Source organism: Sturnus vulgaris, unplaced genomic scaffold (assembly GCF_052056855.1).
Source record: "Sturnus vulgaris isolate bStuVul1 unplaced genomic scaffold, bStuVul1.hap1 Scaffold_294, whole genome shotgun sequence".
Taxonomy (NCBI): domain Eukaryota; kingdom Metazoa; phylum Chordata; class Aves; order Passeriformes; family Sturnidae; genus Sturnus; species Sturnus vulgaris.
In genome coordinates this window covers 979-72,232 of record NW_028276369.1, presented here as the reverse complement: position 1 = coordinate 72,232, position 71,254 = coordinate 979, and the positions used below count along the sequence as shown (strand labels likewise).

General features: G+C 43.1%; 2 protein-coding genes across 3 annotated transcripts; both read left to right on the top strand.

Moving 5' to 3' along the window:
• The first annotated feature begins 37,073 nt into the window (after positions 1–37,073).
• Positions 37,074–45,076, top strand: LOC148217793 (U2 small nuclear ribonucleoprotein B''). Of its 2 annotated transcripts, none has more exons than XM_088158477.1 (7): positions 37,074–37,173; positions 37,435–37,522; positions 39,341–39,513; positions 41,202–41,342; positions 42,506–42,556; positions 44,088–44,176; positions 44,688–45,076. In XM_088158477.1, the coding sequence occupies exons 2-7, from the start codon at positions 37,459–37,461 to the stop codon at positions 44,845–44,847; spliced, it is 678 nt and encodes a 225-aa protein (XP_088014603.1). In that variant the 5' UTR covers positions 37,074–37,173; positions 37,435–37,458; the 3' UTR covers positions 44,848–45,076. The 2 variants fall into 2 exon arrangements, with proteins under 2 accessions (XP_088014603.1, XP_088014604.1); XM_088158478.1 differs by having other exon boundaries at positions 37,093–37,173; positions 37,439–37,522.
• A 485-nt stretch (positions 45,077–45,561) lies between these two features.
• LOC106864325 (uncharacterized) lies at positions 45,562–60,738 on the top strand. The gene is made up of 2 exons (XM_088158476.1): positions 45,562–47,196; positions 57,864–60,738. Exons 1-2 carry the CDS (start codon positions 46,956–46,958, stop codon positions 59,051–59,053), a joined length of 1,431 nt encoding a protein of 476 aa, XP_088014602.1. The 5' UTR covers positions 45,562–46,955; the 3' UTR covers positions 59,054–60,738.
• Positions 60,739–71,254: the final 10,516 nt, after the last annotated feature.

Below are 71,254 nucleotides of genomic sequence, written 5' to 3'. Positions count from 1 at the left end.
GGCTCAATGATCTCCAAATTTCTTCTTGAAGAAAACTGTGGTTTCCTAGTGGCAAAATCAACCCAAGTCACCAAATTCCCTTTACTGTGATGATTAATTTCACATTAATAGCATCCAAGAACACACGAGGAACTAGCTGCCCCTGTCCATACATATAGTATAGAATTACCGATAGGAAGCATGAGGTGTTTTGCTCTGGCTTCCCTGCTAGTTCAAGAAAGGCAAATTCTTGTATTGTATTGCCATTGCAAATGGCAGGAAGGCGCTGCTAAAAGGATCTGATAACAAAGCAGATGTGTTATGCTTGCTCCCTGGGATCCTTTGATCCCACAGAAACACACTCACAGTTTCAGAGTTAAATGGAATTTTTCTGTTGCCTCACGTTCTCCTCTTGCCTCTTCTGTTCAGCTGACAGCACTGCAGAGTGACAAGTAGTGGTAAAGCTCTCTCTTTGCTGAGTAGGTAATGCCTTCTCATGGAAGGATTGCACCTGATGAGTTTAAGGCATCAGCCTCTCCTGCTAACAGTCTCCCTTTCTTTGTTCACTTTTCTTTCTTTTCCTTCCTGCCTTCCTTCCTTCATTGCTTCCTTCCTGCCTTCCTTTTCTTCTTTCCATAGGCATTATGGACAGGAGATGGTGAAGATGTTGCTGAATGACCACAACTGTAAAAAACTTTTGGAACGATCCATTCCCCCCTGTGACCTGGAAGATATTCTGAGAAGAATGAAGAAGAAAGTAAGTGCTTGGCAGGAGAAATGTCTCCTTTGTGCAGGTGTTGCCACTGCTAATAGGAGATCAAACACATCTAGTCTGTCTATCTCATTCCTCTTCTGCTGAATCATTTTGCGCCTGGGAATGAGCTGTTAATCCCCACCCTCTTCATCTGCAGTCCACAAAGGAATTGATATTATTAGGGAAAAAGTGGGGTTTTGAATATTTTGAATAATGGTCACAAACAGGAAAGGGGAAGAGGAGAAAATGAGTTTACATTTGGGTGTAACTCCCCCACCACGCTCTCCCTACTCTGCCCCCAGTAAAGCAATTAAATGAGAATAGTGCTTCTGAAGAGAACAGAGTCTTTGCAAAAGACACTGGAAGCAGTAGTGCCAAGATAATTTCCAAAAACACAAAAGTTGTCCAAGTCAATCCTAATTACGACAATTACTGTCTATCTTTGGGTATACTGCCTTGCTTTCAAGTCCTGTGGAGATTGAAGAAGCTTGGTGAATTCAGCAGCATCCAGTGGAAAATAATTTATTTGTTTGAGGGGATTTTTTATTTTTTTATCTACAAAATAGAAGGGATTGTGCCTTTGAGTGGGAAAAGGGAGAGCCAGTTTGAACCAAATCACCATCCAACATAATGGGACCACTCCCCAAAGAGTCCACATTTTTCTGCTTCTTCCTTTATGAACATTCGTTGCCTGCCAGTTTGTATTCTTTCCATTTATACTCAAGACTCATGAATTTGGGTTTTAGACTGCTGCTCAGTATTTCATCACCCATAACCTGCCTTGAGCTATTGCAAAGAGTTGGCATCACTGATTCTCTGGTCTGTTTCCTTCTGTCAGTTAGGAAATGTTTCCCTAAGCCTTGCTAGAAGTGATCCTGGTTCTAACTTGTGTTTTAAACAGGCAATTTCCTATTTAATATTCTAAAGATTTATGGGGCTTTCTCTATATCTTTGTAGGGGATGGAAGAGCAGAAGGGTGAACGCCCATCTGTCAAGAGCCCTGTGAAGAAGAGGAGTGATGGCTCCAAGAAGCCCCAGGCCACATTGCCTTCTAGTCAAAGGTACTGAGCACTTTTGTTAGATGAGACAAAGCCCATGACAAGGTGGACATGTCTCTTCCTCAGGAAAATCTTTCTGGCAGTGATGGCCTGTGCCAGAGATTGTTTCCTTTCCCTACAAATGCTCTATGGCACAAAATGTATATTTCTGCATTGCACTGAACAAACTTCTCTGGAGAGGTTTCCACAAAAATTAGGTGACAAAAAGCCACCCATTGGTTGCAGCTCAGACAATTCAGTGCAGTGGTGAGGGCAGTGTTGTTATGGTTAGGAGAGGGCTATATTTCCACTGCCTTACTTGGGACAAGTCAATTCAACCAGGGTTTTTTTACATCTGAGTGGAGTTTTTTCAGATGGGTGTTTTGATGAGAACTCCCAGCCTAGAAGCATGATGCCATTCCCTAAACCAGCCATTCCCGGGCAAGTGGTTTGGCCTGGCTGAATCATGGTTTTCTTACCTTCCAACAGTACCAAATTTGAGTAGTAAGTAGCAAGGTAAATCCTGAGCAACTTTGGTCAACAGGTGTCTCAATGGGGACTTTTTGTCTTGATAATTCTGTCCTTCATATAGTTTGCTTGATGGACAGCATGTTTGGTTGATTTCCGCCTGTGCTGCAATCTGCATTGAAGAAAGGAATTTGGTCCTTGCTGTGTCTTCATGACAGTGGCAGAGCTACTTGTACCTGTTCTCCCCTGATTAGAGAGAGGATTTATTTAGCTCTGTCATGCTCAGTGGTGGCAGGAAAGGACCACATGCCTCAGTAGCAGAGCTAGGACCTTTCTATGCTTATGGAAGAGACAGGTTGATCCAGGAGAATTGTTCCCAGTGGATTTATTAAGCTGTGGATCTAGTCTCTAGGAACGCAAACTTAATGTGAGTGTAGTGCTGGGATGTTTTATCTGTGTTACTGATTTTCTGGATGCTTCAGATATGCTCCTGTTCATCTGCTCAGATGAATGTGAGCTCCTGTTCCAGATTGTCATGCCTGGTGTAGAGACATTTCTCCAGAGTGATGAGTTTACTTATTAGAAGACTCACACCTCCCATACGAGGAGGCATTTAAACTTGGCAGTAGAGTTTCTCTTTCCCCACAAAGCAATGTGTGCCTGGGAAGCCATCTGAAGATAGATGAAATGCATCTCATCCTTAGTTTTGCTGAGTGAGCAGTGGCGAGGATGTTACTTACAGATTGTCTCCTGTAATGATTGTCATGAGGTCCATGTGGTTTTTCAGAGCCTCATGATTTTCTAGCTTGAAATCACATCATTAGGAAAGCTCCCCTAGATGTTTTGCTCACAATTATCTGCAGGTATTGTCACCAACAAATTGTAATTTCGTTTTATTTTCCAGGTTGAAGTCGACGTCTGATGGACACCTCCTCCACTGTCCAAAACCCCAGGTCACGTTACCTCCAGCTAGGGATGAAATGGAGACACTCCAGAATCTTTACAGTTTCCTGGAAGCCAAGGGGTTTGAGGCACGGTTGGAAGGAGTGGCACTCCTCCTAGAGCTGTGCAAAAACAGCCCCAAGCTTGTCACCACTCACATTGTCCAAGTATGTAGGGTATCTTCACTGTTCCTTCCCTTTAGCTCCTCTCCCAAGCCTGTAGCAGTAAAGTTAATTCAGTGTGTCTTGGCACCGCATCCTGGCTGTTTGGGACAGGCTGGTCCCTCTGACCCAGACCAATTTAATTGAGGTCCAGGCTTCAGGACAAGTTCTTTCAGTCCAGCTGCATTTGTTGGCAGGTGCCTATTGATGCTGTTCATCAAATGACGCCAGAATTTTCCATTGGTGTAATTTCTGCTGTCTCCTACTCCCAACTGGGTTAAGTGAAGGGAATCCAACCACTGAAAGCATGGCAATTATTCTCTAGACAAAAAATGGGATTGGATGGGGAAGACAAGTATCAGGCTGGGTTGGTTTAAACCAAATGTTTTTAAAAGGATATTTCTGTAATGTCCATCCTGTTTGCACAGGCAAAACACGGGCTACTTCTTTCAATCCTTGTCTCTATTCCACTTGGTAAAGATGGTGTTTACCCTTCTTGGATACTGAATGCTCATTTCTACATCCCTTCTTCAAATAAGAACGTTTTAATCCAGCTTTCATGCTGTTTGTTCTCTTCACAGATTTTTGATTATTTTCTTCTGAGAATATGTGACACACACAAGAAAGTGAAGCAGATGGCGCTGGACGTGCTGGCAGAAATCATTGCCATCCTGGAAGATGCCTTGAACCCAGTGATCGTCCTTTTGGTGGAAGGAATACTAAAGAACCTGAACTCAAAGGACCCCGGGGTTCATGCCACAGCTGTGAATGCGCTGGAAGCATCCATTGCTCATTTAGGCTGAGCCCTGACATGGACTCTCCCCAACTGTGTCTCTGCCTCTCTGACACAAGAGAACACTGAGTGCCTTGAGAGCTCTTGATGCCTGTGGAACACTCCAGCTGGCATCCACCAGAAGCTGTGGAGGTGCAGTCCTTATGCACCAGTCCCCAACAGGCTTGAATGTGCATCAGCATTTCCCAAAAGTGCCAGGAGCCCTTGGGTCTGTGTTGCTTGTCTGGAGAGGAGGTCCTGGACTACAGCTTTGCTACAATTCAGAGGCAAAGGAGGTTTTGGAGTTTGCTTGGATCCCATTTGTTTTCCCAAATGAAGAGCTTTGCTGTTGGCATGAAGGGACACTGACCCATCAGAGCTTCTGCAGAGCAGCCTCCTGGAAGGCTCCACATTATATGCATTAGCTGCCTATTTTCCACCTTTCTTCTTTGTCTTCTTTTTTCAGCGGGGAAGTTATGATTCATCAATTTCATTTCTTTGAAACTAACAGATAGAAATCCAGCTGTCAGTGATACATTCTTCCACATGTTGTTTAGCATGGGGCAGGATGGCTGCAGCAAATACCTACACAGGCAAGGGCTGGTCTAAATTCCTTTGCTGCAGAGATTTATGTCAGCTCTGAAAATGCTGCACTGGGGAAATATGCCTGAAAAATGGAGTGTTGAAGAAGCAGATCTTCAAGGGCAGTTTCTACTTTCTCCACCTCAGGTGCTCTGTGAACTTATGAACTGCCTGATTCAGTGCATATCTGTATCCCAAGTCTGGGCTTCTTCTGCAATGCAAAACCTTTTCACTGCTTACTTGTGATCGTACTCTTGAGATCCCTAATGTGAAATGTTTAACATAGCTCCTGGTACAGCAGAGAACTTCGCATTTACAAATGTGAAAGGAGAGATTTTCTTTGGGAATTTAAACCCCTCCCAGGTAGGCTGGGAAAGAAGGAAAGGATTCAAACATCAACAGAAATTTACTTGATTTTATAAACTGAGGCTGCCCTTGCCCTTTCTCTCCCCACTCTCCTTTCTCCTATGACCTCAGAAGAGTGAGCAGAAATGTGTGTTTTTCTTGTAGATAAAGTATTACTGATGAAAGAGTTCAGCAACCAGTGGAGTCAACTGAGTGGCCAAGCTCTGCTGGATGTCACACTGCGTATCACAGGTATGGCCTCCCCTTGTAAGCCAAGAGGTCTTCCCAGGGAATATTTACAGGGAATTCCTGTGAATAGACAGTAGAGTAGCTGCTCCAACTGGGGAGGTGCTGAGCTTGTCCCTGCTGCCCAATCCCCACGGCAGGTGTGTTTGGCAGGTTTTCCCTGGCTGCTGCAGGGGTGTGCAGCACCTGAGATGGGGGCGGCGCTCGGCCTGGGGGCTGAGCTCTCCCTGGGGCATCTCAGAAGCCACCTCCAGGAAAGGGAAGGGCTAAAAATACCCGAACTGGCTCCTCTCTTGGAAGCTCAGGGACATCTGTTGATCCTTTAGGGAAAATGGTGGCAAGTGCTGTTGCAGGGGATCCGATTGTTTTGTCCTCATAGGATTGTCGTTTTGCTCTTGGAAAGTTTTGAGGCTGAACCCTGCAGTGCCTGGGGTCACAGCTTAGGTCAAAACTCAGCACACATATTAGAGGCACGGATTTGGTGCAAGGCAGCCTTTGGGGTAGAGGGGCAGAAGCAGAGCGCTGAGGCTCCCTGCCTGTCCAAGTGGCATTGGACTGAGCATTTCAGGCTGTGCAAACAGTGTCTTCCTGTGTCAGTGCTGTCCAAAATGCTACAATTGCAGCTGATAATTGATCCCTCAGAGGAGCTTGCTATGTCAGCAACAGGCAAGGAATGGAAAAATTATAATATATAGTAAAGAACAAGATTTATAACCTTGCTTGAACTGGGGCTAAATCCACTGCTAAGTGAGGCAGCATCTTGAAATGCAAGGTTTGATACACTTTGTGTCTTCATTTGGAATCTCAAAAGGGCAATGTTCAGTGATTAGGAATGTCAAAGGCCCGTTAAAGAGCATTTGAATCGAGTAGATCTCCAAGAAGAGGGAATTTAGTTTTGGAGTTATTTTGATCTCCTTTTCAAATAAAGGAATTAAACATAAATTAGGACGACTTTAGAAAGAGCAGATGTTCTCTCTGAGATTTAGTAGGAACAGACAGTGGTTTCTCAAGTACCCTATTGACCAATGTCTTTAATTTCATTTAAACTGAAATTGACTCCCATTTTGAAATGGGGACCATAACCCTTTTTCTACTTAGCAGAATTGGTTTGGGGTACTTTCAGGAGATGTTTAAATGTTGATGACTGCTGGTGGATTAACAGCATAGAAAAAGTAAAGTCTATTCCACTACAGAATAAGAAGTGGCTGATATAAAACTTTTTGCCTGTGCATAAAATAAGAATGTACTGCCGAGCATTTCAGGGTTTGATATCTCAGCCAAATCTGCCATGCAAGGAGCCAGTTGGTAGGAAATTTTAGTGTGTGTTTGATATTGTTCAGTTCAGAAAATGAGCAGGGAACAGGCCTCAGAGAGAACGTAAGAAAACCCTCGTGCTTTGGTTAAATTTTAGTCCACTGTGTAGCATTTTTTTTCTCTCTATTCTGCTATTTCAGTGCACATTATAAGAAAAAACATGATTAACAATGGAAGGGGAAATGCCATTAACATATGGAGATGGACAAATGCCACGACAATGGGGTCTGGGTACTTATCTAAGACACCCTGAGGTTTGAACAGATGTTTGTTGGAAGCCACAAAAGCATTTTGCTAAAGACACCAGCTGGTCACAGATGTTTCTAATTCAACTGTCAAGCAGCACCCATCTCTGGTGGGCTGGAGTTTGGAAGTGTGGTCCAATACTGTCCTTTGGTATTTGCCACTGAGCAAAGGGAAGAGCCAGATTAGATTTTGGCACTTGATAGCAAGGGTCACAAAAATGGTATCATCCATTTTATTAGAAATCTCTCAATTGTCTCTCTACGATGCAATTCCAAATCGTCAGTGTAGGTTTAGACAACTTCCTAAAGGAAATAACAGGCAAGTTGACATTTCAGTCATTAATCTGCTCATTGCATCAGTCTGTTGATGCAGAAACAGATTATGAAGTGATCTAGTAAAGGTACAAATTCTGCCACAGCTACAAGGCTCTGTTTGGAGAAATTAGTCCTGAGGGCTTGGTGGTTCTGTTTTAGGGAGGCTCAGCTGCTTTGACCAATCCTGGATCGTGGGGCTCTGTGTGCTATTTTGTTGCTCTTAGATAGAGAGGCTTCCAAGAAGCACAACCAGAAGTAGATCCTTGTTTGCCTTGAGGTTGGTGGTTAAGGAGCTTGTGTCTCTGTCCCGGCAGTACTTGTGGAAGGGGTTTATGGCAGGAGCCCTGAAGTCGTCCAGCGCTACGCCCTGCCCGTGCTCTGGTCCTTGCTGGAGAACAAGGCGCTGCCTGTCCGAAGCGCCAATGTCCGCACTGTGGTTGCCAGGCTTGCCTCTGCCCTCCACGAGGTGATGGGCACCCAGCTGCAGAAGCGTGCTGCCAGCCAGCCTCCACGTGTGCGGAAAAACCTCTCCAGCATTTTGGGCTGGTGAAGGATGGATGTTCTCCAGAAAGTTGACCAAGTGCTGAGATGGACACGTCCAGATTTGACATTTTAGCTGTGCCAGAAATGACAAAATACAAAGAAGGGCGTGCATCAGCCCCTGCTCTCTCCACTGCCCTTCAAAGTCATGGTATGCTCAGGGGGCTGAAGCAACTGCAGACTGAGGACAAGGTGAAGGCCGAGCATGGCTCAGCCTCACACAGAGGTAAGGTGGGAGCTGGGCCACTCTCAGGCAGGAGGAAGGGTCTTGTGCCAGCCTGGAGAGCCTGTGCACATTGCCAGGGAACAGTTCTGCCCTGCAGGTGCCCCTGCCATCAGCTCTGCTGCTCCCAGTGCCCCGTGGAGCTGCAGGGCTGCTGAGCTGTGGGGCAGAGAGAGGAGCAGGAGGCTGCATGTGCAGCTGAGCCATTGCTGGAAAGCACAGGGCTCTGGGATCCCTGCTGTGCCAGGGCAGCCCAGAGGCCAGGGTGTTCCCCTGGGAGCTCTGTGGAAGTGGGTCAGGGTGTGCCCCTGTCCTGCCTCAGGTGGCTGCTGGCAGGAGCATGTTTCCCTGTGCAGCTATTTAGAAGTTTCCAGGATATGTGTTCCATGAAATATGGAGCTTCAGATGCTTTAGGTTTCACTGCAGCCTCTGTGTTACATTTTGTGTCTCCATTTTGCAGGCCTCACTGGCTCCACTCTTGCACAAAAGTTTTCCCTGGACACTTCCTTTCTTCCCTGAGCCGCTAAGTCCTTGTCTCTCATCCAGAAGGGCTCGATTTCCTCTGGGTACAGAAAGAAGCTGCTGCCTCTCCAAAGAGTGATTGAAGAGGGGGATTTATGCATTGCTCTTTATATTTACAGACGTACATATAACTAGGTCTAGGTTTGAATGAATGTGTTTTTATTGTATCTATTAAATTTTCATGTTATATTTTTAATTGTAAAGAGTTTGATTATTTTTTCTTAATAGTTTAAATAAAATAAATTTTTAAAAAACAAGAAGACATTGTGTGTCCATGACCTACTAGTGTAGAGGTTATCAGAGCGCAGCTCACTCGATGTGCCCGTGTGTCATCATATTCTTTCTTCACTTGGCTTCTCCTCTTCTTCTTTGGCCTTGTTATCTTTGTGTCATTTGTTTCTTACTGCTGTTTATTACTTGGAATTACAAGGGGGGCATCTATTGACATGTTTGAGGGACAACGGACCCAAAATATCCTCTATAGTCTAAAGTTTGCTAGTTAGATTTATTCTGTGCTCACAAAAGGCCTGAGGAAAGAAACAAAGAGAAGTGTGCCCAAATCTCAAAGCTTTGCTCCTTTGCAATCTCCCTCAGATCTGGCCCAGAGGTATCTTCAATCACAATTTCATAGGTAAGAAGAGGACATGGGAAAAGATGCACTGCTTTGTAAAAGACGTTTGTATCTATATTTATCCAGCAGAGCAGACCAACAGTGCTGTTTGGAACATGTATGCAGAAGGATGAATGGGCTGTGAGGTCAAAAACATTTGTCAACTGTTCCTCAAATCTATACCACAGCCTGGAATCCATTCAGCCCAGGGGTATTGGATCATTTCTTGCCATGAATCAGTGCTAACCAGGGTAATGAATTCCTGAATAGCTGGAACAAGCACTTCTGGATTCAGCTCCAGCTTTTGGTGGGCTGCATGATCATTCAGAATGGTGCCTTTCCAGTAATTATTTTGCAGTTTCCTGTCGTCGTCATTTGAAGCTTTTCAACTTTTAAACATTTCAATTTGCTTTGCCTTTAGGAAAAACAGTTTTGAGCCCAGTGCAAACTGTAACCTTTTGACAGCAAGTCCTCACGGTTGTCAGCTTCAGATGTTACAGAAGAAAATGAGTGTGACTGTGTTAATTAGGTTTTCTGAAGGAAAAACTCTCTGTCAAACTCTTATGTGTTTGCTTAGCTATGGGTCTAGTCCTGGCCTAGTAAAACCCAGGCAGGGTGGCAGGTGTCAGGGAAAACTAGTCTGTGAGCTTATAGGATTGCCATCACCAGCAGAGGGATTTCTCTGGAGACAAAATTAGGGATCTACTCCATGCCCCAATATTCTCTTCGGACTTTCCCAAATATCTTAGAAAAGACAGTGCAAATTCACATCTTATTGCACACCCACTGTTTGAATAGGGGCATTTTTGTCCCTCCTCAAAGTCATTGCTCTTGCACACCAGAAACATGAACATCCACAAAGGGGAATGATGCCTGGTCCTCCTGCTGGTGCTTCAGAGTACTGATATGTGAAGATCTGAGTAGTTTCCAATATTAACACTTAACAGGCATTTCATTCTCCTTCAAGATATCCAGATGTCAGGGCTTTTTGTTTCAAAGCAGCAGCTGTATCATCACTCTCTGGGGAAAAACAGTAAATGGGAAACAGCAATTGCCAGCGTTGGAAGAGTGGGGAAAAACCTCAAGTGTCTTTGTCAAAAGAAAAAAGGGAAGAGTGTAATTGCCAAAGTCAAAGATTCATTGAATCAGTTCTTTACTGCATGCTTGCAAGAAGATCATTTGGGACCTTCTTTTTGAATCTCATGCAGGAAAGGAGCTCTTAATAATACCATGCTACTTAAACCCACATTGGGCTGTAGCTTTGTAGTGGCTCACAATGAATCAGATTGCCTGCTTTGTCACTGCCAGCCCTGCTGACCCTGAAAGTCACCGTAGTGTATCCCATGCCTGTTTTGCCTCCAAGAAAATCTTGACATCCCTTATTAGTGTGTGAAATAAAAAAGGAGTAATAAAATGGACAATTAAACTGGTCACTTTGGAGGATATAATCATGCTTTCACATGTCAGCCCTGTACCGCATGCTCCCAAGGTGTTACTCATCATGAAATATTTTAATAATAACTCTCAGCTCTCATGTTCCATCTGAATAAAGTTGCATCAGATCATGGAGAATTCTGCTGGCAGGAACAGGACAAAACCCTTCCAAGACTCACTTGCCGTTGTCCTGGATTTCTGCAGCCCTGTGTGGAAAGCTGCTGTAGGCAGAGTGTTTGGAGTTGGTTGGATGGCCTTTATGAAAGATGTGGGGACAGCATACAGGGCTCTCCTGGCAGAAAACTGTTTGTCCAAGAGCAGGGACATGGTGCTGGCAGAAGTGGAGCGGCCCTGCTCCCAGCACAAGAGTCTGTGACCTGAGCTGTGCCGGGGAGAAAAGACACTGAGGGGCTCCAGCCCAGCTGCTTCACCTGCTGGGACCGTTCCATGGAGCTGTGCCATTGGGAGAAAGTCGGTGCCGGATGAGCCACCGAGCTTTCATCTGCTGCTAGAACTGCTCCGTGACAGCTCCTGTTTTTCCTGAGAGAGAGCCCCGAGCATCATGTCATGGGGAATTTTCCTCTGGCATTTTGGGTCTTTGTTCCAGTGGGGAGGACAGTGAGGTCTCACTGATGTCCAGGAGTTACTGACTTGTTTTTCCTTGCTTTGTAGGCATTCTGTTTGTTAATAATCTGTTGTTTTTTCCTACTTTCATCTGTTAGTTTTGATTTCCTATTGCTGGGAAAGAATTTTTGGAACATGATGGATGAGACAACTTATTCCATAGTGTCCTGTTTTAAGGTGTTTCAAACTGTGTTAGATAGATGGCTTCACATAGGAACATCCCTAAGGCTGCTGAGGGGAAGGCAGAGAGGAAGACAAACCTGGTATTTCTGAGGGAAATTCCTTGACACCAAACCAACCTGAGTCATCTAACAGCTGATCTGACATCTTTAGAAATGGGCCAAAAGGGAAACCTTTCAGTGTGTTTGGTCAAGGCCAGGCTGTGCTCAAGGCAAAGGTGTGTCAGTGCACTTGGCTCCTTCTCTCCTCATTGTGTCTGGCACACACAGGAGCCCACAGCTCCTGCAGAAACCATCACAGCACTCAGTGGAAGCAAACTTGTGTCCAGTCCTCGCACAGAGCTGGGGTATCCAGCACTCCACCTCATTGGAATGAAGAACTGTTCCAACTCTCTTGGTAGGAGCTGAGGAGGTTTGGCCTTCAGATCAGCTTCTTGCCAGCTCTTGATTTGCTGCCCTGGCTAAGCTGCTGCTTGTGCCAACATTTGTTCCACGGCTGACAGCCCTGCTCTGCTGGCGAGAGGACACTGCAGGAGCTTGTGTTGGTGACATTGAACCTTTCAGATCTTCCAAAGGAAAGCTCAGGGCAGAACTTGTCAAAAGAGCTTTGCCAGTTTGATGCTTTTAAATCTTTCCTCTGTACTCCATGTCATGCTCAGTAAATATTTGAGGAAGCAATTTTGCTGCTCCAGAAATTTCACAAATCATGCAGTTAAACCTTAACAGAACATGAAATCTCACTTGAATTCATTGTGCAGAAAACTACAGGAGCACTTCTTGTGAGCTCTGTGTCTAACCTAAGTGACCTTGCCACCAAGAACTTGGAAAAGTGGGGGGAGAGATGGAATCAGTAGCACATGGCGATTCTCCCACAGGCCTGAGTGACAAAACGACCAGAGCTGTGCTCACTTTGCCACTACGGCCCTGTCCTGGGGTACAATGCAAAAATGTGTATTCTATCACCATCTGTTAAAATGTAGGAGGGGTGGTGATCCTTATCTCTGTGGGAGATATCCTCTGCTGATGTGCCATCTGATAAGATTAGGGGATGATCATCTTTATCTTTTCACAACCCATCCTTCCTCCAGAAGATATATTCCGTTAATGGGCCATTAAGTCCTATTGTGTGACTGATAAGATTACATCATCCCATTGGGAGATGCCCCAGCCAGGGGCAGGAGCCAAGCTTTTCCTACCAGATAAAAAACTGGGGTTTGGGACGCGAAGGCAGACCTTTCTACTGGATACCAGAGGAAAGTCCGATCATTTCCACATCATCGCTGGATCTTCGGAGGAAAACTGCACCTTCTACAGGAGCACTGCTTCAACGGAACCACATCCATCATCCAGGAGGACTGCAGCCACCATTTATACGGACTGCTACCAACACCCTGACTGACAGGGTGTCAGGTTGTATTTCTGACTGTGTTGGTGGTTGTTTCTTTTCTATTATTGCATGTATTTTATTTTTTCTCTTTTCTCCTATTAAATTGTATTACTGACTTGGAGTCTCGCACTGGTTTTACTTTCAAACCAACACAAGTCCCGTGCCCAGAGTGGGTCACACTGTGGGAACAGGAGGCCTTAGATGTGGCTCGAGCTATGGCTCCATGGCCTTTTGGCTGTCAGATTGCATTTGAAGGAGGCAAGGAAGATGGGGAGGACTTTTGCACAGGATAAAAAGGATTTATTACTGTGGTGGGTTGACTTAGGAAGAGGAGACTCAGGGGAGATTCTTCCTAAGGGAGTTTCCTCTCTGGGGGTTGGGATACCTGCAACAGCCAATTAGAGGGGGTTGGTTCGCTCCGTGAGCACACATTTTGAGGGGGGTGGTCCGGAACTGACTCTTTTTGTCTTCCGGGCGGCTGAGCAGGTAACATCAACCCGAGCTTCCCCCTCCCCCATGCGGGGAGGGGGGGGGAGGCTCGGGAGGCCGCTTGGGCCCCGTTTGCCAACGAGGGGGACCCGATGGCCAGGGGGAGAAAAAGTTGTGTGATAAGACCTTCACGGCTTCCTCCTCCACGGGCCTGCGGCTCTGGCGTGGGGGGAGGCCGACTCTTGCTGCTGCCGGCCGGGCCGGGCCTGCCCGGGTGGCCATGAGCAGTGTGGGGCTGCAGCCCAGCCCCAGAAAGGCTGATTGACACCTCGGCTGCCCCCCCCCCCCCCCCAGCACAGCCTGAGCCTGGCCCAACTCTTGTAGTTGTGTTAAACTTTAACTCTTTAGTGTTCAGATAAGATTTGCAAAGCCTCCAGCCTTTCCTTTGAATATGAAAGGGAATAAGAAGATTTCTGAAGTCAGTGATGTAAGAGCTAAGTTTTTAAGATGGAAAGAGAATGAGAAGATGCTGAAATGGCTGAAGATCTTTTTGTGAAATTGTAGGAATGAACTGATGTACTGAATATTCCTATAAACCATGGAAAGAGACATGGGGGGATGGAAATGTTCCATTTAATAGATGATTTGACTAAAGAGCACCTGTGTTGAGAATTTCTGTCCTGAGAAAAGAAGGGGATTTTGGTTTTCTGAAGATGAAGCCTGAGCAGAGAAAAAAGGACAGAGAGAATCTTTGCGGTTGGACATTTCATTCTTAAAAGTAATACCCCATGGAGCAGACATGGCCCACATCTACAACTTTGGGACAGCTGTAGAGGTGGGAGGAGTGTCACAGTTGCAGGTTCCCGGGCGGATGCAAATCGTGAAAGATAAAACCACACTGAACTGTCTTTTTCCTTCTTGTGGGAAAAATCCCTACAACTTCAACAAGAAGAGGCTTCTCTCTCCAGAAGTGAACTGAGAAAGACTAAATTGGGCACTGACCGAAGTATTTGTTATATGTTTGTTTTGTTATGAAGATTGGGAGAGGGAGGGAAGGAGCGATCTAAAAAATCTTATTCTGAATTTTTTTTTTCCTCTCTTTTTGTTTGTGTAGTTAATAAATTTTCTTTTATACTCTCTCAAGTTTTAGGCCTGCCTTGCTCTTTTGCTCCTGGTTCTGTCTCACAACAAGAAAAATAAGTTTATTCAAATTGGCAACTCAAACTCAAGACATTAATTTGGTGCATTGGCCAGGAAAGTCAAAATTAAACCAAGACAGTTACTTTGGGCAATCCATGGGGCAAAAGACAAAAATGGCAAAGCTGCAACAACTTAAATATGGGGAAGGTTCAAGGGGAATGTACACTTTCTTAGCAAATTGGAGAAATTCTGAGGAGGGGATAAAGGGTAGAGTTTACAAAGGCATTGTCCAGTGAGAGAGGTAGGGGGAAACCTGGGCCACATGGTCTATTTTGACATTGAGTTTTAAGGGATTTCCAAAGAGGAATTCTAAGCAGGAGGCAGGCACAAAGCAGGATTGACAGGTAGTTGAGGATAGATTGACAAGGTGGGTGAGAGGGTATAATTTTGGACTAAACCACAAGCTTAGACCATGACAAAACATACCATTAACAAGAAACACACCTCAACACATGAGGAATTGGCTGACTTCCACTGGGGCAAGGCCTTTTTACCCTACCTCAAACCTTCATGCTTCAGATTGTGGTGGTGAATCCCCCGTGGCTTTGTCAGGCTGTTACCGTATGGACTAGAAATCCTGAATATTAGAATATAAAGTGTATAAACCATAATAGTAGTAGTAATGCTAAGGCTTGGAGACTGCAGTTCCCAGAGTAGGCCCTGGGAAACTAACTTAGGAATGTGCTGTGCTGAGAGCATGCAGAACTGTTAGTGATAAGGTTAAAGTATAATCATAAATAAAGTACTGGTGGTGGGCAGTGGCGTAAGAGAGAGATTGAGGGGGAGAACACTATAGTCCTAGGATAAGCAACCATGTAAGATTTATGGCGTAAAATGCTATCTACAAGGTGAATGTATCTATAGAAGAATGTGTACTTCTGCACATAAACCATTTGTAAAAAGGGTATAAAAAACCCTCTAAAAAGGGAACCGGTGGGATCCTGACTTTGGACGTGAGTCTGCAGGTCCCCGGGCCCCGAATAAAGCACCGCATAAACTGACACTCTGTTAATTTGTGTTTTACTTGGGGTTTCGGGCAGCAAGGCCACACCGTGATCTCAGAAACACTTGTTAGGCCTCGGCCTTGCTGAACAGCTCCTGGGCTCAGCTCCTCTGGAGCTGATCACAAACACGGAGTGCTCCCAGGAACTTGTGCTGTCTATCGAGCTCCGGGCTTTCCCATGAACAGCCTTGGAAACTGCTTTGCTTGCCTGGATGGCATAACATCCTTCCCCTCACGCTTTCAAAGGCAGGCTGCTGCCCCAAAGTGCGGCCATGACAAAGCATTTTATGGCTGAGGCCGCTGTCTTGTGGCCCATCAACAGCGCTCCAAAAGGAGCCCTTGGAGCTCTCCTGGACCACTGCGGCTGCCAGCAGCAACCTCCCTCGCAGTGGGGCCTCTCAGAGCCAGCGAGCTCTCCAGTTTGCTGCACTCGCAGGATCGCCCATCAACAATGGATCCCAGGCCCATCCCCCCTCTCCTGGAGGCTCCAGTTTAACTACTGTTAAGCTTGTGTGCTGCTAAGCTTTTAGGCCGTATTCCTTTTTATCCTTGTCCTTTCTGTCCCTTTGTCAAATGCACCTAAAAACACACACCCACACCCACACCCACACACACTCACACACCCACACCCACCCACCCACCCACACACACACACAGTTCTCAGTTCATTTCTGGTTTGATTGACTCCAATTTGTTTGTTGCTTTTTTTCCTTGTTTGTGCCTCAACTGACTAGCAAGTACTAAAGTGAATGTTGTCAACAAATTCTGTAGAGCTGTTGATTAATATTCAATCTGTTTTTTTTCCTGATAAAGCTGCCTGTGAATTTTTAAGCAATATCAAACACTTGTAACAAAGCTTGGGAGTATGAGGTAGAGGCTTGACACTGGAAAGCAGAGGAGTAACTCTAAAGCGATGAGTTTAATTCTCCATTTGATTACTCTTCTATTTATTTCACTCTAAGAAGCCAAGCCTAGCTTTTCTTGGAGGCAGAATGTGTATGGGATGCACTAGGGTATTATCCCATCACTCTGAGCTGATGGCCACTCAGGAGTATAAATAGATTTGAAGAACTCTTGTCACTTGTTGTTGGCCTCACAGTCCACTCATCCTTCTGCAATCAAGTTGCCAACAACACTGTTGAACTGCTGTGCTGGGTAAATGTTCATACAAATATCTTTTCCCATGACATCTTCTAACCTATGAAATAGGATTGAAGACACATCTGAGCCAGATCTGGGTGAGATTGCAAAGGAGCAAAGCTTTGGGATTTTGGGACACTTCTCTTTGTTTCTTTGCTCAGGTCTTTTGTGAGCACAGAATACATCTAAGTGAAAAACTTTTGAATACACAGAATCTCTTGGATCCAGTGTCCCCAAAACATGTCAATATGTGGCCCCATTATGATACCAAGTCACAAATGGCAGCCGAAATGCCACAAAGAAAATATGGCAAAAGAGGAAGAGAAGAGGCCCAGTGAGGAAATATATAGTGAGACATGGCACAGCAGGCTGCAGTCCCATAACCACAATACATCTCCTCTAGGCTAGCAGGTGCTGGTCATGAATTCCCTGCTTGTTTTCTAAAAATCGTATTTTCTTTAAAATAAAAAAAACCCATAAGCATTTAATCAAAAGACAATATATTCAATTGAAAATATATCATAAAAATTCTGAAGATAAAATCAAATGTTGAGATTGTCATGGGTTTCAGTCTTCAAAAGAGAACAGCAGTTGTAGGTTGCTATAAAGTTGTTTATTGTAAAGGCACATCAGTTTCAAAAGATCAAGAGTCCCAAGTGTTAAAGTCCATCCTCAAATTAGAAGCAGAAGCTGCAGCCTGGTACAGAGTCCTGAGCAGAGGTAGAAGCTGTGGCCTGGCACGGACTCTCGAGCAGAGACAGAAGTTGCAGCAGCAGCTCCAATCTTCTTCTGGACAAGGATGATGGTGGTGAGCAGAGAGGGGGAGAGAGAGTGTCTCCCTAGTGCATGGATTCTTATTTACAAATTACCCAATGAGCTAAAAACATAAATCTGAAGCATTTCTACTAAACCTATTAGAATTCTTGTTCTATAATACTGAAGTTTACACATAACTTGCACATAGAGCCCATCTGTTCTATCTGAAGAATGTAAGTAGTACTCTGTCTGTATTTTTATTATGTCTAGAACTGTTCTTGAGCTCTTATTAAAGCTTTTTTTAGAAGCTTGCTTTTCACACTAAATCCTAAGGCTTTTGCTCTTTAGGGCACATAAAACATATTCTCACTTATTTACTTACTTACTTACTCAAAAGTTAAGCTTACAGCTCTATTTCATGTACCAGTGGTTTAATATATTTCATATAAATATCTAAAGGTTTTAATTCAATTCCCGCATTCTAATCTCTCTCTGAGAGAGACCCCTGTTTAACACATTCCAACAATCTAAACCTGTTTATTCAAACCTACAATTAATATCAGAACATATGTACATCTATAACTCTAAGGGCTAATGTATGAATCCTGTCTTTCAATCAGTCCTCAGGCATGTGGCAGCTCCTTCCTGATCTTGGAGGAAAGAGCTCTTCTGGAGTGGAGGCAAGGACTTCGTGGGTTAATGCACACAGGAATGTCCTGGTAACACTGTAGCAGGTAAGGTCTGCAAAGCAGAGACACAAAGTGAAAACACAGGCCACAAAGGAAAACTAAAGGTTCTACAGCTCCGTATTTCATGGGATATATTTCCTGGAAACTTCTAAATAGCTGCACAGGGAAACATGCTCCTGCCAGCAGCCACTTGAGGCAGGACAGGGGCACACCCTGACCCACTTCCACAGAGCTCCCAGGGGAACACCCTGGCCTCTGGGCTGCCCTGGCACAGCAGGGAGCCCAGAGCCCTGTGCTTTCCAGCAATGGCTCAGCTGCACATGCAGCCTCCTGCTCCTCTCTCTGCCCCACAGCTCAGCAGCCCTGCAGCTCCACGGGGCACTGGGAGCAGCAGAGCTGATGGCAGGGGCACCTGCAGGGCAGAACTGTTCCCTGGCAATGTGCACAGGCTCTCCAGGCTGGCACAAGACCCTTCCTCCTGCCTGAGAGTGGCCCAGCTCCCACCTTACCTCTGTGTGAGGCTGAGCCATGCTCGGCCTTCACCTTGTCCTCAGTCTGGAGTTACTTCAGGCCCCCCATGTCAAGAATAGGAAAGGCAGGTGCACGCCCTTCTTTGTATTTTGTCATTTCTGGCACAGCTAAAATGTCAAATCTGGACGTGTCCATCTCAGCACTTGGTCAACTTTCTGGAGAACATCCATCCTTCACCAGCCCAAAATGCTGGAGAGGTTTTTCCGCACACGTGGAGGCTGGCTGGCAGCACGCTTCTGCAGCTGGGTGCCCATCACCTCGTGGAGGGCAGAGGCAAGCCTGGCAACCACAGTGCGGACATTGGCGCTTCGGACAGGCAGCGCCTTGTTCTCCAGCAAGGACCAGAGCACGGGCAGGGCGTAGCGCTGGACGACTTCAGGGCTCCTGCCATAAACCCCTTCCACAAGTACTGCCGGGACAGAGACACAAGCTCCTTAACCACCAACCTCAAGGCAAACAAGGATCTACTTCTGGTTGTGCTTCTTGGAAGCCTCTCTATCTAAGAGCAACAAAATAGCACACAGAGCCCCACGATCCAGGATTGGTCAAAGCAGCTGAGCCTCCCTAAAACAGAGCCACCAAGCCCTCAGGACTAATTTCTCCAAACAAAGCCTTGTAGCTGTGGCAGAATTTGTACCTTTACTAGATCAATTCACAATCTGTTTCTGCATCAACATGTAATCATGATGATTCATGTGTAATGTAATGTAATGTAACGTAAACATCAAAGTGTATTCTGCATTACAGTGAAGGGGATATGAAGAAGGGGTCATTGGGACCACCTTTGAAGGCAGCAGATCCCCATCTTGGCAGTTCTGCAGGGTCTCTGTGCAGTTCTCCACAGCAGGATGTCCAAGACTCCCAGGAGATGAGGTAAGCCAAGGCGTCTGCTGCTCCAATGTGCTGTTAAGCTCGCTCTTATTGTCTCGTGAGGTTCTTTTGCACAATCAACTCTCCCACGTATTTAGGCAAACCTCTGTGTATTCACTATTTTGCCCATTTCTGATGATACAGCTCCATGTCAAATCCCACACCATCTGTCCCTAGAGCAGAGGTTGTAGTGGGGAAGAGGTGGCAGGGCTAAAAAGCATCTCAAGATGTGTCCTCTGCTGGACTTATTGATTGATTCCCTCTGTAATGTTTGTGGTGCATTTGGGAACTCTATTTCATGGGTCTGGGTCCTGAAGAATACTGTGATCCTTGACTGTCACCTTCAGCACCCACAAGAATATGTTTGGGCAAATATCGGCTGCTGGGAGGTGTCTACAAACTCTGGTGCTGCCTCTTTTAATATGGGGTACAGTTGTTCATGTATCAGCACTTCATTTGTTGTGTAGAGAAATAGAAACAACCAACTAGACTCACCCCAGAACTCAGTGGGAGTTACCGAAACAAAAGTAGCCATGATAACTAGCTTTGGAGAGCAAGTTCTTCCTGGGTGTATTTGTCAAATTCTGGAGACCACTGTGGGTTTCCAATTGCTTGGAAGGAAAAGGATCCCCAGGTAAATGTCAGGCATAATTTCTCTGTGCCTGGGTCTCCACTGTGAATTGAGATCCCAGATCAGTTTTGGAGAATAGATATATAATCGGATGGATATTTAATTTTTAGATTTGGGATTAAAATCAAAGAGGGCAAGGTGCTAGAGACGAGTTATAGCACTGTACATGATGGAAAGATATTGGGTTGGATATGTGTGAGAAAATGTAGCTGTCAAGATTATCTGAGTGATAACAATAAAGAAGGATTCACAGAAGTATCATTCCAATTGAAAAGCTTAGGTCGGGCTTTTAAAGTGCAATCTTGATATCCTTGCCTAGCAGCTGAGTTGAAAAAGCCTCTTTCTTCTAGATAGAGTAAGGAGGTGGAATATCCTTCTCAGGACACAGCAGTGCTCTGACCACATGCAGCACAAGACTGGCACCAGTGTCAGGCACGAGCAGGCAAAGTCAAGCTTTGGCAGCAGTACCAAAGTAGCTGCCCTTCATACAGACTCGTGTCTCAGCTCAGCAACTCTTGCTGCTGCAGAGAGCCTGTAGGAGCTACATGGTTCCAAAAGGAGAGACAGCAGAATTGGGAGTTGGGATGCAAGTTGAAGAATGACAGCTGTGTTTCAGCTGGAGCTTGGCCAGCTCTGTCTGACTGCAGCAACTGAAAGCTTAAGGACAATTAATCAGCTTTGCATCTTGTTGGGTTTATGTGTTGCATTTCCTCCTTCATCAGAGTGACCAAGCAAGGAAGTTTTGTCTCCTTTCATGCTACACTTCTTGTATCGCTCTCTTTCTCTTCCTCATATGTTTCTTTTTTCCTCTATTTTCTCAAGGCCAAGATCCAGCAGCAGAAGCAGAGAGAACTCAGAGCATGCAGGTAGGTACAGGGCATGTCTGTCCTAAAATGACTGTTGGAATCTTGAATCAGAGGTGACATTTTCTAAAGATACCTTAAAAAACGTTCTTTCAAAAACATCTGTAAATTCATTTCAGTGCCTTGATGGACTCAGTGGACTCTCCCAGACCCCAGTTACTGCCAGTGTGCTCCAGTGGTGCAGTAAAAATTCCTCCAGTGTGAAGTGCTGAGTGGCAGGAGCTGGAGTGTGAACTTGAGGCCTTGGAAAGGCAGCACAGGCAAAGGAAATATTCCTCTCCATCCCACACATGCCTTTTGTCTCTCTGCAGCCTTTCTAGTGTCAGATTTACTATAGAATAAGAAGGCAGTTATCATGCAATGAGAAATGTTCCCATTCCTTCCTCCTACTTTTGACGGAGAAAACCTTTCCTTGGGGCAGCTTCTGAGCTGAACCCTTTGTGATCCAAAGGACGTTCATGGAAATTGCCTGGTTTTGCTCTGGGAGAAACAGGAGAACCTCCCGTGATAGAAATTCCTTGTGAATTTTCCAGTTATGGAGAAACTCTTTGAGATCTGAAGGAAATTGCCTGGTTTTGCACTGGGAGAAATAGGGAAACCTCCTATGACAGAAAGACCTTATGAATTTTCCAATTAAGGAGAAGCAGACTTCCAAATGGATGCAGCCTATGCAGAGTCTGAGTTTGTCATCCTCTGACAGCACAAGCCCAAAGCCACCTATGGCAGGTTGACCATGACAAATCTCTTGCCCGACTCTCTCTGTCTGTGTCAGTGTTGCAGGCTGAGGCTGGGGGAGGAGATGCCTTCTGCCTCATCCCCCCGTCCCTGCCTTGGCTGATCCCTGACAAGTAGAATTGTGCCAGACAAAATGGGGTCTCTGGTGCATCTGTGTCAGCCAATGCTTTTGAGCTGAAAGCCTCCATGAAATTTTGTTGTCATTCCTTTGACATCTCTTGGCAAGTAATGATTGGAGATATGAAATTTGAAGAAATATTTTTGCTGATACAGACAAAGGAATCAATTCCCCTGGTCGCTTTGCTCAGGGTTAGTTCTATCAAATCCTACGTACAGCCCTTTTGGAATGACTCCTTAATTACTGATACAGAGCTGGAATACTTAATGCAGCTGGGGAGAAGTATTTCTCAGTAAGTAAGGTGACATTTTTGCTGGAGTCCTTCCGGACTAGAAATTTCCTGTCACACTAGACCTTTCCTTTCTCTTTTTTTATTACTAACTCTTTTTTATTACTAATCTTTTTTATTACTACAGGAGAAAATGACCCAGTTTTATGACCGTTATTCCTCTCTTACTGCTTGGCTGCATTACGGTTTTATCCTGTGGAATACCATGTAAACAACGAGTAATTCTCTTCGTTTTAACACCTCTCTTGAAGAGTATTTCAAAATGACCTGCCCTCTGCTATTTCCATTAAGAAAATTTGGTATTTTAGGTATTTGCCATGATCAGAAATCTTCCGAGGCAGATGATGTTTATCTTGGGTTTGGATATCTCTGTAGAAAAGGAAGCAGGCAGTAAAGGGATGGAAGAATGAAGCAGAGCAAAAGTGGCAATTTGCAAATGGATGGTCAATTTGTTCCCTGCAGATTTGGGCTCCTTGAATACTGGGGATTTGTAATGGGCAGTCCAAAGATTCTTTTCCTTCTAACAAGGAATGCCAATGTTTATGTGTCAGCACCTCCGTGTTGAGGTGACCAACTAAAGGCAACCCAGAACTAAGTGGGAGTTAGAGATAGAAAGGCCATGAAAACTAGCATTGGAAAGCAACTCCTTCCTAGTTGTAATTGTCAAATTCAGGAGACCACTGTGGGTTGCCAATTGCTTGGTAGGAAAGGGATCCCAAAGTAGTGGATGGGTAATGAGCAACACATAAGCAAATAAGTAGAAGCTCTCTCTCCTGGCTTGCCAGCTCCAGACTGTTCAGAGGAATTAGAGTGGTGCTAGTTTCATGAAAAATAAAAACAAAGCGATTTTCTGAATAATTCAAAACCCCCTTGGATTCCTCACCCATTAGATGGGTTGATTGTAAAGGTTTGAGTTCATCTAACTCACTTGTTCCCTTATAAGCATGGTTCAGCCTCATACAGAGGTAAGGTGGGAGCTGGGCCGCTCTCAGGCAGGAGGAAGGGTCTTGTGCCAGCCTGGAGAGCCTGTGCACATTGCCAGTGTGATAAATGTGATTCGTGCTAATTAAGTTGTAACTATATTAACAAAATTGTATTTAGATCAATAGAAGACAATTGTTACAGAGTGAGGGGGGGAGATGGGTGAGACAGGATAAAAGACATCTTCCAGATGTTGGGAGTCAAAGAAGGAGGTTGGAAGAAAGTCAGATAAGAATAGAAGAAGGACGTAGGTCTGATAAGCAGCATCTAGAAATACAGCTTCAACCTTGAAGCTGTCAAAAATGGAATGATTCCAAGCATGGGACTTAATTAGAGTCATGTTATGGAAAACATCTGCTCAGTCACACAGGGCGCCTGCACTACCTGCAGGTCACACCTCGGTCACTGATGAAGATGATGATCCTTCACCGGAAATAAGACCCTCAAAAGGATGAGAAACCCCCTAACCCATTAGTAGAGCATGCGCCGTGCAGTATAGTTACGTAGATCTTAGGAATAGAAACTAGGAGGAGCTTTCTAGAAACTTCTGTAGCCTACAGTATATAAGTGGGATTGTTAGCCTGGATGCTTTGATACGTGAGGAATGGCGAACCACTCCCCGTATCCCCGGTCGGAGGGGGGCCCCTCCCCGGTCGGTTTTGCTTATGCTTTATATGAACCTCAATTATACTAAATTACTTACTGACAAATTTTGTATATTCTTAAATATATGCACTTTGATTGTTTCATCTCCAATACTTTAATTGTCATCTCCAATACTTTGATTGTATTCATTATGTTACTATTAAAAACTTACTATTAAATTTAATCTTGTTGCTTGATAAATTGGAAAAAATAGAACATCATTCATAACAATTTGGTGTCGAAACCCGGGAACTCCAATCCAAGTGAAGAGTGGCTAGTTTTGGGAAGGAGCTCCCCACCAATTGTTAAGGTGGTCCCAAGGCTAGACCAGGCTCTCTTGGAAAAGGAGTTCCAAATTAAAATAAAGCATAAGCAAAAGAAGCTAGCTACAAGGAGGCGCGCCAGAAGAAGAAGGCTCCCGTGAGAACGCCGGCAGAAAGGGAAAGGTGCCCGTAAAACGTCTTGTGCACAAGAACCCTGTGCGAAAATGGGCTGTGTGAGTACCATGGGGTTGGGTAAAGAGGGCGGCTGTGTGCTTGTGTGTGAGTGAGAAATGTCTGAAAGGGGAGAGCGAGTGAATACCCCAGGAGGGACTGGGAGGGAAAGTCCCAGCCCGAGAACTCACGAGAAAAGTCTTTGAGAAGGGAGCTGATGCTCGGAAGAAGTGATTTAAGAAGGGAGTGAATGAGTCAGGTTCAACTATCTGTTGGGAGGATAATAGATGGAAGTTTCAGTATGTGATTAAGAAAGGATTGTGGAAAATAGTCAGAAAGAGAGGTTGGGGAGAGAATAAAAGGAAAAGAAGGAATTAGGTGTGAAACAAGTGGTTGGCAAAAGAAGTGAGATAGTGTATATTAAGCGAAGGAGTTGAACCGCAGAACGAATGAGAGAGAGCAAGGGAAATGTTGCCGCCAGAGATGGGTCAGAGGAAAAGTAAAATCTCTGACCCAGGGGTTGTGAATTATGAGAATAGTTCACGAGAACCTGGTGTGCCTGGGAACCGAGAGGGGGTTTCCCAGAAGGGGAGCGAGATTCCTCAGGACAGCCCCCTGGGGATAGCGTTACAATACTAAAGTACAAGGGAATCCCAAAGAGAAAAATTAAGCAGAAAATTATACAGTCCTGTATGTTTGAGTGGACAAAAGAAAAGATTTGTGCAAATAATTTGTACTGGCCAGAGTTTAAATCATTTGAGGATTAGATTTGTCAGGTTTTAAATCTATATATGAGTTCAAAACAACGTTTTAATTAAGAAGAAAGTGAATATGCTGCTTTGTGGCTTCCAAAAAGTGTGTAGGGGGTAAATTTATAGTTCAAAGGCAAGAAAAAGAAGGTTATTCGTTATACCCTTTGCAAACTAAAGGACGGGCAGCAAGAAGGGACTGGCTAAAGCCATGGGACTCGTTAAATCACCTCCCACCCCCATACAGACAGCCTGTCCAGCCTGTCCAGCCCTTGGTCCCCGATGCACCCCCTATTCAAGTCGAGCCAGTAGCACACAGAACTAGAGGCAAAAGGGAACAAGAGGAAGAAAGTGACAAAGAGAGTGAGGAAGCAGGAAGGGAAGATAGATTATACCCTCTTAGAGAGGTTCCAATGGCAAATCTGGCCCCAGGACAGGGACCTATTGGTTACGTGAGTGTTCCCCTGAATACTAGGGACGTTAGGAAATTTAAGAAAGAGATGGGCAGGATGCCAGAAGATCATATTGAGGTAGCAAAGAAACTAGATCAGTTATTAGGACTGAATATTTACACCTAAGTAAAATTACAGTCTATTTTAGAAATCTTGTTTACAGTGGAAGAGAGAAATGATTAGATAGTCAGGAATACAGGCTTAGAATAGAGATCATTAGAAGCCAAACCAAAAAGATCAGAAATGGCCTATGGCAGATCCAAATCGTAATAATCAGGAGGTAGAACATAAGCAAAATATGAGAGATTTCAGGTAAATGATTATCCAAGGTATTCAGGAAGCAATGCCCAGAGGACAAAATATAGGGAAATCTCTGAGTGAGCACCAAGGAAAAGATGAATGCCTGGCAGAATGGTTAAAGAGACTAAAAAAGAAGGATTTGCAGTTATACTCAAGCATAGACCCCGATACACCAGCAGGGCAGGTCCTTTTGAAAACACAATTTGTAGCTAAGTCTTAGCGGGGGACATCAGGAAAAAATTAGAAAAATTGGAAGATTAGCAGGATAGGAGCTTCAGGAGTTGTTAAAGGAAGCACAAGAAGCGTATGTTCAGAGAGATGAGGAAAAGAAAATTAAAGCCAGGATTCTAATGACAGCAATCCAAGAAATACAAACAGCCACAAACACAAAGAATTTATCAGGAAAGAATAAAAAGAAGAAAAAAAAATCAGGTCCTGCTTCTGAGGACACAAGACCTATGTGCTTTTCATGTCAAAAAAAAAAAAAAGGACATACACAAAAAAAAAAAAAAAAAAAAAATTCAAGAAAACTAAGGGGGGTCAGGGGCTCATTTATTTAATATGAACCAAAATACCAGAAGACCCCTTGATAAAGCTGAAAGTAGATTCTCAAAATGAAGAAATCATATTTTTAGTAGACACAAGGACTTTGTTTTAGTTTAAGGTAAATTTAGAAAGAAACTTTTGAATAGAATTTTTCTGGAAAACAAATTTAAGCAATCTTTTTTTAATTAGTTAGAGAAAAAAAATATTTCCTCAGAGAGAAGTGAGAAAAATAACTATTTATTTAACGGGCAAAACACTTTTCAGTATAAAAATGAACAATATTAAACAACAAAACTTCTTATTGTTTCAAAAAGATGACAGATTCAAAAGAAGGTTTTTTTGTGAGTTGCAGCTTAACTTACTTAGTCTAGTATCAGTTCCTTCAGTGCTGGGAAATGCCTTGGCCCAGGCCAGGCTAGGTGGGCTACGGTGTGAGCTTCCAGTGCTTTCTTGGGTTTTCAGTCCAGAGCAAAATTGAATAATTCAAGAAAAAAAGAAGGAAAAAAAAAAAAAAAGATAGGAAAAGATCAAAAGGAAAAAGTTAAGGAAATTGAATAAGCTGTATAAACAATTAAAACAGCACTATAGCGACTGGGATTTGCCAACTTCAAACAAAAATTTGTTTGTAGATCTAATGCAAGAAATTGCCACAGAATTGGGATTATCTAAATGTTTTGTTTGTGGAGGACTTAGAATGGCTAAAAGATAGCCATGGAAAGGTGAGGGTTTGGCTCCAGAACAATTTTTAAAATGGAATCATACACAAATTTCTAAGACCCTAAAACGGCCTGAAGGCTGGGTCCTAAGTCATCAAGTCATTGGAAGAGTTTGTATAACTCGGGAAGGGAGAAAATACACTGAAGTGGTAGGATATACTCCTTGCCTATCTACTTTAGTAGTAAATTCAGACAATAACACAAAGACCTGGCGACCCAAGAGTCCTACTGGATATTGGGGAATAGCAAAAGAAATGAATTGCAAGTGGAATAATCAAACTAATTTGTGCTGGCATAACAGTTCTGGAGCTAACCCCTACCAATCCATAAAAGACTTGAAATCTTATTGGGAACAACCAGAAAATACAAAAGAAAGATGGAAAGCCCCTGATGGAATATATTGGATTTGTGGGCAACAAGCATACAGTGAACTACCCCGAAAATGGGAGGGAACTTGTACCTTAGAAATTATACGACCCTCCTTCTTTATCATACCAAGGTCTAAGGGCAATATACTAAGAACACCACTTTATGAAACCTTAGAAAGAAAAAAAAAAAAAAAAGAGAATTAAATCTCGACTTTCTGATGGCGGGAAGAAACAAAAAATGGAAAGATGAAGAATGGCCTGCAGAAAGAATTATAGCATACTATGAACCTGCTACTTGGGCTCAGGATGGGTCTTAAGGATATAGAACTCCAATTTACCTATTAAACTGGTTGATAAGGCTCCAGGCCGTAGTAGAAGTTGTCTCAAACCACACAGCAGACGCTTTAAAGTTGTTGGCCAAACAGCATTCACAAATGCGAGCATTTGTATATCAAAACAGAATTGCCCTAGACTATCTGTTGGCAGAAGAAGGAAGAGTTTGTGGGAGGTTTAATGAATCTGAGTGCTGTGTGGAAATAGATGACCACGGAGAAGCCATCACCAAACTTGCTGACGAAAAAGTAGCACATGTACCAGTTCAAAAATGGAATTCTATCCTGAAAGCTGACTGGTGGGATAATCTTTTTGGGGGTGTGTAGTGGAAAAAATTAGGATTCATGCTATTGTGTTCTGTTTTAGGTCTATTGTTTCTGCCTTGCATGGTATCCTGTCTAATCAAACTAATCCACTCAGTAATTCAAAGAATGCAACTTACAGCCATGCCCATGGATCTAAAATCAACAGCAAAAGAAAAATTAAATTCCTTGATGGTACTGAAAGCACAATCCACTTGCACTCGAAGAAGAAAAATCGAGAAAATAGTGACTGAATGCAAAGAAAATACCCTGGCATGAGAAATGTTAACCAAATTTGAGAAAGAGTGTGAAAAGCTGGATGCCACATGAAAAATGTTAGAAAAATTAGAGGCTAGTATGAAGGAACATAGACAATACCAAGTAACAACCTTCTAAAGCACGAATCAAAATGATTTAAAAAAAAAGAAATGGGGGAATTGTGATAAATGTGATTCGTGCTAATTAAGTTGTAACTATATTAACAAAATTGTATTTAGATCAATAGAAGACAATTGTTACAGAGTGAGGGGGGGAGATGGGTGAGACAGGATAAAAGACATCTTCCAGATGTTGGGAGTCAAAGAAGGAGGTTGGAAGAAAGTCAGATAAGAATAGAAGAAGGACGTAGGTCTGATAAGCAGCATCTAGAAATACAGCTTCAACCTTGAAGCTGTCAAAAATGGAATGATTCCAAGCATGGGACTTAATTAGAGTCATGTTATGGAAAACATCTGCTCAGTCACACAGGGCGCCTGCACTACCTGCAGGTCACACCTCGGTCACTGATGAAGATGATGATCCTTCACCGGAAATAAGACCCTCAAAAGGATGAGAAACCCCCTAACCCATTAGTAGAGCATGCGCCGTGCAGTATAGTTACGTAGATCTTAGGAATAGAAACTAGGAGGAGCTTTCTAGAAACTTCTGTAGCCTACAGTATATAAGTGGGATTGTTAGCCTGGATGCTTTGATACGTGAGGAATGGCGAACCACTCCCCGTATCCCCGGTCGGAGGGGGGCCCCTCCCCGGTCGGTTTTGCTTATGCTTTATATGAACCTCAATTATACTAAATTACTTACTGACAAATTTTGTATATTCTTAAATATATGCACTTTGATTGTTTCATCTCCAATACTTTAATTGTCATCTCCAATACTTTGATTGTATTCATTATGTTACTATTAAAAACTTACTATTAAATTTAATCTTGTTGCTTGATAAATTGGAAAAAATAGAACATCATTCATAACACCAGGGAACAGTTCTGCCCTGCAGGTGCCCCTGCCATCAGCTCTGCTGCTCCCAGTGCCCCGTGGAGCTGCAGGGCTGCTGAGCTGTGGGGCAGAGAGAGGAGCAGGAGGCTGCATGTGCAGCTGAGCCATTGCTGGAAAGCACAGGGCTCTGGGCTCCCTGCTGTGCCAGGGCAGCCCAGAGGCCAGGGTGTTCCCCTGGGAGCTCTGTGGAAGTGGGTCAGGGTGTGCCCCTGTCCTGCCTCAGGTGGCTGCTGGCAGGAGCATGTTTCCCTGTGCAGCTATTTAGAAGTTTCTAGGAAATGAGTCCCATGAAATATGGGGCTTCATATGCTTTAGATGTACATTGCAATCTTTCCTACATTGTGTGTCTCCACTTTTCAGGCCTGACTGGCAACAGGATTGCCAAGAATCTTTCCGGGTCAGCTCAGCTCCTCTATGCTCCTAACATCCAAGCACTTGCCTCCCATCCCGAGGAGCTCTCCTTCCTGCAAGCCAAGCACGATGTGCAATGGAGAGAAAGGGAAAAACGGCATGGGCTACAAAGATACCAGTTGAAACAGCCAGGTGCTGCTGCATTCAGAGGGAAAAGGGAGTAAGGTAAGGCGACCTAGTTAAAGCCTGTGTGATAGATTGTCATGCTACGCACTCTAGTGATTCCTAGAGAGGCTGATCTGGAACAGAGACTAGACAGAGTTAAAAGAATAAGGTAGGTATTTATTACGATGGTGTGGATGGTTAGGGTCCTTTTTTTAGTGAGGTCGGATGTTAATAAGGTGCCAGTGCATCGGCCGCTCTTACGAGCAGAGCTCCACTATAGGAGGGGAAGACAGCAGGAGACGGAATCCCGCAGTGGTGGCGAAGCCTCTCTTCCCCTCCTATGCCGACGAGCGAGAGAGCGCGAAGAGCTGTTCCCAGCCCCTTCACCCAGCCCAAATCTCATGGTACCTCTGTCCTCCAAGGGAAAACCCCCCGAGGTAAAGAGACGGTAGCCAGCTGCACCCTTCCTCTGAGCTGTGGCAACTTCTTTTGTCTTTCCTAAGTACTGGTCGTTATTGTCTCTTAGCAACGTAGTGGGAGAAAATTTCCCTAAAGAGAGAAAGAAAAGAAAAATCCTAAACCCCAACAACAAAATGCTCCTAGCGACCTTTTAGGAGAAAAGTTTTTTCTAGAAAAACTATAACCAGCTGTATGTGAAATAATTGCCTTTCAGTCTGAAACCAGGAAAATTTTATTTGATTTTGGACATTGAATGTTTAATACCGTAACCAAAATTGTGGTGGAAAGGATTAAATTAATGCACCTGCACATTTCATTTGAAGCCAACAGCTTTCATATGCTCATCTATCCAAGCATCTGTTCTCACTTCGCTCTTTGAAGGTGGGGAATTTATACATTCAGAGGTAAGGTCTCATCTCACAGAGCTGACATTTATTTTACATTCCTGAAGGTACTACGGCCATCATGAAGCCTTTTAGAAAGATGATGCATGTGCAGCTGCTCCACATGATACTCTGGTGGGAGAAGTTGAAGCCATGTTTGATGTTCACCTCGACATACACTATTTTTTTGATGTAGTGTTTTTTTTCAAGAGCCCGGCACACTGCCCCACTGCGGTTAAATGATTAATAAGCTCCGAAAAGCTCTCTGACTCCTAGCACCACTCCAAACATAAGGCAGCACAACACCTGCAGACTTTTCCAAAGCCTGACAAGCATTAGGACCACTAAAAGTATTTATAGCCAGCTCAAATTTGGTAAATTTACAGCCATCTAAAGTACCAGAGTTGGTATGACTTACCATTAGCTCCCCAATGTTTGCTGTGTCAGGAAAATTAATCCACAAACACCAGAGGTTTACGTCCAAAAAGGAGACAGAGGAGTCCTTTTTGCTTTATTCGAATAAAGGGAGAGGCCGTGGGATCTCTCAAATTTTTGGAGGACGCAGCCTCCTTTTTATCCTATTTTCCCGGCCGCATTTTCCTCTCTCTTTCCCCATTGGCTGAGGTACTTGAGAGGCACAGACTTCCCGGAACGCCTGATACCTGAAATTCCCCTCTAGTGTATAACCCTCCCTTTCAATTTTTATTTCTTATAGAATTCATAGTTTTCCCCCCGTTGCTTCTTTCATCTTTCGATATCCAATTTCATTATCAGCAGCCCTACAATTTGTCTGTAAAGGCAAATATCTTTTTCCATTCATCAATCAGTGAAATCCATCCCATTGTTTCTTTTATCTCTCAGTGCTAGCCTTATCTACAAGCAGATCCACAGCTCATTTGTAAAGACAAATTCAACATTCCTTCAGCTGTGACTAAAAACTAAATTATTTAAATCAATAAATGTTTGAAAGAATGAGACAACTGAAATAGCTCATGAGCTTTATTAGTATCTGTACGGGGAACTGGCAGAAACTTAACATAAGCCTAGGCAGAACTTGTTAATGGGGCTTACTACTGCTGTATGCCCAAACTGTAGCAACTATTAACCATAAGATTTGTATTAAATAAGTTTATTTATGGGTTTGTAGCTCGATGCTGATTGATGCTCAATGCATGGGTCTTAGCAATTTCAAAGCTGAGCTGGCTTAAGAAAGTAGTATTTGGAAATCTAAGAGCTTCTTTATAGCCTCTTATCGTTCATAGAGCTGATGGTGAGCTGCCAGTAAGTGCTGCAGACATCCTCAGTGGGCAGACCTCCCTCCTCAGGTAGCATTGGTGTCACCATATATCTTCTCTTGACATCCTCCTGCTGGGAAAACTTGTCTCTGTTTTCCTATCAGTCTGTGTTTTCAAGGGCATGTTTGCTCTTTCATCCAGTACATAGTGTATTCCCTCCCCATCCAGAGAGTGGGTTCCTCAGATCCTCAGTGATGCCATGAGCTATTTCAGTCTACTATGCCCACCCATTTCCCTGACTTCCAGCCCAGCAATGCTGCTTTAAGCAAGCTAAGCTTCCTACCCACCTCTATGCCAAAGTTTACCAAGGCTGTAGCAGACATCAGCTCCAGCCTCCTACTGAGCTCACAGATACAGAACCATTCCAAGCACCCATCTCCACCTCAGCAACACCCCCAGATGTCTGTGGTTTTCATCAGGGACCCCAGCACATCATTTCAAGATTTTCACAATGGAGGACTGGTCTTAGAGAGATTTTTTCACAAAGAAGGGAAGGAAACAACTAGGCAGTTTCATACAGCTAAGCAGGTAAGTCTTGGTTTCATTATACTGCAATGTATCACATGCATGAGAATTCAGAAGTATTGAATTCAAATGCACAGTGTAAATCACATCACTTATACTGCATTAGTATAGTGATTCCAATAAAATTATACAAAAACTAACCCATTTTGAAAGAAACAGGGAAGGAATACAAGTGTTCTTGCACAACAATAAATCAAACCAGTTCTCTGCTATTCTTCCCAGCAGAGCTGCAGTGTGGACAGATGCTACTGCCATCATTTTATTCTAATAAAAGAACAACACCAGCACCCTAAACTAATTTTGAACTGTTGTAAATGAAGACACAGACCCTCTTGCTTCTCAAGAGAATCAAGTCTATTACCATCATGCAAGGCCTTGTATACTATACGACTATGCTAGGCTTTTATATGTGCAAAAAAAAAATCCGGCTAAAATTACTCTTGTTAGCATTCTTTGTTAACTAAACAAACACACATTGGCCACGTGCCACCTCGTGTGTTACTGTCCACACATTCCTCTGACCAGCCAACACCCTGATGAGGTGTTGTCCACAGGAAGCTTACATGACTTGTTTTTGTCTTCATGTCAGCTGTACATTTCCCGCAGGGCTTTTCATGAATTGTCAGAGAGGAAAGGGCAACAAAGTGAGCAAAGCATTCTACTTATTCTATGAGACTTTTCTTGTCTCCAGCATTAAGGCATCTGTATGAAACTAAGAGTGCTAATCATATTTTAACTCTTTCAGTATATTAGCAAACCCAAAGTAATTTGGGATGACCATGATGATAAATATAATAAATATGAGGAGTTGAATACTTGTACCCTGAAATTTCAAATGAGCTTTTGCCACAGGGGACTGAGGCAGCAGAGATGCCTTGCAGAGATGCAAGGTCCTGAAATTGTCAGCAGCGAAAACCTGGTCTGAGAGGGAACAAGCTCCACCATAAAGGAAAGGATAGTCTAGAAGCCTAGCTAGTCTAAAATTTAATTCTGGTTCACTTAAAATTGGTGATTTATTTATTTTAAACAATGCAACAGTCTTCTGTTTCCATACACTAGAAGTACGTCTAAAGAAATAAAAGGTTGTGCTTATTGTTTTCCTTAGTAAAGGAGAAAGGCGACTTGGTCAAGAGCACAAGCAACAGCTGTATTAGCCATGATATAATAATCTTCCTCTGAAACAGCAATAACAAATAACTTCTCATGCTAGTGTATTCTTCCCCTGCTTAGTGAAGCTCTTTTGAATAAATTACAGTCTGTCAAGCAGTGTATTAAATAATCAAGAGTATAAACTGCCAGTAATAAATGTCAGAGGTTCTTTTCTTTCAGATCAAGGAGCAATACACTCAAATATCTTTTTAGTGATTATGAAGCAGCCTTATTGAATGAAGTGCAGTACATTTTCCCTCTTCTGTATGGTGTTTTTGTTTGCCTCCCTGTCTACTACTGGGTGTTTTAGTGTCCCCCAAATGGGGTCAGCCAGGTTCTTTTTCTGAATGGTTACAATTAATTCAGGTGGTTCGAGTGAAGCTTTGCCAAGCTCTTATCAATACTAAATCTGTCCTGCTATTACATTGTCCATTCTCTCTGCTTTTTTAGTTTGCAGAGATCACATATGAAGAGCCTGCGAACAATGATTTGTAAATCCCTGTGGACTCCTCAGCTTTGGGCAACAGCAGCTAGTCCAGCTGCTCAGCAAATCCTGATTTATAGGAAGTAATTCCTTCCCTTTCACATCTTTCAACTGAATATATAGATCACGAAGTTGTTCACCCATCAAGGAACATTTTCTGTCTTCAATGAGAGGCTTCATGTATACTGACTTTGCAAGTGCTCACAGCGCCAGTTTGCACTTGCTAGGAAATTTCCTTATTTCCTGTCACTTTGTTCATTGTCTTTGTCTGTGCTCCAATGTTTAGTGATTTTGTATTACCTTCTCCCTGACACAGCAGAACAAAGCAGTCAAAGGCCAGAGCAAAAATACTGGAGACAAATCCAGCCATATCACAAAACATTTGCACTGTGTTCCTTTCTAGCGTGTGGGTTTAATTGCGATGAAAATATTTCTATACTGATAAATTAGAGTAACTTTGCTTGTCCCACAGTCTTCTTACAGGACATAACAGCTGTGAAAACTGAAGCATCACTATATATGGATCCAATCAAGGCCACGAGGAGGGCATGAAGCTAAGAAGCTTCCACCATACACAGCTCTTGGTTATTTATGCCTCAGGGAATTTTGTTGAATTTAGAAAAGGAAGATGAGGAAAAAAAAACCCTTGATCTTTATGATAGGTTTCATAATAAACAGTAGCAATAACAATGAAATTCTGGGTTTCCTTGACCTTAAGCAAAGGGCAGGAGAGGAGAAGTGGTGCAAAGATATCTTAAGTAACCCTGTGCCTCTTGTTTTGTTTCTCCAGAGCTGTTTGGCAACATCTGATGAAGCAGGTACCTCTCTAAGCTGAAAGTGTGTTCCCAGCCATTATATTGGTGATGAATCATAATTGGTTATTAACGTGCTGCAGGTACTCTTCCTAGGAAATTTGAAGTAATTTTTACAATACTTCAAGCATTCAGAGACTTTTGAACAAACAACAGAAATGACCATTTTAGTGAATATGAGAGCGCTGTACCTTAGTTTGGGGATCAAGGATACAGAAGGAATTCAAATAAACCTTAGGGAAGTGAGGAGGAAACCAACCTGAGGTATGGATATAACTTTTATTGAACTAGCAGGCAGACTGAAAATCCATCTGAGGAACTGGAAAGATGCATTTTTTTGCCTTACTGCACTCAAGTTCTACAAGAGTGTATCAGCTGTCCTTAAAGTGACTCTGAGCAAGTATAAGTGTGGCATGCTGTGCTGGATGAAATATAGGAGCCATGAATTCTTCCTTACTTTGTGTCAGGTTGGCAGGGGTTTCTTGTATTTATTTTTTAGAGTGTCTTCTCTATGGGCAGTTGAAGGACTTTGTTTCAAAAATAATTTATAAAATGTCGAGATTTTTGATTCTGTGAGACTAATTCCTTTATCTGCATTGACTCAATAACAAATAAGCAGTTTTGAACATTGATACTAAATTAGAAAGTTACATGGATTGTACTGCTGGTGGAAGTATAAAACAGTACAGGCAGCCTTTCTGAAAAAGAATTTTAATGTATTGTATAGGCTTGCATTTCAAAGCTGTACTTTTTCTTAACAACTAACTCTAAGAAAATAAACAAAGGAAAATAAATAGAACTCTAACACTTGACCAGAACTGCTGCCTGTCATGTTCTGAATTTGTCACATGTATGCATTGCATAAGGCATCCACTGGCACACCATTTCCTGCACGATGCTCTGCTGTAAACAACTGCAGAACACACTGTTTTCTTCCACCAGTGAATGACACCTCAGTCAACAGCTTATTTGCCTTTGACTTTTATTTTTGACACCCTTTAATCCATGGGGTTTTTTTTATATACGTCCTACATGCCCTGGAATCTGTAGTAATGTTTTTTTCCTGAAATATTACTGAACCAAGAACTTTACCTAATATTCTTGTTCTTTACAAAGAGATGGCCTGCCCCAATATAATTTATAGCTTAAGCAAAAACTACTTCATTGATTATGAAGTAGCACCCCTGCAATAACTCCTTTTTTTATATGTAAACCTTTGCAACCTCAAATTGTTTCTGAAAAGAGCCTGCCTAATAATTCATAGAAATGAAGGCATGAAGCCTGCAAAATTATTCCAAAAATTCGAGGGCTGCAACCTCAATCTCTGCTCTGTTTATTTGTTCTGAGACAACACTGCCACAGGAATTTTCAAAGTACCTTCAAAAAATTACATTCAAAAAAATACACTGCCTTTTCAATATTGGAACTAAAACCAAATACTACCTACTGAATGTTTACAGACTTTTTGAAGTTTCTGCATTCTCCCACCTGCAGCACTGCATCCAGCTCTGGGATCCCCAGCACGGGAAGGTCATGGACTTGTGGGGAAGGACATGGACAGAGAAGGGACACAACGGGACACAAAGGTGGTTTGCAGGATGGTGGTCCTCTGCTATGAGGAGAGGCTAAGAGAAATTTGGGATTGTTTAGCCTGGAGAGGAGGCTCTGGTGCGACATAATTGTGGCCTTTCAGAAAGGGCCTAATTTATAAGGAGAGGTCTAATAAATAAGGCCTTATAAATACGGAGGAATCTGGAGAGTAATGTTTACAAGGCTATGGAGCGACAGGACAAGGGGGGATGGATTCAAACTGAAAGAGGGAAGCTTGAGAGCAGATATTCGGGAGAAATACTTTACTGTGAGGGTGGTGAGGCTCTGGCACGAGTTGCCCAGATAAGCTGTGGCTTAGCCATGGGTGTCCATGGCTAGGTTGGACAGGGCTTGGAGCAAGCCAGTCTAGTCGAAGGTGTCCGTGTCCACGGCAGGGTGGTTTTACTAGACGGCTTTTAAGGTCCTTCCAACCCGAACCATCCATGCTTTCCCGAGCTGCTGCTCTAGGTGCTGAGAAGAGACAAAAACAAACAAACAAATAAACAAACCGAAAAAATAAAAGAAAAAAATAACAAAAAAACCCAGAACAACCAAAAACCACTAAACAACCGAAAACCACGTATCTTTATTTATTGCTCCATTAGTACAGGACAGAGCCAAACCCAAGAACGAGGTAAGAAATGCCTATTTCGGCCGCCAACAAACTTTTATCCCTTTTTATACCTGTCTCGCTTTTATCCCGTTTAATCCTCCCACCCCGCTGCTCCCGGGCCGTGCGCTGCCCCCGCCCCCGCTCCCCATCGGCGCTATCGGCGTTCGGCGCATCGAGAGCTCTGGGAGCGACTGTGCCGCCTGCTCTGCGCCCCGGCGGGGCGGGGCGGGGCGGGACGGGCAGGCCGCCATCGGGGCAGGCCGCCATCGGGGCAGGCCGCCATCGGGACCGGAGTGCGCCCAGCAGAGGGGAGGTGAGGGCGTCTGGCATCCGGGGTCCAGGATTTAGGATCCAGGCGGGCGCAAGGAGGGGCTGGCTCGGGGTTCCCTCTCTGGAGTTCCTGTCCCGCCGTCGCAGCCCTCGGGAGCGGGGCGGGTGTGTGGCCTGCTGCGGGCGGGCGGACGGACGGACATACAGACAATCAAGGCGCCCCCCAGGCTCGCGGTGCCGCTGCCTGGGGCTGTGAGGTGTCGCCGGCATTGGCTGACGCCTCCCCTGTGTGCTCTGTCCTCAGGCAGGTTCGCAGGTGCCGCCGAGGATGGACATCAGGCCGAACCACACCATCTACATCAACAACATCAATGACAAGATCAAGAAGGAAGGTACGAGTGGCTGCCCTCTGGAATGGGGAGGTTGTCCAGTGAGGCCTGGTGATGCACTTGCACACGGCATTTGCCTTACAAAGGGGCTTTTAGGAGCTCGCGGAGGTCTCTCAAGTGGCGAGCAGGAGGTGATCATGAGCCCAGCTTTAGGCGAACGCCTTCTTGTAATGAAAGAGTAGCTAAAGCAAACAAATGCACCTCCCACTAGATCAGGTTGCTCAGATCTCCCTACAGCCCTGTCTTGAACGCTTTCAGGGATGGGAAATCCACAGTCTCTCTGGACAACCTGTTCCAGTGCCTCACCACCCTGACAGTAAAGAATATTTTCCCGATAAACCTCCTCTCAGTTTGAAGCTATTACCCCTTGTCCTGTCACTCCAAGCCCTTGTAAATAGTCCCTCTCCATCTTGTAGGGTCATTTCAGGTACTGGAAGGCCATAGTTAGATCACTCCTAAGCCTTCTTTTTTCCAGGCTGAACAACCCCAAATCTCTCAGCTTTTCCTCATACGAGAGGTGCCTCATCCTTCTAATCGACTTGGTGGCCTCCTGGACTTGCACCAACAGGTCCATGTCTTTCCTGTGCTGGGCACTCCAGATCTGGATGCAGCACTGCAGGTGGGATCTCACCTGAGCATCCCATCCCTCGCAGGGTGTTGCCCAGCCTGCTTTGGATACAGCCCAGGACATGGTTGGTTTCTGGGCGGTGAATACACGTGTCCAGCCCCTTTTCCACCATCACCTCAAGTCTTTCTCCCCAGTGCTGCTCTGAATCTGTGCATCCCCCAGCCTGGATTGATTGATACTGAGGGGTTGCCCTCCCCCGGGTTTAACACCTTGCACTTGGTCTTATTAAATCTCGTAGGATTGCCATGTGTTAAATATAGGGTGTTAAATTACCTGTTGAGATTAAAAATTACTTTCTATTTTAATACAGGTCTTAGAATAATTTATAGGGAAAGTGTTTTGCTAGAAAACCTTTTTTTAATAAGAAAATACCACACTATAGTTAGTCAGGAGCAGGTGGAAAAAGTGACAGTGGACTGGTGTTACCAAGTCTCAACAGCGGTAAAGAGGAGGCAGCATTCTTACATTGCTAAAATAGTTCAAATGTAAGGGTTTTTGTATTAGAATGATTACACTGTACAGATGACTTATTTAGCTTGATTTGCATAGTACTAAGGTTTAATTTGGCATGTATTCAGGTGATTGTAAATAATTAAAGTAAATCCAATGCAGCTGTAAGCTGCAGTAGTCTCATACAAAAATCATTCTGATCCAGAATATGAAAAAATACTTCATGTGAGAAAATTAATTAAACAGTTACAACAGTTACAACCAAAATTTCCAACTTTAATTAGCCTTTAGGTAGTTATTATTTTGCTGCATTCTGTTTTTACATCATATTTCTTTACTGCTGCTCGTTTCAGTTTTGATTTTCTATTCAGTCTGAGATGGCTGAGATGTGCATCATACTTGATTGTGTGACAGAGTGTATGTATGTGAAAATGTATGTATGTACTTGTATGAAAATATGTGTTTACATACCCTTATGTAATTGTTACTCCCTCAGAATGGTAGAATGGATGGCACTACAACTTCACTACCTGAATCCTTGAGGTATGGAAACAAATTTTGCACACCAGCTTACAAAACCTGGCCAAATAAACTTGTACTGATGCAACAGTTTTGACAAACTCATGTACTCACTATGTGAGCTAAAGCTTGTAAAAAACATTGTTCCCAAAGGACAATAGACTCCATAGAAGTTGAAGTTTGCATGTAACCTGTTATAATCTGTTTTCTTCTTTGGTCCCCAGAGCTGAAGAGGTCCCTGTATGCATTATTTTCACAGTTTGGTCATGTGGTCGACATTGTGGCCTTAAAGACCATGAAGATGAGAGGACAGGCATTTGTTATATTTAAAGAACTTGGATCATCTACCAATGCTTTGAGACAGCTACAAGGCTTTCCATTTTATGGGAAACCAATGGTAAGTTATTTTGTTACCTTTGTAAAGAAGAAAAATACGGTTATGGTGTAATGCAGTGTTTTGGTACTTGCAACTTGGGAATGAACTATCATATGTAGTTGTTGTCAAATGATTACTCAGTCAGGTCACATCCTGATGAGTATCTGCATTTGTGCAAGCTGGAGGGATGCTGAAGAGACTGCAGTTACAACACACACTTTGGACTTAGCATTTGGATTTCTTAATGGGGGGGCTTTTTGTTTTTCTGTGACAGATTAAAGTTTTTAAGATCTTAAATACTTTCACTTTACTCATCATGTCTTCCATTGAACCAGTTAAATTAATTATGTAATATAATTGAAATTAGATTAGTTTTCAGTTACTTTATGTAGAGTTACATTAACTACGGTTAGATCTGTAATGAATAGCTGGAATGTGATGCTTCCTTTCTGAGGTAGCAGTGGGGAGGGTGTAGATCTCCGGTTTGCTTTCCAGATGTGACCAGTGATTTTTTTTTAAGTTAATGGCTAATTATGCTTGACTGTAGATCACCAAACCAAGTAACTGTACTTCAGTATAACTTCAGTGAAACAAATATAGTGCTGATTGATAGAACATGGTTCAGTAATGTACTTCATAACATGCAGAATAGCACAGTTACCTGCTTTGTTCTTCCCTGCTTGGATAATTAGGCATCTCTTAATTCTGCAGCTGTTGGTGAGGTGTAATGATACATGCAAATGACTTCAGCAGTGGATGGGTACATTGTTTCTGGCTCTCAGCTCATGGCTTTGACCACTGAAGAGAGCAGTTGTGCCACTGAGCCACAAACTATTGGCCTTAACATCTTCAGATTCTCTAATTAAATCTTTAACACAGAATTTTGCAAGCTCAGTCCACCATTTATCTTTAAGGAGTTTTGTGTTCAGTAGAACTCAAAAAGAAACAAAAAGATGAAGGCATCATAAGCTTTCAAATGTACTTCCCTCTTCAAACGTTGCCTGCAGCCTGTGTACTCTAAGCACTAAACCAAAGCATTACAGGAAGTCTTAAGCTGCTGTGTAGTTTTGTGTTGAGGTAGTCTCTGATAGGAAAAACAATAGGATTGTGTGCATAAATAATAATGGTGCACGCTGGTATAGTTACACCTGCATCTGCTTAAACTTCAGCTGTGGGGGACCTTTGTCAAAGGAACAGCAGCATTTATGCAATCCTGTTGGGATTAAGGTGGATACTTGCCTTTTCTGTTAAAGAAATTTGAGTTTTGCTGAATTTACATTTCTGCAGAGATCTGAGAAATTACTGTCAAATTTTAACTACCTTTAAAATGGGATTGAAAATTCACAGTTTTAATAGAAGCTAGTGCCAGTTTTCTGAAATGTGTTCTGTGTAGCTCAGATGTATCTCTCTGTAGGTGCTACCTTGACACATGTTAAAAAGAGGTTGGTAGAGAAGTGGATTTCTGATTTCAATGAGCTAAAGTTAGTAATTTCCGTATTAGGGTTTTTTTAGACTTCTGTAATTGTGTTCAGAAATAACTGAAAATTGGTTATTCTGTAAGTGTACCTACACTTTATAGCAATGTTTTTAATATAAAAGGTTCCTGCCAAAAAAAAAAAAAGTAAATGCACAGTCAATAAAAGTGGTGCAAAATGTTCAGTATTATTAACTGCAGAATATACTCTGTTTTATTTTTTCCTTTAAAAAAGCGTATTCAATATGCAAAAACAGACTCCGATATCATATCTAAAATGCGTGGGACTTTTGCTGATAAGGAGAAAAGAAAGGAAAAGAAGAAAGCCAAAACTCTGGAGCAGTCAGCAAACACACCAAATAAAAAGGTTATCCAGGTAAGCTGCTTTGCTGTTTAGAAAAATCAGAGCAAAACTAAACAAAAAAAACCAACAAAATGAAACCACACAAAAACTATTCTAAATAATTTTTTTAGGACTTGATGTTGTGCTTTGTTACTTTTCAGTTCCCTATATTGGAGTATGTTGATTATCTAGAGCTCTTGAGCATTTACTAGAAGTTGAAGGAGAAGGGACTGGTTATTTAGTCCTTGCTGTTCCTTTTTTTCCCTCCTTCGCTACTACCAGATGAAAGAAGGATATAGGTACAACAAACCAAAGTAGAAACTAGCCTCTTTTAAGAAAAGGAATAAAAGGAGAGTGCGCTTTTCTTTAGCACTGGCTTCAAGTGCTCAACCAGCTTTTCTCTTCAGTGTTTTAATGCCATGTTGCCCAATAAGGACAGATGGTAAATGAGAAGTAGACAGTTCATTTACTTTATGTATTAGATGTTCGATGTTAGATTAACAGGAGTTAGGCTGGAATTTATCTGCACTAAGGATTGGCCTTAGTAGTACATTCAGTAGTTTTTGTGCTGAAGTATAGCAGAAATCATCAAGACACTTGACCAGATCCCCCCAGTTTATATATTGGACATGATATTCTCTACTATGGAATATTGGCCAGTTCTGGTCAGCTCTTCTTGCTCCCTCCTGGTTTCTTGTGTACCTGCTCACTAGGAGAGCATGGGAAACTCACAAGTCCTTGATGTAAACAAGCACTGCTTATCAACAACTCAAGCGTCAGTTTGTTATCAGTGTTATTCTCATTCTAAACTGAAAACATACTGTAATAAGAAGAAAATTAATTCTATCCCAAGTGAAACCAGGATACTTGTCTAGGCCTCCCATTTTCAAAACTGCTTCCTCCTTGTCTATTAAATTAAATCATATAATGTGGAGAAACACTTGACTCGGCCATTAGATTGATCAGATAGTACTGACGTTATTTCTTTTGATTTCCTGGTTTTGGAGCTAAGCAAAGTTCACATGCTTTGTTCCCTTTGGGAAGTATCTCATAAGCATCAAATGTTCCTTGGATTGCAGCTCAAAAAAAACCTTAACACACGTTTTGAATTGTAGAGAAACATGGTGATATGTGCCTATGTTCCATTTATTTCTAATGGAACACCTTTGTAAAACTATTTTGTACTTATTTGCTAGGGCGCAACACAGAATTCAGCCAATGCCCCAGGGACTACACCACAGAATCAGGTAAGGTTTTTTATTTTTATTGCTGAAAGCACTAATGTTTATAATTATTCTCTATGAATAATAATTTGTTACACATGGAAACTTGAGGATATATTTTACCGGTTTGTTTTTGTCCTGTGAGACTTTTGTCTAAGAGCTACAGGACAGTAAACAAACAAAACAAATCCCTTTTTTACTATATCTGGCTGGTTGACAGGAAATGAGAATCTGCAGTTTCTCATTGCTATACAGGAAACAGCACTATTACCAAATCATACTGGATTCTTAAATTTGGACTGTGCTTACTATCAGCTGCGGGATTCTTAATCTTTTTTCATTGCTTATAAGTTCCCTTTAACTTACTTTGTCCTAGCAGCAGATAAGAAGGACAACACAGGATGCCAAAATATCTGCCTAAAAGCTTTATTTCAGGAGTTGAGAGGTTCTCTGCTCAATTTTTTCTCACAACTGTCTTATTTTCCAAAGGACTGTGTGGAGGTGTAGGAACAACTCCCTACACTTCATATATCTTGTCTGCTCAGTGACTTTCTAAATTTTTCATCTTAGAAGTGAAAGTGGTAAAGAGCCAGGATTTGCAGGAGAGCAAGTACCAAAGAAGAATATCTTTGCCTGGCCTGCCCTGCATCTTTCTTGAGTACTGCCACTGCATACACAATCAACAGGGGAAAAGGTCTTGCTCCCTGGATTTTCAGGCACAATATGTGTATGTCAGTTTGCATCAAAGCACTCAGTGTTTGGGTATTTCTTTGAACTTCAGAAGTTTATTTTCTAATGGCACTACCTGGAATATTTCCATCAGTAGAAGGAGATTGTGCTCCTGAGGCTTTTTATTGGCACTGCTTTGAGGATGTTTGAAGTTGGGGTGTCCAGTTTATTTTTATTTTTATAATGTACTCAATGACTTGAAGATTCTAGTACCAGCAAATTCAGTATCAGTACTCAGCCTTGTCTATGGTGGGTGGCTACAAATTCATATTAGCGGACAAATCTGTTAAAAGACTAAAGCTCTAAATCAAAAGGGGCTTCTAATTAAGAAATTTTAATAGAGGTCTGTAATAAAACCATGTGGGTTTTGTGAGTTTGCCCAAAGATATTCAGTATTTTGGTAGTACTGCAGTAAACAGGGCTTGGCTTCCCACTGGAAAGCCCAGGGCTTTCCAAAAGGATGTGAGTCTTTCATACACATACAGGTGTCTTGGATAGCACTGCAGCCACTGCTTTGGCACCTGAGTGCAGAGAGTTCTGCCGTGTCAGCTCTTGACTAGTTGAGTTCAAATGTGACATCTAAGACAGTATGTGATTGTATTGTGATTTTCGTGGAAGTAAGAACCTCTCCAAATTAATATATCCGTGTAAAAGAATGAAGGGGCTCTGTCTGCGTATTGATAAAGATGTGGTGAAGCCCAGATAGAATGTTATGAGCAAAACTAAAGAAATGTAAGTCTTGGTTCAAATAATCATGCAGACAGATGGAAAGGAACTGTATGCAACTATGTATAGTCTTCTGAGCTTTGATCTTCTGTGATTGCAGGTGCCTGATAACCCACCAAACTTTATCCTTTTCCTTAATAATTTGCCTGAGGAAACAAATGAGATGATGCTGTCCATGTTATTTAATCAGTAAGTTTTGAATATAAATTATTTCTCCTTTGAATTCTGTAAGCTGTGTGTGTTTTCTCAGTTGGCAAGCTCACTTTTTAGACATAAGAGTTTCTTCTGAAAGTATTTCAGTTGTTTGTCTTACTGCCAAGGTTACAGATGTCAGTTCTGATGACATGGTTCAGAAAGCAAATCTGACCTTTTTCATAGCTGGTTTTGATTGTAATTTATCTGCTATCAATTTGCACTGGATTTAAGCTGGTGCCTGTAATACTGAAGTCTTTAGGAAAACAGGAGCAGTTTTAAAACTAGTTAGATTGCTTCTGTATGTGTACAGCACTGATTAAACTGCTTCCACATAATATTCCTTAACTGAGGCATAGTTCTAAGGATAGAACATGTGAAACCCTTCAAATTAAATCTTTCATTAGTTATAACTATTGCACTAGTAGATACTTCTGACAAGAAGCTACTGAAGAGACATGTATTATCGAGCTAAGAAGTGTTTTTTGACTCTCACCTTATTTTAAAGGTTTCCTGGATTCAAAGAAGTACGCTTAGTGCCAGGGCGCCATGACATCGCATTCGTGGAGTTTGAAAATGAGAATCAGGCAGGGGCTGCTCGAGATGCTCTCCAAGGATTCAAGATCACTCCATCTCATGCCATGAAAATCACTTATGCGAAGAAATAACTATGTGCTCCTGCAAAGGAGTTCTGTGGATAGGTGTTTTGTTTTTTAAACACTAATACTCTGGTCAGCTAGCACGTTTGCTGTTCTCTGCAGAAAACATAAGACTCGACTAGAATTGCCACAGTGACCAGGCACATGTAGGATTTCCACAGATCACATGCATAGTAACTTTTTCTGTTGAAATACTAATTTTTATAAAATAAAATATAAATGTGCTGTTTTCAAGACATGTTTTTCCTCAAGTCTGTCTCATTATTGATTAACCTTGCAGGGTTATTCAGTTGAAGACCTTTTAAGGTGATCCTTATTTCTCAGAAGAGAGCGCTAAAAATAGCTGTCTTTCCAGAGCAAAAGGTAGGATCAGGAATGCTGAATGCCAGCATATTCAGAATAAATACGGCATTCAACCTCATTGTCAAGGGGACAGCTGTTTTTCACTTAGGAAATACAGCTTATTATTAGTGTTTTTTTCCCCAGGTGTAGTTAGAAATTGATTACAGTTTGGCAGTAATGTGATTTGACTTGGTTTTGTGTTGGTGCCTGGCAGTAGAAGCAAGTCCCGAGAGGAAACATTGAAGTTTTCGGTTTTTAGCCAGGCTTTTCCAAAATACATGTCCTAATGCTTCTGGGTTTCTCAGGTTTTATATACTTTATTTTTTCTCATTTGTTAAAAACCTTATAGTTTTGTGTGACATGAAATACACTGGATGCAGTAAAATAATCAGATGTAGTATTGTGAGTTGTAAGTGTTGGGAAAAAAATCTTTAAACAGTTGCAGTGTTTTATAGCTGCAACATAAGCCACCATTTTTTGCACAAGACCTGGAAAATTGGGAGTTTCACCTGCTCCCAGAGTACGTTGCAAAATTATGCCTCTTTCACACTCATCTCAATTACCGTCCTATCTCCATTTATATTTTTTTTCATTCTTTTTGGTTATTTCATGTATATGCGCTTCATAAGTACTCAGTACTTGCAAATGAAAATTATTTCAGTGTGCCTGTGAGAGCAAAAACATTTATTCAATCATAACCTTGGATTTTTCCTCCTGCAGTCATAAATTTATAGGTAGTACTTACACTGTCACTTCATCCCACTAGTTTGTGTGCACATGACTACCATTACTTTTCACCTTTATTTACTTAAAGAGCTGTCTATGAAGGAAATTGGACTCAGCCTACGAGAGGCTGAAGGAAAGAGTAATGGGCTGGAAGGCTAGAGGAGAATGTGGTGAAATCAGCTGTGATGGGAAGGTGATGCTAGAAGTTGCATGATGCACTTTCTTTTAAAACAGTGTGGGATTTTTGATGACAACTGGCAAATTCTGCTGTTCTGTCTGGGAACTGAAAGCTGGTACAGCCAGCAGCTTTTCAGGCCTCCTCATGAATCAGGAAAAACTGGAGTGCAATTTGAGAATTTCCAAACTTGCTCTTGGTTATTTTTGAGTGCTATTCCAGACCAGCCTGCTTGTAGCTGTTCTGTTGTAAAGAGGTTGTAAAGAGGACCTTTTAAGTCAGCCTGTGGCACTGTTTAGTGTCTTGGACCTGTAAACCCTCAAGAGATTTCAGCTAGGTAAAGAAAAGTGAAGTGGCTGCTGTCCTGGCATGACCCCTGTGTTTTGCTCTGACTGCATCTCCCTGTGGAAGGGATCTTGCCTGTACAAGTATGCAGTGCTTGAATTCTTAGATTTCAAATTTTAATTGCTGACCTGACAAGCCTTTTTACTGCCTTGCAGCTCCCTAATTATTTGTTTACATTGCATCCATCTGCTATTGTCGCAGTAGGTCCTTTCTGTAGACAGGAACAGGAGAGTCTTGGCCACTGAGGGTTTTTGGTCCAGGGAAGATTGTGCTTGTCAGTGAGCATTTATGAAAATTAAGGACAGGAGGATTAAGAAAGATGTAATTTTATTTGCTTCTTAACAGGGTCTGACTTAATTTTCATTTTCAGACTTTGTTTGAAGTACAGTTAAGGCTATGGACAACTCTTAAGAGGGCTTAGCATGTTTAAATGCTGATTAAAATGTTAATACAGAATGGCATTGGGAAGGGATTCAGCTTTATGAGTCAGCCCTGAGGTTTTCCCTCTGCCTATGGCTCCTTTGGTGGGATGGACTGTTGCCACAGTCCCTTCCTATTAGCCTGGTGTGTTTGTCCAGGTGTCTGCCTCTGGGGAGATTGCTGGGGATTGCTGGACCTGGCACACACTCAGAAAGTGCTGAAGCAAAGAAAAATTACACAAAGTGTTTATTTGATGATTTTACTTTTGTGTCTCAGATTAGTGTGTTCTCTTGCAATTGGAATTTTTATGGAGAAGCTTACCAACAAGAAGCTGTGTACTGATGACGACTGTAAGTAAATTTGATTTAAATTTGAGGACAAAATATGGACATTTTAAAAATAATGGTGGGGGTGAAGGGAAAACCACTTTGCTAGTTTAGAGCTGTCATATATATGTCTTGTCAACTGTATATGTAGGATGTCACATGCAGTTTCACCAAAAAATGCGTTTTGCAAAGGGACATTTTTCACTGAAGTGAAAAGTACAGAGAAAAATTCTAACTTTCAGTGCAGAAATTGCTTCTAAAGCTGTTATTTTGGTTACTGGAGAACAGAAAAATGCACAGAACAAATTCTTGAAGACTTTAACTGTTTCAAGATAACCTATTTTATATGTAGGAAGAGCTTTACTACAATGTCATGTGTATCTATATTTCTGTAAAGGTATGTATGGATTTGAATTAATCTACCTCATTGTTTTGCTGCCTTTTTTTTTTCCCCAGAAACCAATTTCCATGCCAGAGCAGAAAAGGATTATAATGCTTCAGACTGCAGATTCATTAATATTAAGAAGGGGCACTTGATTTAAAAACTAATTTAAAAACTAAGGAATGAAAAAGACTCTGGAGAATTCTGGGCTGCAAGTAGAAGAGTCGATTCTCATGTATATGAACAAACTAGAAGTAGTTTGACACACATTGCTGTCAAGAAATGGATGCAAATGCTGAACTATTGTGAAACTAAGCAGCAACTTAGGTTTAAAAGTGAAAGTTTAAACTGGTTAAGGAGACTTGAAGGGCTTTAATATATTTTCGTTTTTTAAAATGAAATATTTTCAATAGCTATATGGTAATTATGAACTGAACCTTTTCAGAATGGCTCAACAGTTTATTTCTGTAGCTGTTTATGAAAATGGTGGCAGAGAAAGCTTTTATCACATGGTCCTATAAAGTCTAAAATTTAAGGGAAGCAAATATAAAGATTAGCTACAAAAAAGATCCAGATAAACTATAAGCAGTATTCATTTACTCAAAAAATATATGCTTAGATCAGAACTTCTGTCAAGGGTTTGTTTCATGTGCCAGCTGATTGGAACCTAGGAAATGTAAAACCAGATTAAGAACACTACTGGTAACTCCTTTTGACTTAGTGATAAACCAGCTCAAAGCAGATGAGGATTGTTTTAAGGTAACTAATTATACACCTCCTTGCTTGAAGGTTTTTAGAAAGCAGTATGAAGAGCATATGGGGACAGTTGGTTATTTCCCTAGCAGTTTAGTGTCAGAACAACATGTCTATCAAGAAACAAATAAGACTGTTCCTACAAGGGTAAAGAATTTACAAAACCCCAGCTGGCTACATAATTATACTTGGCTATGTAATGCTAATTTGCTGTGAAATTAAATCATTATTGTGGCAGTTGATTGTAGCATATCATAGATGCTTAGGAATCCAATCTTTGGGCCTTTATACAGGCAAATAACCTCGATAAAATCCCTAACATAACCTCTGATAGAGCAGACATTGTGAATGTTGCAATAAAGGCTTAACCCTTTTTATTTGAATAGTATTCCTTTAAGATCACATAAGTTTTACTCAAAGCTTTCTTTTTTAGATACTACATCCTGGGTATTGTGCTGTAAACTTTGGTAACATGAACTAGTGCACCTTCTATTAATTGTATATATAGATAGACACTGTCATACAGAACTGATGACTGTGAAACCATGCTTGCTTTTTCATTACAAAGCTTATGGTGTGTCAAAAAACTAATTTAAAAGGGTTTTGGAAACACATTAGCATTCTGTGAGTATGTATGCTGCATTTCTGAAAGAATGGTTGTCCCTGATAATGCACAATTGTGCATTTTACTCAAAAAAATAATATTTTTACTAAATATCTGAAACACTTCACAGAGGAGAGGAAGAGGAGGGTCTCTTCTCAGAAGCCAGCATGGTTTGGCTTACATGTAACAGTACTGGTACTTACTGGTAGCTTATTTCTGTGCTTAAAACCAAATTGAGTGTTAGGTTTAAAGTACTTGCCTTCATCCATCCTCAATATTTTTAGCTATATGCTGTTTTGCCGCGTATGGCAAAATGCAACTGGCATTTCAATCTTGAAATCATACCTAGGTCCAGATTATTAGATGGGTTTCATTAACACAGAGGAAATAAGTAAAAGGAAGAATATTGTGTCATATTAATAGTTGCAAGCATTTGCACCAGACAAGCTTTATTTGAGGAAATATGCATCTTAGTTAAGTGATTGCTTTTCTTGACATTACATTAGGTTATTCTGAATATGGCCCAGAAGCATTGCAGCAATTAATTAGTCAAAGAGCATGAAAGAATCACTACAATCACTACAATTTTAAGCTCTTTTCTCAGTGATATGACAAGTTATCTGCTGCATGACAAGCTGAACTGGAAGTAGAGGTCGGTTAAAGCCATGTTTTAGCACAAAGGCTTACTCAGTGTCCAGAATGGGACATTGTCAGGCTGCAACACTGAGCTTGTGACATAGACTTCCAGTGCTTTCACCCTTCCTTCACATTCTTGCTATGCAGGAACATTTCGATGAAAACAAAGGGTGATACAGAGACATCTACCGATCTCAGCTTATTTTGCAAATGTGACTTTAAGGATCAGGTTCTTTGTTCACATTTAAAATAGTCTATAGCACATCTTGACCCAATCTGTGTGCTGCCTGCTCCAGAACTATCCCTTAAAGAAGTTGTTTCAAATAGAGCTAGTGTTGCATTGCCAGCTTTCCATATGCAAATCAAAATCCAGTTTCTTGCTCACAGCTCTGTAACCTTCTCCCAAACCATTGGCAATGTTTTTGCCTTGCTTTCATGGCCTTGCACCTGGCAAAGCCCAATATTGGTGTAAGATGGGCTCTCTTTGGAATGGGTTGCCATTTAAATGAGGAGATCTGATGATGCCCAAAGTTGAACAATGAATCAGCATGGAGCACAAATGACATTGTGTGAAGGAATGTCTGATAGGGAACTCGATGGGGCAAAGCTTTAAGGGGGACACCTGCTACATAGGAGAGAAGCCTGAAAGAGAACAATAACCTGGGGGCCTCTTTATTTCCAACCCTCCTTTTATTTCAGGTTTTTCTTTCCTCCCAAAAGCATAACTTTCACTGTTGGAATCAATGTATGCCATTAGCTACAGACTTTACTATAATAAACCTTTCTGCCTGTGGACCTCTCTCAGCATCCTTTTGAGCAGCACTTGGGCTAATCCATGTCTGTTGGTTGGTGTTTGAGCAATAAATCTCAAGAGGTTGTTTTTGTTTTTTTTTCTCAGTGCTGCTACTTCTGAACCATTGAATCAAACTGAATACAACAGGCTGGACGCAATATGCTGTGTGTACATCAGAGTGGTGGTGTTGGATTGCCTACCTTCCCTCGGGCACTTAAAATTGGCCATTTGCTGGCTGAGTACTCTAGTTACCCAGAAGCAGGTGTTCTGCAGCAGCTCCTTGTCTCCTGCTTGCAATGGGCAGCTGTGTGGAATACCCTGGATATGCTATATACTTCTCTGATGTAAATGAAGAACACAGTGTGATAATTCCCTGCAGCAAAATCCAGATCTCTGTAGGCAGATAAGGTAAGATAATAGCAGGAAGGAAGCAACATGCTCTGGATGTCTTTCCCCTGCCAGAAGTTTTCCAGCAGAATACTGGCATTGGTTTTCTAGTCAGCAGTTCTCTAAGTACTGCATAGCCTCAGTCTAAGTCATCCTTTTTATGTGGGATTAGGAATTGTTTAAGGATGACTAATCAATCCACGTATGTGATTGTAGGAATACAAAACAAAAAACAAACAAGAAAAAAACAAAACAAAAGGAAGATAAAGGAATTGTTTGAAATTAAGAGAGAAGGAGGTATTGTCTAATTAATTTCAAGAATTCAAGGCAGGAACAAATGATCTGAGCTATGCAAAATGAGTCAAAAGTCAAAAGACCTTTTTCTTTTCTAGAATCCTTTAAATGCATTATGGTGTACTTTGTGTATATTATAGCATATTCTGTGTATAGCATATCCATTTACCTATGGAGGGCAAGAAAAGAATGTTAATCCCTCAGTAATCTCAAGACATTTTTCCTCTTAACTCTCTTCTTCAAGACATTAATTTCTTTTGTGACTGGAACTGGGAGTAGGCAATCTCTTGGCTGCTACCAGGGAAAGTTGACAGGAGGAAACCTGGACACCCTCTCTGAACACACAGAACTTCCTAGATATTTGTAACAGATATTTGTGAAACAAGTAACCTTTCTTCAAAGCAAGAAAATTTTTATTTATAGGGAGTGATTCGGGATGAGGCCAGGAAGGAAAGAGCTGCTGGATAACCCCTTCTCCTTGCAGCTTTTCAACTGCACACCTCAGGATTAGTCTATGTCTATTCCTTCTCGGCTATTTGTACAGCCACATTTTGAAACCAGGGACAGAACTGCAAGAGTCCAGCAGAAAGCTTGTTCCAGCTGAGAATGCTCTGGATGCAACAACATGTAACTCACACCTGCTTGAACTCTGTCAGATAGCCTAGACACTGACCTACACCTCCAGTGTTGCACAGCCCAAGCAGCTATACCTCACAAGGAGTCAAAACAGAAGGCTTTCCTCAATTCCTCCTGTTTTCTTGGCAGCCTTTAAACTGTGCACCATGCACTGTGGCTCTGTACCTTCCTTCTCACATATACGTGCCGTCACATTTTTCACTCTCCCATGTCCCTTTCAAATGTCCGGCAGCTGCTTCCATAAAGAAGGCTCTAGACTGGAAAGCTAGTGCTGCCTTACCCTTACCACATGTGAGCCAAAACAAACTACTCTGCACCATGTACTTATGTCTTCAGCATCTTATGCCATAGTATTTTCCAAATGTCGAGGTCTAAAAGGAATCGATTCCACAGAGGACTTGGATAGGAATACACGCCAGCACGGGTAACCGTTGGTAGTGTTACCGTATGGACTAGAAATCCTGAATATTAGAATATAAAGTGTATAAACCATAATAGTAGTAGTAATGCTAAGGCTTGAAGACTGCAGTTCCCAGAGTAGGCCCTGGGAAACTAACTTAGGAATGTGCTGTGCTGAGAGCATGCAGAACCGTTAGTGATAAGGTTAAAGTATAATCATAAATAAAGTACTGGTGGTGGGCAGTGGCATAAGAGAGAGATTGAGGGGGAGAACACTATAGTCCTAAGATAAGCAACCATGTAAGATTTATGACGCAAAATACTATCTTCAAGGTGAATGTATCTATAGAAGAATGTGTACTTCTGCACATAAACCATTTGTAAAAAGGGTATAAAAAACCCTCTAAAAAGGGAACCAGTGGGATCCTGACTTTGGACGCGAGTCCGCAGGTCCCCGGGCCCTGAATAAAGCACCGCATAAACTGACACTCTGTTAGTTTGTGTTTTATTTGGGGTTTCGGGCAGCAGTTTTGGCGACCACGGCAGAACTCCGGGGGCGGCAGGGGCGGTTCACGAGCTGATCTACTCCACGCCGGCACCAGGTGATTTCTGGGGAAACATCAACCCGTGCCCGACCCGCGCCTGACGGACGACTGTGAGGTAAGCCCGCAAGGTGCTTTATTCTTTATTGAAAGGGAAAGCCCACCGATTAAGACGGGACGGTGATCCCGCACCGGGGGCAAAGGACGTCTTAAAGGTTGTGGAAAAGGAAGCCTAGGCGCTGGTCGTCAGACGCAACAGTGATTGCGCAGATCCAGCACTTGCCACTCGCGGCGACGAGAAAAGCAAGAATTGTGTAAAGGGTGTGTGAGTGTGGAAATAATAGTAAAGTGCGTGGGTGTGAGTGTTATGATGCCTTTTAAAACCTTTAAAGCTCTGGCTAGTTCGGGGATGGAAATTCCGAATGATTCACCCTTGGGCTGTTTGTTACAACACTGGAAGGTGGGGAATTTTGGTCAAGAACTGAGTAAAAAGAAATTGATTGATTTTTGTAATCATGTGTGGCCTCAATACGAACCTGAGGGTATGCAATGGCCCCAAAATGGTACTCTAAATCCTGATATTATAACTCCTCTTATGCACTTCTTACAAAATAATGAGAAATGGGAAGAAATTCCGTATCTTGATTTGTTTTATTATTTGAAAAATAAGCCAGAATGGCAGGAGGAGTGTGGCATTATGGTCTTAAAAACAGCAACAGATGGTTGTGAGGGCTGCAAAGGGTGGCAAAAAGGGAAGGAGTATTCTACTAAGTTTTTAGACCCTGAGGAGGATGTTTCTCTGTTGGTAGCACCTAGTGCCCCTCCCCTGGAGGAGAGTGAACCGAGTGAGTCGGACGAAGAGGTGAATGGGGAAGAACAGGGAGGGGATTTAGAGAAAGGAAAAGTCGTTGATAAGCCGCGTACTCCTCTATGTGAAAGGACCCATAGCGGGCGGGAGAAGAAGGGGAAAAGGGGTGCACAATTGATGGCTCCGTTGCGGGAAGCGGTTGGACCCCACGGGGAACGAGTAATAGTGAAAGTTCCTTTTTCTCCTAATGATTTGTTAATTTGGAAGCAGTCTGCGGGGGCTTATCGGGAGGATCCTGAACGGGCGGCAAGGGTAGTGAAAATGGTGATTAAAACACAGAATCCAGACTGGAATGATTTACAGGTCTTACTGGATACAATAATGGACTCTACTGAGAAAGAGATGGTGTTTAAAGCTATGAGGGAAAAGGCACAAGAAATGATTAGGTTGCAAATAGCGGACGGTACATTAAATGATTTAGTGCCGCGGGAGGATCCAGAGTGGAATGTCAATGCAACAGGGGGTTACCATAGACTTAAGGCTTATCAAAAATTGTTGATAGAAGGAATACAGAGCGGGATACCTAAGACGTTAAACTGGTCCAAGTTGTATTCAGTAAGGCAGGAGAAAAATGAGTTCCCGTCAGCTTTCTTAGAAAGGCTTAAGGAAACTGCTCGAAAATATACCAGTTTAGAAATTGAAGGGGAATCAGGGAAATTGCAGCTAGCTTTAATTTTTATGGGACAATCCCAAGAGGATATTCGGAAAAAAATTGCAGAAATTAGAAGGGGAAGATACACGGAATTTAGATAAACTTTTAGAAGTTGTGTGGAAGGTGTATAATAATAGGGAAAAAGAGACTGCTAAGAAGCAACAAGCTAGTATGTTGGCAGTACTACAGCAGATAACGGGGAATGGTATGCGGGGAGGTGGCCGAGGGCACGGACGGGGACGAGGAATGGCTAGGGGAGGAATTTCGATGGGTGGAAGGGGATTCCCAAACCAATTACAAATGGGACAAGGAAAAATGAGATTGGGATTGGATCAGTGTGCCTTGTGCAAGAACAGAGGACACTGGAAAAACGAATGTCCACTTAATCAAGGTGTGGGATTCGGGCTGAATAGCAGGGAGGGGTTGATAAATAATTCAAGTGCAGTTCAGGGAGGGCCACAAGGTGTCGCCCAAGCCTTTATGATGGGAAGCTACCAGAATCAAAGCTGACTAGATCGGGATCTGAAGGTAGTTTTAGAAGTAGACGGGGAACCATTGGAATTTAGAGTAGATACGGGGGCTACGTATTCTGCAATTAACACCAAATTAGGACCTCTAAGTGATTCTACCATTCGGGTGGTAGGAGTTACAGGACAGATTGAAGAAAGGGCATTTTTACGTCCGTTGGATATAAAGTTTGGGGGGAAAGAATTTGATCATCAATTTTTATACATGCCAAATAGCCCGGAATCATTAATGGGGAGGGATTTGTTATCAATGTTAGAGGCAAAAATAATTTTTTAAAAAGGAAGAGTAAAATTAGAAATTCCAGAAGATAATATAGCCAAATTGTTTACAGTGAAAGAAGTAGAGGCAACAGAAATCCCCACAGAAATAGAACAGGCTGTGGTACCATGGGTATGGGAAACAGGGATTCCTGGAAAATCAAAAGCAGCACAACCGGTAGTTGTGGAATTGAAGGAAGGAGCACAACCCGTACGGATAAGGCAGTATCCTCTGAAACTAGAGGCTCAGAAAGGAGTAGCACCCTTAATAGATCAGTTTGTTAGTTTAGGGGTATTACAGGAATGTCAATCAGAATTCAATACCCCCATATTTCCGGTAAAGAAGTCCAATGGTAAGTACAGGTTAGTTCAAGATCAGAGGGCAATCAATAATATAACAAAGGATATTCATCCAGTAGTAGCAAATCCACATACATTGCTAACAGCTGTCTCGGAGAAATTTAAATGGTTCACAGTAATTGACTTGAAAGATGCATTCTTCTGTATCCCTTTGGCATTTGAAAGTAGGAAAATTTTTGCTTTCGAATGGGAAAACCCTGCTACAGGACGGAAAAGACAGCTCACCTGGACACGTTTACCACAAGGATTCAAGAATTCTCCAACCATCTTCGGAAACCAACTAGCCCGGGAACTGGAAGAATGGAGACTAACCCAGGTAAAGGAGTCACCTTTCTCATTTATTCTTCTACAGTACGTAGATGATATTTTTCTAGCCTCAACAGAAGAAGACATCTGTCGACAACTCAGCATTGAACTCCTCAACATGCTCGGACAAGCTGGATACCGAGTGTCAAAAGAAAAGGCCCAGCTGGTAAGAACACAAGTCATTTATTCGGGATGCGAGATCTCACAAGGAGTTCGGAAAATTGGGGGTGAACCGGATTCAGGCAATATGTGCTATACCGACACCTCGAAATCCACAAGAGTTAAGGTCCTTTTTAGGAATGGCAGGGTGTTGTCGGTTGTGGATTCCAGAATTTGGACTAAAAGCAAAACCTCTGTATGAGGCAGTCAAAAATCCTGAATTTAAATGGAATAAAATACAAGAAAAGGCATTTCAGAACTTGAAGCAAGCTCTAAAAGAGGCACCTGCATTAGAGTTGCCAGATCTCACAAAACCCTTTCAACTATATGTAAATGAGAGGCAAAGACTGGGGATTGGGGTGTTGACACAAAAATTGGGAACATGGAAGCGCTCGGTGGGATACCTCTCGAAACAACTGGATCCAGTAAGCGCTGGATGGCCTGGCTGCCTTAGAGCTGTTGCTGCAACAGTGCTTCTGATACAAGAAGCTAGAAAACTAACTATGGGGCAGAAAATGGAAGTGTTTGTCCCACATATGGTAATAGCAGTTTTGGAACAAAAAGTGGGGCATTGGCTCTCCTCCAACCGTATGCTGCAATACCAGGCAATCCTTAGGGAACATGATAATGTTGAAATGAAGGTAACTAACCATCTCAATCCAGCCGAATTTCTTAGAGCCATCCAAGAAGAAGGCAACCTGGTACACGACTGTGTAGAGACCATCGAACAAGTATACGCTACCCGCAAGGATCTAAAGGGTGAGCCCTTAGACGAATCTGAATGGGAGCTGTATACCGATGGATCTAGTTTCGTGGAAAATGGAACCAGGTACGCCGGGTATGCAGTGGTAACTCTAAGACAAGTTATAGAAGCCAGAGCCTTGGCTCCCGGAACATCAGCACAAAAAGCTGAAATCCAAGCCCTCATCCGAGCCTTGGAATTGAGTCAAGGGAAAAGAGTAAATCTTTGGACTGATTCTAAATATGCATTTGGGGTAATATATGTACATGGGGCATTATGGAAGGAGAGAGGACTATTAAATTCACAGCGTTCGTCAATTAAACACCAAGAACAAATTGTGCAACTACTGGAAGCAGTACATAAGCCCCAGGCGGTGGCAGTAATGCGTGTAAAAGGACACCAGCAGGGAGAAGAAAGAGCATTCCAGGGAAATCGTCTGGCTGACAGAGCAGCCAGACAGGCTGCTCGCGAGGTATGGACCCAAATGGCGTTGCTACCAGCACGTACCAGCCCTGCAGAAGCTTTTATGGACGAAGTACCAGTATACCTACCAGAAGACGAAAAATTAGCACGGCTAGTACAAGCTAAGAAGAATGCGGCCGGATGGTATGTAACTGCCGTAGGACAAGTGATATTGCCAACAAAAATAATGAAAATTATATTAGAAATTGAACATAACAAATGCCATTGGGGAGCAGAAGCTTTAGTGCAATTTCTAAAACGAGAAATAATCTCCAATCAGATGTTAACAATGGCCAAAAGGATCAATGCAATGTGTCCAGTTTGTATTAAGAACAACCCAGTGACACGTAGGCAAGTGCAAATGGGAAAATTGCAAATAGGCCCACAGCCAGGAGATTATTGGCTGATAGATTTTTCAGAATTACCAAAAGCACAGGGGTATAAGTATGTTTTAGTCTATGTATGTACCTTCTCAGGCTGGCCAGAGGCATTCCCATGTAGAACAAACCAAGCAAAAGAAGTGATTAAAACTTTACTTCGAGAGATCATCCCTAGGTTTGGAATCCCACTAGGGATGTCCTCAGATAGGGGACCTCATTTTGTGGCAGGAATAGTGCAAGAAGTGGCTAAGGTACTTGGGATAACATGGAATCTCCATACACCTTGGAGACCTCAGTCTAGTGGACAAGTAGAAAAGATGAATCAGACACTAAAAGGCCAAATTAAGAAAATCTGCCAAGAAGCAAAGATACAATGGCCTCAAGCATTACCTTTAGCTCTGTTAAGGGTCAGGATCAAACCTAGAGACAAGGTAGGAGTAAGTCCGTATGAAATTTTATACGGCAAACCCTATCATGCTGCAACTTACAAAGGGGACCCGAATGTGGTGGGAGATCAGGTACTGTTAAATTACATTTTGTCTCTTAATAAGACTCTTACAGCACTACGGGGGGCGTTGCAGTGGAATCGACCTTTGCCTCTGGAGAATCCCGTCCACGATATACAGCCTGGAGACCAAGTCTACATAAAGAACTGGAATGTGGAACCGCTAAAAGAAACATGGGACGGTCCCCGACAAGTGATTATGACTACATGCACAGCCGTAAAGGTCCAAGGGATCGACAATTGGATACACTACACCCGAATCAAGAAAGTCCCGTCACGATGGGAAGTCCAACCTTTAACCGACACAAAACTGGTGTTCAGGGCAAGGCCTTGATTGCGATGTTAATGTTAATCATTGCTCGTATCGGAGATGCCTTTGTTAAAGTTACTGTTCCTAAACCAACAGTGATTGTACCACAAGGGGCAAATGTAAATCTAACCTGTTTGTTTTCTGATGACCAGGGAGCTGGATTTGATGAAGTAAAGATGAAATTGATCACTACAAATAAGGTATTTTCAGAAGGGATTGTGACAATTTGGGATATGAAACAACAGAAAGCTAATACTACCCTAATGATCTCACACTTGCAAAAAGCTCAGGTTGGTCAATTTTCATGCATGGTATGGATCAGGGAAAGCTTCGATTATGGGAACTTAGATGTAAAAATTTTGGCGGAGGGTTTTAAGACAAAAGGGCATTCTTATCCAATACAAGTAACACCCACAAGTATGAGAGTTGACATGTGGGATGGTCCTTCATTGAGAATCAATTGCACTCTCAAATTAGGGAATCTTCGCAGGATGAGAGAAACTAGAACAGTCCAACAAGCAAAAGAAATGGAAAATGTGCAACAGGAATTGGGGCAAGAGAATTTGGTAGTGGGATTAATTAGGGATTTTGGGAAAATGCAAAATGTAACAGCGATAACAGCGTGTTTGCCCTTGCCAAAGGCAGCAGGTGACCCTATACCGTGGGGAATCATCCCATTAGGAGAAATGCCCCCAAAAATAGCAAATGGAACGAGGAAATGCCACAGAGAGCTACGAAATTGCACTAGAATAGTAGAAGAGGTTTATACCTATGGAAGACAATGGTCAACCCCGGGGCAAAGATCGGAATGTTTAAAATTACCAAATTCTGTATTCACTGAAATAGGTCAATACAAAAATGTTGGGTGGTGCACATTTGAAGTAAATCAGAAGAGGAGAAAACCTGTAGTAGATTATTATTATTAAATAGTGTGTCAAGAAGGAAAAGAAGAATGGGAACAATGGAAAGCAATTTGGGGTCCTAGCCTACTGGAACCCTATAGTTATATCAGATCAATACACTGGTGTATCGAGTGGTCAAGAAAACAGGAACATCCAGGGGTCCTCGGAGCTGAAACAGTGCACCACAACAGACTAGCCCAAACATCAGGTTGGAACTGTAGTAAAGTCATAACCTGTGATACCCCAGAATCCCAAATTGGATTAGTACCCGTCCGGGTGTTGTTAAAATGGGGATGTGAATGTCAGAGATACAACCATACAATAACGGGAGAATTAAAAGGAGCTCGGAAAGATTGTCAATCAACCACAGTACGAAGCCCCGGAAATTCAGTCTGGGTAATGGGACATGGCCAATGGACTACACATTTACCGATAGGTGGTCCGATTACTCAAATAACGTTAGGGATACCAACCTTATGTCCATTTTGGAAACAGTCCAAATTAACCAAGGAAGACCAAAAGAAAAGGACGAAAAGAAGATTAAGCCCTGAGACAGTCGAAGCAGTAAATCTAGAGAATGAATGGCACGAGCCAGGGGAAAGTGTAAAATTCGGTTGGATGCTTGAATCTTTATTTGCACCTGTATCTACATATAGGAACCGGGAAATGTTATGTAAATTACTAGAGTAGATGGAGAGATTGGCAGCAGTAACAAAAAAGGGATTTAGAGATCTTAATCTACAATTACAAGCCACAACCAGGATGACAATCCAGAATAGAATGGCATTAGATCTGCTCTTATTAAAGGAACACGGAGTTTGTGGATATTTACAAGGAAGGGATGATCACTGTTGTGTACATATCCCAAATGTGATGAAGGAAGTAGAAAAGTATATAGGTCAATTGGAGCGAATTGAATTAAACATACATGAAGTACAAAAGGATGCAGAACATAATTGGGTTGGAGCTTTATTCAGTTCTTTGGGAATCCAGGTCTCTGGTTGGTTATCCTCAATTATTCAAAATGGAATAATGATTGTAATAATCATTGTAGTAATTGTGATTATGTATAGATGTCTTTTAGGAATAATTGCTAAAGAAGGAACACACACACGGCAAATCATGAAGGCCCTGACTCGAAAAGAAGTGATTCAACCAACTTCCTGAAACAACTCTCCACCATCATATCTAGAGACTAACACTTAGAAGAATTGAGCATCCTTGCAGAAGACTCTGAAGAATGCTCAAAAGGGGGGAGTTGTTACCGTATGGACTAGAAATCCTGAATATTAGAATATAAAGTGTATAAACCATAATAGTAGTAGTAATGCTAAGGCTTGAAGACTGCAGTTCCCAGAGTAGGCCCTGGGAAACTAACTTAGGAATGTGCTGTGCTGAGAGCATGCAGAACCGTTAGTGATAAGGTTAAAGTATAATCATAAATAAAGTACTGGTGGTGGGCAGTGGCATAAGAGAGAGATTGAGGGGGAGAACACTATAGTCCTAAGATAAGCAACCATGTAAGATTTATGACGCAAAATACTATCTTCAAGGTGAATGTATCTATAGAAGAATGTGTACTTCTGCACGCAAACCATTTGTAAAAAGGGTATAAAAAACCCTCTGAAAAAGGGAACCGGTGGGATCCTTACTTGGGACGCGAGTCTGCAGGTCCCCGGGCCCTGAATAAAGCACCGCATAAACTGACACTCTGTTAGTTTGTGTTTTATTTGGGGTTTCGGGCAGCAGTAGCTTATATATGATTGATAACTTGAATTCAGCAGGCAATCAAGCAGCAACCACACTCCTCTTGCAGCCTGTACACTGCACGCAGAGCCACCACAGTGCTCCACGGGTTCATTCCCTGCCTTAGGTAACATCATGTGCTTGCATTCTCTTAGTGCTCCAAAACGTCCACCTGCTTCTCACATGGAGCTAGGTACTGGCACAGAAAGGCCAGTGTGTTGCTTCTGTTGGAACATTCTGGTGTCACGCACTTCCTTACTCAGCTCTCCGTACCATCACAGTCTATCGACCTTGTAGTCTGACTCGAAAGCAGAAAACTTCCAGTCATGTCTTGCACAGCTAACTCTGCCGCGACGTGAAGCTTTGCTCCTTGTCAAATGGAACACAAAAGGCGAAGAACGAAGCAGCAGAGCACCAGGCTTGTGCGTGCAGTGTTCAGATCCCTAGAGGAGTGTGGCTGCCACTCGCCTGTCTGCCAAATTCACGTTAGCAGTTGTATGGAGGAAGCTCATGGACAACTTACTTGTGCTGCTACCGAGTCCTCTTCCAGCCCTCTGTGGAAACTATTGTGCGTTCCTTTAGGCTCCGAGATGCAGGGTATCTATGGTAGATCGAGCAGGGAAGGGTAGTACAGAGTGCACCGGTGAGTTGGATGTGGCTTACGTGCGGCAAGGGGCAGGTGCAGCCCAGCACTGGATTTTACTTTTACAGCTTTTTCCCGTGGGCTGCTGGGCGTTTTCCACCGAGCTGCGAGAGCGAGCAAAGTCACGGGACGTCTATCTCAGAAAGAAGATACCGTATGTAGTGCGTTGTGCACAATTTAAATGCTTCAAAAGAAGGGGATATTGTAGGAATGTCTTCTGCCCTGACACATCCATCTGTATGGGCTCTAGGTACTTGGACTCGACAACACTGAAGGGGTGTTAAAATGACTGCACTGCAAAAATCAGGTTTACACAGGAAATAAGGAAGGTCAGCAAATGCTTTCTGTGCTGGCACTCCTCTTAGTCTGAACTGCAGCTGCAAATGCTTCTCTTTAGCCATGAACTCTGACCACCTAGAGAGAATGTGATGATGCTATATATAGTTGAGAAGGAGAGTGTGAATCACTAGGGTGTTTCATCTAATTACCAGACTGCAAAGTGACTATGAAGGCCAACACTGGCTTTTTGTTGTGAGACTTCTTCTTTGAGAGCAGCTGCTGGGCGTTTTGAGGGGGTTTGGGATCTGCGAGAGTGAGAGGGTAGGATGGTACCTAGAGCTTGAGGGAAAGTGCATATCTCCAGGGAGTTTGATGCAGTTCAGTGGGTGTGAATTACGTGTTGAGCAGCTGATCGCACAGAGAAAGTTCTAAAAGAAAGGGGTTGTGCTGCAATTGCCTTTTCTTTTGCAGCCTATAAACTGCACAGCTAACAATGAAACGATTCCTCTTCCTTCCCTGTTCCATGCTGGGTCCCATTCTGCCAGTCTCCAAGAGGCGGGATGCATAGCGGAGCTCTTCTAAGAACTGCTCCCACAAGAAGAGCAGGAAATGCGCTTGGCTTTGTCCTGAGCACTGTCGGCGCTCATCCAAACAACCACACGATGGCACTGGCGACTCGCAAATGAAGGAAACGCACGGCTCCCGAGCGCAGAGCCAAGTTGGAAACATCCTGTTCTGAAATCCCCTGTCAGGACAAAAAGGTTTCCATGATCTGCGACTTCCAAGTGCAAGTTCTTCTTTGCATCACACTCAAAGGTCATAACAAACTCCTTTGCTCTAAGAAAGCTTTTCACTCTCGCCGAGTCCGGCCACAAACTTGAAACCATGTGGCAAAAACAGAGCTCACAAAAGCGCCAGCTGAGAAAGCTCTTGCTGTCTTACAACTTCAACTGCACCCATCGGACTCTCAGCACATACCCTGCTACCGGCACTTGCCTTCTCTGCTGTAAGTACCTCCTCAACCTTCAGTCTCACAGAGCCACGATCCTAACGGAACGGACCATTTACGCACTAGACCAACCAGGACAAAAAGCTCAAGAGCTTGGCATTTGCATTCCCACGGACAGTTCAAGAGCTCTAACCCAGAGAACTGCCTATTGGGAAAAGCCTTTAAATTCACTAAGACCACCCAGAAGCGTGCAACCAAACTTGCCAAAGAGAGGAACTAGAATCCCATCTGAAAAGAAATGGCATCCCCTCCTCCAAAATACAAAACATTCAGGGACTGATCCCACGCAAAGGTGCCTGTAGAACACTGGTACTGGACATTACCTGCCAGGGGCACTAAATCATCTGCACACCAAGACTCAGAGAAGATGTTTACCTTGGCCAAAAGCCTCGTGCTTCCAGAATTTAAAGAAGGCTACCTCTGAGAAGTAGAAACCACATGCTAAATTAAATCTTTCAGGAGACCACTTTCTTCTTCAGCAAATATGCTAGGACAGAAAGTTGCTGTTGCCCTTGGCCTTCACGAAGCAGCTTCTTATCTTTATATGAAACATTGAGGCTACATTTTTCCTTCCCATGAAAAAGCATTGCCAATAGACGTGCCCAAATAGGAGCAGTTGTTAGGTCGGTCTTTGTGGTGGCAGCTCCTCAACGACACACAACTCACACCACAGCAACGCACCTTCTGTCTCAGCTACACGTTTTTCACTCAGCTCTCACATTTTTTCACTCTTGCTGAGTCTAAATTGTATGGAACGAAAACATCCAAGAGCTGCTGCCTTGGGAATGGGCTAAGACAGAAGCCTCAGAGCTGGCCTTTTGCAGCCTGTGAACCACACCAAACACACTGCTGGTCTGGAGTTTTCTTACCAGCAATCACACCACATTCAGTTGAGCAGATTCTGCAGACAAACCAAATATCTTCCAGCAAGAGAGCTCACACAGGAAAATCCTTTCTCTCTCCTGGAACCTTTGTCCAGGAAGCTTTCACTGGCTTTGTATGGTACAGTTGCTAACTTGTGCTTGGACTGCAGTCAAGTAGTACTCACAGCTTTTACATGGTGTCTGTAAACTGCACACACCCAGTGGTGTTCTGTGCCTTAAAGGTCAGCACTTTCAGGTTCACAAAATGCCCATTTTGCACAGAGAAAAATAGATCAGCCTTGCTGGATCGTGTCTTCTCCTGCCAGTCTTTCAAGTACACGCCGTGCACTGGGGCTATGCACTTTCCTTCTAAGCCATATGGAACGTCACATCCTTCACGCTCACAGATCCCAGTTGCTGACCTCAAAAACAGCCCACAAGGGGCTGTGTCCATGCAGGAGAACTGAAGCCCAGCAGCATTCAGTTTTACCTTCTTCAGAGCGTGTACTGCATGCAGCAGATTGTGCTTGTGGAGCTTTTTCCTCCTTTATAGATAAAATCATACTCTTTCTGTTTCATTAAGTCCCCAGCATCCATCTACCTGTACCTCAGGGAAAGGCGCCAGAAGAGAAACTGTTGCTGGATCAGTCTTTCTAAATCCAAGGTTTTCAATAAACCACCACACTCTGGGTATCTGCTGTGCTTGCTCAAGCTGGCACTTTTGCAAACAAACGTTTTTGCTGCATGTTTTCAACTTAGTAGCCGGACTCTGCAGGAGTGGAAGAATTTATTAGCTCCAGGGAGTTCGTGCTGTCCTTTGAGGTCCAAATAAGAGCTTGTACCTACCTGGATGGGGAAGATCAGTGAAATCTTTTTGCCCTGACGCAGTTGATTTGAGAGCAATGGCGTTTTCAACTTCGAGAGGCTCTGCACTTTGGGAAGTTTCGAGCTAAGCAAGAGGCCCTTCCTTCTTCTGCAAGTCTACCACACCATGCTGTGGTTGTTTTTCTAAGCACTGACAAGAGAAAGCCAGGAAACAAGGGATCAGGAAGTGAAGGTGGGAGATGGGTGAGCAAGGCCATGGAATGGAGGTAGGAAGGGCAAGGGAAGTACACAGAGGTGTCTGTAAGGCGATGCAAGGCTGAGCTCTGCACAGCAAGGGATGATCAGGTGTGGCAAGGAAAGGCAAGGTTGGGTAGGCAATTACCCACCACGGTAGGGAAGGCAAGGCAAGACCAGTGGGGAGAAAGCAAAGCAAGGAAATGGAATGTTAGGCAAGAGGAGGCTCAGAAGCTGTAGGCAGGGCAGGGCCTAGGAATACATGTCCAGTGAGAGGTAAGTCAGTGAAACAAAGGGATTAAATAAATGGTTTAACATTCCTAGTAACAATTCTGGCCAGCGATTGTGGGCAAATGGTTATTTATTTGCCAAGAATGTCCCATGAAACAGAAACTTTCCAAGGTTGATAAACATTGCCACACAAAAGCTTCCCATTGCTCCCCACCTCACTTCCCCCCAGTATGCTACATCACAAAATAGGTATCTAATTTCTTCTTGCTTCTTTGTTATGAAGCAAGACCACCACCTAGCTTCCCTTTCTGGCAACTCTGAGGAGAAGTCTCTTCATCACATTAATTTTCATTATGCTGCCCTCCAGACGACATATTCAGACTGACTGCTTATGGTGCCTGCTCAGTCTTCTCCTGTTGAGTCTGAATTTTTATCTAACTGCAACTAGAACATCTAGTCCATCTCTAGTTATAGAATAACTTAGAGCTTTGCTACTTTAACAATATTATACTAATTTAATTTCTTATTTAAACAACTGTTTAATGATTAATTTTGCAAGTGGGTTACATTTGTTAAAACTTGTGGAGTGCATAAGCTCCAAGTTACTCCCTAGTTTTCTCAGGATATTCACTGAGGTAAAATAAAACACTAGCTTAAACTAAAAACACTTTAAATCACAAAAATAGAGATTTCTTAGCTAACTACAACACAGCTTCTCATAAACCCAGGGGACCATTGAATTTCTGCCTAAATATGATACATCCCATTTTCATCAGGCAAGTACTGTGAGAGCTAGGCAAGGAAAGGCCAGGCCAAGAAAGGGCCAGGCAAGTAAAGGCTGAGAACAGGTATATAAGGAAGTGCAAGACAAGGGAGGTGTAGGAAATAATAGGGAAATCAAAGAGAAGGAGGGCAAGGCATGGCAAAGCCTGGGAAGAATGGAATAAACAGGTCAAGGCAGGGGATGTGTATGAAAGGCAATGTAAGAAAAGGGAGGGCTAGGCAGGACTAGGCAAGTCAAGGGGTGGCTTTTCAATGTAAGGCAACTGAGAAATGGGCAAGCGAAGGTGGGGGTAGGCAAGGCAAAGGAAGGAAATTAATGGAAAGGCAAGGCAAAGAAATGGCACGGGAGGGGGCAAGGGAGGTAAGGCAAGGCAAGAGAGGGATAAGAAAGGCAAGTCAAGTCAAAGAAGAACATAAAGTGAGATAAGATCTGGAAAGAGAGGGCTAGGGAGTAAAAGAAGAAGGGTGGGTATGAAAGGAAATATGTGCATAGACAAGGCAAGGGATGGACAGGAATTGCAAGGAAAACCTAGTTTTTGGTAGGAATGGCAAGACAAAACAATAGAGTGGTAGGCAAGAGAAAGCCCAGGAGTTGTAGGCAAGGCAGGGCAGAATCAGGCAATTCCAGTTGATGGATCAGCCAGGCAACTCAATGGCAGGGCAGTAAAGGCAAAGCAAGGAAAGGGAAGGAAGGGGTTTGCAAGTCAAGGCAGAGAATGAGTAGTAAGGAAAGGAAAGGTAGTCAGGCAAGGCCTGGGGTGTGTAATACAAGGTTCAGGGAGGAAAGGGAAGGCCAGTCAAGTGAGAGGCTTACAAGGCAAGGCAAGACAGTTTTTAAAAAGTAGGAATATTAAGGTGGGTGCAAGGCAATGTAAGGCAAAGGAGTGAACGGAGGGGCAAGAGAAGGACAGGTGAATGTTGGTAAGGCAATGTAAGTTTGGGGCAGGCAAGCCAAGGCAAGTCAAAGAAGGAGCAAGCAAGGTAAAGCAGGGCCAAGAAAAAAGGGGTAGGGAAGTCAAGGTGGGGGATGAACAAGAAAACCAATGGAGTGATAGGAAAAGCAAGGGAAGGGGACAGAGGCTCTGCTGGGGGAATGCAAGGTTTGGCTAAGCAATGCTAGGCAAGGCAGTGCAAGGCCAGGAGAAAAGGGATAGGGAAGTCAAGGTGGGGGATGGGCAGGGAGGGCAAGACTAGGTATTAGTCTTTTCTAACCTTGTCCTTTTTATTTTTTCTTTGTCTGTCTACTTTCATGGTAATCCCCACCCTTTTCTTGCCTTTCTCCTCCTTCTCCTTCTCCTTCTCCTTCTCCTTCTCCTTCTCCTTCTCCTTCTCCTTCTCCTTCTCCTTCTCCTTCTCCTTCTCCTTCTCCTTCTCCTTCTCCTTCTCCTTCTCCTTCTCCTTCTCCTTCTCCTTCTCCTTCTCCTTCTCCTTCTCCTTCTCCTTCTCCTTCTCCTTCTCCTTCTCCTTCTCCTTCTCCACTTGCATTGCCTTACAGACCCCTATGTATCATTCTCTTGCTCTTCCTTACACTCCATCGTCTTTTATTGCCTTGCTCATGGATCCCCCACCCTATACTACCCCTTTGTTCCTGCTCTTGCCTTACCTTGACTGTTTCTCCAATGACACACATTGCTTTGCCTATCTAGTACTTCCCTTGCCTTGCACATCTATCCCTTGCCTTGTGCTGCCTAACTCTCCTAGCTTGCATTGCTTTGCATGCCCATACCTGGCTGTCCTGTGCCTAATGATTTCTTCCTTGGCCTGGCATATTGCCTTCACTGCCCTTCTTTCAATTTGTTTTGCCTTACCTACCCACACCTCTCATTGCCCTATTGACTAGGCCGTGTCCTTGCTTTGCCCTTCCTTCCACTCTATTGCCTTGCACTGCCCTGCTAACCTAATATTTTTTGCCTGCAACTGTCATTGGCTTGCCTATCCCCCCTTGTGTTTCCTTGCCTCTCCTGCTCAACCTCGCATTTCCTTGTCATTCCTGCCCACCCTTTGTCTTGCTTTCCATACCCCAACCTTCCATTGCCTTTTGCAGGTTTCCATGTCCTTTGCCCGTACTTTCTCTACCACTGCATTGCCTTGCATTACCTTGCTCACCCATCTCCCACCTTGATTACCCCACCACCTTTTCCAGTTCTTGCTTTGTTACCTGCTTCTCACATTGCTTTGCATACATCTCACATGCCTTGTCTTTCAAAGCCAGCACTTTACTTGGATTACCCTGCTAATCCTGCCTTGCCCAGCATTACTTGCATGTCCAACCTCTGCCTAGATCTGCCCACTGTTTTCTTCCCTGGCCTTGCCAGGCATGTACCTCCTTTGACTTGCCTAGCCTTACATTCACTTTCCTAAACTTGGAGTGCCTCACTGTAAGGCTCCAAACCACTCACTTGATGAGACTTGTGAAAGGGGCTATAATGGTTCTTGTACTCCAAGTTGGTTGCATGGGAGAAAAAAAAGGGAGATATTATCAAAAGGTAAAACAACAAAAAAGTTTATTGGAAAATTTTGGAAACTTTGGCAAAAATTTTACAACAAAAAATAATCAACAAAATAATTCTCAGACAATTAACGTAACTCATTCAACATTGTAGAATTTAAATATTTCAATGTTAATTAACTCAAAATATACCTGGAAAAGAAACTTTGAAGAAGATGAAAAAGAGAAAGAGAGAAATACAGAAAAGATATAGAAAAGCAAATATATGATTTTCTATAAACACAAAATCAAATATGATATCACTGCCATGATGTTCTGAAAACATTAGGTCCTTTACATTGTCTCCTTCCTTCCTCCCTCCATTCCCTTCCTTCCTTCCTTCCTTCCTTCCTTCCTTCCTTCCTTCTTCCTTCCTTCCTTCCTTCCTTCCTTCCTTCCTTCCTTCCTTCCTTCCTTCCTTCCTTCCTTCCTTCCTTCCTTCCTTCCTTCCTTCCTTCCTTCCTTCCTTCCTTCCTTCCTTCCTTCCTGGAATCCTTCCTTCCTTCCTTCCTTCCTTCCTTCCTTCCTTCCTTCCTTCCTTCCTTCCTTCCTTCCTTCCTTCCTTCCTTCCTTCCTTCCTTCCTTCCTTCCTTCCTTCCTTCCTTCCTTCCTTCCTTCCTTCCTTCCTTCCTTCCTTCCTTCCTTCCTTCCTTCCTTCTTCCTTCCTTCCTTCCTTCCTTCCTTCCTTCCTTCCTTCCTTCCTTCCTTCCTTCCTTCCTTCCTTCCTTCCTTCCTTCCTTCCTTCCTTCCTTCCTTCCTTCCTTCCTTCCTTCCTTCCTTCCTTCCTTCCCTCCCTCCTTCCTTCCTTCCTTCCTTCCTTCCTTCCTAACTTCCTTCCTTCCTTCCCTCCCTCCTTCCTTCCTTCCTTCCTTCCTTCCTTCCTTCCTTCCTTCCTTCCTTCCTTCCTTCCTTCCTTCCTTCCTTCCTTCCTTCCTTCCTTCCTTCCTTCCTTCCTGGAATCCTTCCTTCCTTCCTGGAATCCTTCCTTCCTGGAATCCTTCCTTCCTGGAATCCTTCCTTCCTGGAATCCTTCCTTCCTTCCTGGAATCCTTCCTTCCTTCCTTCCTTCCTGGAATCCTTCCTTCCTGGAATCCTTCCTTCCTTCCTTCCTTCCTTCCTTCCTTCCTTCCTTCCTTCCTTCCTTCCTTCCTTCCTTCCTTCCTTCCTTCCTTCCTTCCTTCCTTCCTTCCTTCCTTCCTTCCTTCCTTCCTTCCTTCCTTCCTTCCTTCCTTCCTTCCTTCCTTCCTTCCTTCCTTCCTTCCTTCCTTCCTTCCTTCCTTCCTTCCTTCCTTCCTTCCTTCCTTCCTTCCTTCCTGGAATCCTTCCTGGAATCCTTCCTTCCTTCCTGGAATCCTTCCTTCCTTCCTGGAATCCTTCCTTCCTGGAATCCTTCCTTCCTGGAATCCTTCCTTCCTGGAATCCTTCCTTCCTGGAATCCTTCCTTCCTGGAATCCTTCCTTCCTTCCTGGAATCCTTCCTTCCTTCCTTCCTGGAATCCTTCCTTCCTTCCTTCCTTCCTTCCTGGAATCCTTCCTTCCTGGAATCCTTCCTTCCTTCCTCCCTCCCTCCCTCCCTTCCTCCCTTCCTCCCTTCCTTCCTTCCTTCCTTCCTTCCTTCCTTCCTTCCTTCCTTCCTTCCTTCCTTCTTCCTTCCTTCCTTCCTTCCTTCCTTCCTTCCTTCCTTCCTTCCTTCCTTCCTTCCTTCCTTCCTTCCTTCCTTCCTTCCTTCCTTCCTTCCTTCCTTCCTTCCTTCCTTCCTTCCTTCCTTCCTTCCTTCCTTCCTTCCTTCCTTCCTTCCTTCCTTCCTTCCTGGAATCCTTCCTTCCTTCCTGGAATCCTTCCTTCCTTCCTGGAATCCTTCCTTCCTTCCTGGAATCCTTCCTTCCTTCCTTCCTGGAATCCTTCCTTCCTTTCTTCCTTCCTGGAATCCTTCCTTCCTGGAATCCTTCCTTCCTGGAATCCTTCCTTCCTTCCTTCCTTCCTTCCTGGAATCCTTCCTTCCTTCCTGGAATCCTTCCTTCCTGGAATCCTTCCTTCCTGGAATCCTTCCTTCCTGGAATCCTTCCTGGAATCCTTCCTGGAATCCTTCCTGGAATCCTTCCTGGAATCCTTCCTGGAATCCTTCCTTCCTTCCTGGAATCCTTCCTGGAATCCTACCTGGAATCCTTCCTGGAATCCTTCCTGGAATCCTTCCTTCCAGGAACCCTTCCTTCCTGGAATCCTTCCTTCCTTCCTGGAATCCTTCCTTCCTTCCTGGAATCCTTCCTTCCTTCCTGGAATCCTTCCTTCCTTCCTTCCTTCCTGGAATCCTTCCTTCCTGGAATCCTTCCTTCCTGGAATACTTTCTTCCTTCCTTCCTGGAATCCTTCCTTCCTTCCTGGAATCCTTCCTTCCTTCCTGGAATCCTTCCTTCCTTCCTTCCTTCCTGGAATCCTTCCTTCCTGAAATCCTTCCTTCCTTCCTTCCTTCCTTCCTTCCTTCCTTCCTTCCTTCCTTCCTTCCTTCCTTCCTTCCTTCCTTCCTTCCTTCCTTCCTTCCTTCCTTCCTTCCTTCCTTCCTTCCTTCCTTCCTTCCTTCCTTCCTTCCTTCCTTCCTTCCTTCCTTCCTTCCTTCCTTCCTTCCTTCCTTCCTTCCTTCCTTCCTTCCTTCCTGGAATCCTTCCTTCCTTCCTGGAATCCTTCCTTCCTTCCTGGAATCCTTCCTTCCTTCCTTCCTGGAATCCTTCCTTCCTGGAATCCTTCCTTCCTGGAATCCTTCCTTCCTGGAATCCTTCCTTCCTTCCTCCCTCCCTCCCTTCCTCCCTTCCTCCCTCCCTTCCTTCCTTCCTTCCTTCCTTCCTTCCTTCCTTCCTTCCTTCCTTCCTTCCTTCCTTCCTTCCTTCCTTCCTTCCTTCCTTCCTTCCTTCCTTCCTTCCTTCCTTCCTTCCTTCCTTCCTTCCTTCCTTCCTTCCTTCCTTCCTTCCTTCCTTCCTTCCTTCCTTCCTTCCTTCCTTCCTTCCTTCCTTCCTTCCTTCCTTCCTTCCTTCCTTCCTTCCTTCCTTCCTTCCTTCCTTCCTTCCTTCCTTCCTTCCTTCCTTCCTTCCTTCCTTCCTTCCTTCCTTCCTTCCTGGAATCCTTCCTTCCTTC

Bases quoted from the DNA above. Each gene is read 5' to 3' on its own strand.
- LOC148217793 (XM_088158477.1), top strand. From the start codon at position 37,459: ATGGACATCAGGCCGAACCACACCATCTACATCAACAACATCAATGAC. The intron at 39,514-41,201 runs GTAAGTTATTTT...CCTTTAAAAAAG, and splicing joins CATTTTATGGGAAACCAATG to CGTATTCAATATGCAAAAAC. The intron at 41,343-42,505 runs GTAAGCTGCTTT...CTTATTTGCTAG, and splicing joins CAAATAAAAAGGTTATCCAG to GGCGCAACACAGAATTCAGC.
- LOC106864325 (XM_088158476.1), top strand. From the start codon at position 46,956: ATGGACTGTTGCCACAGTCCCTTCCTATTAGCCTGGTGTGTTTGTCCA. The intron at 47,197-57,863 runs GTAAGTAAATTT...TCTCTTAATAAG, and splicing joins GCTGTGTACTGATGACGACT to ACTCTTACAGCACTACGGGG.